Here is a 72,089-nt window from a genome sequence, read left to right on the forward strand (position 1 = left end):
ATAACTAGTAATTTGCGTTTCAATATATTGCGCAGTAAGATTCATCCTTTTTTGAAGCGAATTTTTTTTGACGATAAATTTTTTGTTTTTCATCGATGCGGAAAAGAAAACTATCAAACTTTGTTCTCTCTCGATTTTTGACGACCCGAAATAAAGATACTAGAGTGTCAATTGTGATCTCATTTTAAAGCTTTTTGTTGGTTTTCGGTTGCAAAAAAAATCATCGAGTTTCAGATTAAATTGAACAACCTAATCGGAGGCGGACATCTGAATTTTTTTTTCAAAATCAATTGAATGAGGTTTCAGCTATTTTTACCCCTTCATTTTTGCATTTATCTACTTCAGCGCGCTTTCTAGAAAGAAAATAACAGTTAAGACAGAAAATGAAAAATTAAAAGTTTTTCTATTTGATATTTTTTACTCATTGTTGTCGAAACATTGTGATAAATGGAAAGCAGCAGGCTATCCTTGGTTGTTTTCAGAGCCCCTGAATAATTTGTCATTTTTGAAAAAGTTTTCAAGTTAAAAATATTTTTCCCCCTCCTAGAATATTGCTCTCAGACTTTGAACGGTGGCAATTTCGCATTGCATAGTTCTAATAGAAACCGTGAAAAGTTTCTTCATGTCTTTTTTTCCAGAGTCGATCAGTTTTTTAAAAAAACAATTTCTTCAATTCGTGCTGGATTTTTTGACGTTTGGAAAATTGGTTACTTTGTTTTTTGAGCGGTTAAAGCTAACGAGATATAAGTTTTTTTGAATAATAGACAACGGATGCCCGGGACAGATACAGCTCCCGAAACAAAATTGTCAAAAACCTAATCATCCATAAAAAAATGCTATCAAAATAAATTGAGGCTAGAATCTAATTCTAGAACGAAAAAATTTTTATAATCTCTTAGTGAAATGAGAGGTAAATAAAAAGGTAAAAATAGTGAAATGAGAGGTAAAAAAAGTCACTAAATCGGTCTGAGGAGGACGCTGAGTGTTTCAACGATTTTTTTTCGCAAATATTGGCGGAAGCTTTGCACGAAGCAAACCAACTTGTATGGAAAAAGGTAATCCGTCTGCAGCAATAGTTTTTTTGGAGAAAAGTGATTTAATTGAAGTCATCGAAAGTTGAAATATATAGATAGTACAGATTGTTATGATATTAATGCTGTTCTCTTCAAATAAAAATTAAACTAGCAATTCCTCTAACAGGAATTTTCAATGAGTGCTTAACCTCAGGAACCGACCCAAACGGTTAGAAGTTTTTTAAAAATTGAACCAATTTTCAAAACTTAATCGATAATCCTTCAGACTAAAGTCTAGTTTCGCTTCTACCGGTTCTGGAAATTTTTCTGAGAGTTTCATTTTCAGAAGAGCCCAATCATATATAGACAAAGTCATTGTTATCCGATACACTCAGTTTTGTATCAGATCAAAAAGGAGCAGTGTTGTTGCCATCATTACAGTATTTGAAGTTAGAAGAAGCTTCAACATCCTTATCGAACAAAAATCAAAAGGTTCAGATTACGTTTTTAGACCTCGCAAAAACTTTTGATACGATTGATCACTCTAACTTGCTCATATAATTAGGACTTGCGGGATTCAGTGAGCCCTTACTGAATCTGTTGGAATTATACCTTGACACTCGTTATCAGTACAACGAGACAAACTCTTTTAAGACCGACCTTAACTTTGTACCTTTTAGAATACCTCAGGGAATTAATCTTGGCCTATTTTTGTTCTTTCTATACATGGACGCAAATAGTCAGTCACTGGTAACACAGTAGTACATTTGTATGCAAGTTACACTGTTCGGAAGTCCACAGACAAAAAAGACTGTATAGCTCTCAAACATCAATCGGCTTTGCTAGATGTAAATGATTTGTTAAAAAAAACATATGGATACTAAGTATTTTAAAAACCAAGACCATGAGCCACTTGCGGACCCAAAAAGCTAAAGAAAGACAAGTCATTTTTTTAAATTTCAGTCAAGTAGATTGTGTAGAATATTTTAAGTATCTTAAATTCTTATCGTTAGCAAATTGTTTTTTCATTAGCATATTGATAAATTGAAGTTTTGCATTTCTAGAGTGTTTTTGCAATTGAGAAAGTTTTTACCACGGCAGCAAGTAATAGTCGCCTCTAATGGTCTAAAAGTTACGTGCAAACAATCATCCAATCTGAAGTTTTCGTTTATGCAAACACCAACAATACCAAATTGAAAGAACTGGAAATGAAAATCAAAAGGCTAATTAGAATACTTTTTGTTAGCGCAGGATGCATTCAATTAGTGAATTAATGAAAGAAAATAAAATACTTGCCGTCAAAGAATTTTTTGCGTAGGAAATTTGGAAATTTTTTGAAGAAATTGTTCAACAAGCTCATCTAATGAGTTATGCCATAGCTGAACAAGAGTTAAATATACAAAGAGAAAATCAAATCATAAATAAGCTATAAATAGAAATAAACAAACCGAGGTTCGAAAAATGTTAAATGTTGTTTTAATTTTTTATCCAGCCTGGGTCAGTTTCTTGAAAGGGCTTCTCTGATTGAATTGTCCAGTTTAATCATGAATTTTTTGAAAACTACCTTCTAAAAAGTCTGAAAACAGGTTGAAAACAGGTTTTCAACCTGTTTTCAGATTTTTAATGAAGATGTAAAATTTGTTCCTGTTGGTTTCTTTTTCATGGGTAGAAAGGATTTTTTTTTGAAGAGAGAAGGGTTGAAAAGTGGATATAAAGGGGTCTACTTTAAATGAATGCTTACCAGCTATTTATAGTTGCTAGTGTACTATACTATTTGTAAGTTTTGGTCACGGTCGATGACTTCGCATACTTAAGCAATAATATGACCGATAACGCTACTGTGAAAAACTGAATGAATAAAACGTTAAGTCTACAAAATTTTTTAAATGATGCACTCCAATTATGAGTCTACTTAATTGCAAAGTGACGCAAGCCAATTATTCCGCTTTAGCAGCACCAGTGATTTTGAAAAAAAAATAAATTTGCCAACTATCATTACTCAATTTTAAGGGCGGACGCATTTTAACTAGTATACGAAAAAGTTCATTAAAAACATCCGACATGGTTATTGATCAAAATGAACACTTTCAAAATGAACACTAATATTTGCGACTCAGGGTTGAAAAAAGAGAGTTCATACTATCACTCGAGCTTTGCTTGTGCAATAATTACCTCTGTAGCTAGATATCGTTATCGTTTGGAAACAGTTCATTATTTTACAATTTTACCTCTTCTGTAACTCACTTTTGATGTAAGTGACTCATGATTATAAAAGTAGACTCGACTAATCTAGTTACTGGTAATACTGTGAAATGTCTATACACAAGTTCCGTGATTATCTTTTTTCCCTATTTTCATGCTGATAGGTCGGAATTTTCAGAGTTTTTTGTTATATCTAATAATTTTTCAGGCTGTTTTTGTTATGTTGCATTTTTAAAACATAATTTCTGAAATATAATGACAAAAATTTGTAAAAAGTGTTATCAGTGGTCAGTAATCCAGAAATCGAGTTTCGTATCATCAGATTGCGGTTATCATATCAGAACCCAAATCAGAAGTTGTCTCATGGAGTCAGCGAATCAGTTGTGAACTTACTTATTGCTTAATAGACAAATCAAGTTCATGCGACGGTTTCTGAGAAGAATAAGTTGGTACTTTTTCAGGTAAAGAAAGCAATAAGGACCGGCCAGAACATTTGCTTGTTTCAAACTGAATGTTTTCTGCTTAAAGAAGTAAAATTCAATTGCTCAAATGTGTGGTAGATGATTGGTCACGGTTCGTCTTGAAGACTGTTCCTCTCTAATTTATTGACGTTTGGAATAGCAAGTGTTTCAAAACTCCTGGTTATTGGCATCATTGAGTCTGATTTATTATTTTCCTGCTTGCTTGCCCGAAGGGCGGGTAAAGTACGGGTGTTTTTAGTACGAGTTAAAGTACGGTGCCTGTTTTTAATTTCAGTCTATATATTTTCTTCAATTCAGTCATTTTTTGATACGTTATTTTTGATAAAATCCACAAATCTCCGCAGACAAAATGCTCTGTTTGAAAATCTATCCAGATTTGAAATTGGATATTAACGCAGATTTTTAAAGCCAGTATCCACGGAATGTTTTGTCGTTCTGTAAACTCTTATAATGAACGCTTATACTTCATACCTAAAAATTGGCTCAGGATTTAAACGTGAGTATTGGTTGCTGTTGATGCTACCCTTGCGATAGGCAAGGGTATTCCCATCGGGTATTAGACTTGATTTTTTTCGTAAACAATCTGTCCACGGATTTGCATGCAGTATATGAACGACATGAGTGCAGTATAAACGACATGCATGCAGTATATGCGTACTATTTGCGTCTATTACTCTGTGCATCCTTATTAGTGTTTTTCCAATAAATCGCATTTCAAGTTTTGTAATATTTCATTGGTATTGATTGATTTTTCGACTTCGTCGCTTTCGGTTTATTTTTTGTCTGCTTAGTTTCCACTTTGTTTGTTTTTGCAAGTAATTACGTCGCTTATTCGAATGTTATTTATAGAGGTTAGAAGGCTAAATAACTTTTCGAACTTTAAATCGTAAAATTGCTTAAATTTATCGCCTTTTTTATGTTTTTTTTTTCAAGTTAATCAGTTTTGTCATTGGCTATTAATAAAAATTCTCAAATAGTCCTCAGCATCTTGTTTTAATGGAAGGCTATCCTTTTTTTCTGAATAAGGAATTTCTTCTCTTTTGGTGCTTCGCATATATCTTTTCAGCTTGAGTTGATGACATTAAAAAATTTTAAAACTTTTTTTAATGTTGAGAAAAATTGTTCTGAGGTTTTCGATTTTTAATCTTGTTTGGAGCGATTAAAGCGAGCGAGTAACGCGAAATGCGCTTCATTAGGTTATATGCAGTCTGTAAAAAATTGAATGTTTTTTTTTTACTTGTGGAAAACAAGTTTTTGTAGCTTAGGGTAGCGCTTTCCCTGCAATTTGAGTTGCGAAAATTCTCACAATCTATTTCGAAAAATTGACTGGATTATGAAAAACAAAATCGAAAAAATTGGTTTTTATTGTATTAATAATTTTGTGCAAATAAATGGAGGAAATAAAAACTCTTGAGCAAATCATGCTCAAAAAAGCTGCTCAAAATGAAAACAATGAAAATAATTTCTCTACTACTTTCATCATTTTTCATCATTTCCGCGCAAAATCAGGTACCTTTTTTATTTTCTGGATTGGATTGAATTGTATATGATATAACAGCCCTGCAGCTGTGATTCGAACCCCACTAAAAAATTTTTAAAACAGTTCTTGGTCTTGAGATATACTGGTTTTTTGTCCAATTTTGAGCGAATAAATAAATAGGTATCAAATAGCAAGCCGAATAATCAAGTTAAGTCCCGAAATCTTAGTTTCGTTGCAGCAAAATTAGTGTTCAAAATTTATTTTAGCGCCTTCTTGGGAATAAAATTAAAAAAAAAACAATTTCGAAATTTTTCGAATTTTTTTAAAGTTTACTATTCATTTTACGAGGACAACTTTTGTCAAATATACTTTAATTTCTATCACTATTCAGTTTTTAGGATTTGGTTGACATCCTCTTATCACACCAAGAAACCTGCTATCCTTGCTTTCATATTGTTTTGGACGATTTAAATTTTTATTGCATTTTCGTTTTTTGAAGGCGGCATTAATACAATTATATTAATTCTCTAAAATAGTGTTTTAAGTTACGCATCTTTGTTTCTTAAGTTTAATGCAACATGCTATCATTAAATGCGTCCCAAATATCTAGCATTTTGTTGAAACTAACATTTTGTTGAAAATATCTATTTATTTTTACGGATCGTATGGAATTATTGACTAGGTTCTAAATATTTGTGTTGTGGCGGTTATTTTTTATATATTTCAAAATCTTTAAAATGAATCTTCGCTGAAAGTAAGTCACTGCGCGGAAATGTCTTTGTGCTCTAATTTTTTGTGCCCTAAATATTTTGTCTGCTAAGTTTCGCGACTTTTGAATTCAGGCATTACTCTTAAAATGCAACCAAGAACTAACTAAGGACAAAATCATTGCTAAATCTAAAAAATATATAATAAATGTATTTTGAACTGACTTAACTTATTGAGTGAAATTGTGCCGGAATGAGCTGGGAAGAGGAGGCAATTCAGAAAGTGAAAAGCGCTGAAAAATTATACAAGAAAGGACTAAAGACGAAAAAGAAAAGTTAGTCAAGTTCTTATCACTTTTATGGTAACTTTTTTGTTACTGATGGATTATTTTAGTTGGATTATTTTTCTTTTATCACCTGAAATTATATATTTTATAGAATGCAGCGAAAAAATAGAAAGCGCGGGGAAACTGTACACGCAGGCGGGTCATGATTACGTCAGAGCAGAACTGGGTGGCAAAGCTGCCGAATGTTTCATCAAAGGAGCTACGATAATCACAGAAGCAGGAGGTCCAATGGCAGCTCAAAATGCAGCCGAAAACTACCTGGAAGCGGGGAATATTCTGATCGAGTCAGAGCCAGAGAAAGGCATTGAGTACATAGAGAAAACAATCAGTTTGTACGTACAGCGAGACCAGAGGGCGAGGGCTGCAAAACAGCTGGAGAAGATAGCCAAAGTATGTGAACAGAAACTGGACGACAAACGGAAGGCCATGAAATGTTTAGAGCAGGGTCTGTAAATATCCATAATGCCTCATCGTTTTTGAAGTAAAGCGAGGCTATTAATTGAACCGCCTCATCGAGTCATTATTTCGTACATTTTGCTTTTTGCTCATAGCAGGTTCAAAGCTGTTGCTGAAGTTTGATAGAAACCGTTTTTTTTCTGGAACCGAATCGACCTGACGACATTTTTTTGCGAGTCAGGTCATCGACCGTTCAAAACAAACTTTCAAAAACTTTGTATCAGAAGCCTTTATTGAAGATAAGTTAAATCAAATTATACAAGAAATGAATGGTTTATTGGTAATGGCATCTTTTAGAGTGTTTCGACCTTTTCGAGCGTTTCAAAGTAGAGTTAATTATATTTGGCCTTTGAACCGGGGATTACTTGGCTTGGTTTTTGTCAGCAAACGCAAAAACGTCACGCTCATAAAAACGAATCAAAGGCGAATCGAGAGAGATGTGATTGGTCGCCGATGTCCGGCTGTTTAGGATTTGCCCACTCAGCCGTCTCGCTGCCGTTCGACCCGACCGGTTTTCAGCAGCTGTGGCTGAGTGGGTAAGACGCTCGGCTTTTAACACAAAGGTATCGAGCTCGAATCCCGCTTCGGTCACGATTGGAGGATTCCCAGAGTCATCTGACTCCTCAAGGTTGAACCGGTTCGGCGAAATGGATGACTAAAAGCTGGCCCTGCATGAGTAGTACCGGGGTTAAAAAGCGTTTTTTATCCATGGATGGAACCAGAAGTTGAGTTGGAAAACGATGCTAACTTACTTTTTGGTATTACTTCTTTCCTTTTTCGATATGAATCGCATTTCCATGTTTCAGCATCTCAGCTGTTCAAAGACGACAAGTCACCCTCGACTGCTAACACATGCATCCTAAATGCAGCCAATCTTGCTGTGGAAATATCGGATTTCGAATCAGGTCTCAAGCATTTCTCACAAGTCGCCAATTTCACCTCGCAAAGCAAACTACTGCAGTTTGGATCGAACGCGTATTATATGAAAGCTGTGTTATGTGCACTGGCCATAGATTTTGTCCGAGCTAAAAACGTTATTCACGAATTGACTGCGGAATCTGAGTTTGAAGATTCTCGTGAGTTCGTGTTCTGCTCGAAAGTAATCCGCTTTGTCGAAAAAAGAAAGCTGCAAATGTATAAAACTAGGGTGAAGAAATTCGAAGAGTTTTCGATTATGGATGAGCAGACAAAAACTCTTTTAAAGAGAATTGAGCAGAATATCATAGGAGACAGCAACGACGAGGGCGGGGAGTTAAGAATAGACAACGATCGGGATATTGATGATAGTCTGGAAGATACAACACGTGACTCAAGTGCAGTCGAAGCTCTGACAGAACACCATGGACTCGAGAAGAAACAAGAAACTGTTAACCGTAAAATAAGTTTCGACGAAGATGATCTGTTTTAATTGGTTTGTCATTTATGCCAAAATTTCGAATAAATATTGTCTTAGTTTTGTTTTTAATTGGTTATATCTATTCACTAACTTAATGAGAGAAGTTAATATCTCGTGTTTTCTGCGCCCTCAATTTTGATCAAATAAGAAGACATGTGGCCAAGAAGCGTTAAAACGCGGCATTTATCAGTTAAAAGAAACGATTCAAGCTGATGATATTTCAAGAGAAAAGTATGCTCATCATGCGAAGCAATTTTGTCTTCATAGTGTCATAATTTGCCTCAAAATCAAGCCTTTCTGTGATATACTTTCCTTTTTTTTGGCAAAAACTCAGGATTAAGGTGTTTTAGATTTTAAGAAAATGCTACCGGTCTTAAATTAAGTCAAATCTTAGTTGATTTAAATTTCATATTTTTTGTGATATCCTTTTCTCTTTTTTTGCAGAAAATCTAAAACTTCTAATCTAAAAAGAGCCCGAGAAAAATTGAATTGTAAGACTTTTCGTCGGCTAAGCTGCCACAGCACTGATTTTTTTTGTGCTGTAAGCAATTTCCACTGTAGTTGCAAGTGTTAGTGGTGTTCATTCTATTTTCAGTGGGGATTTAAAATATTTTTAAAAAATCCAAAAATATTTTTTTTTCGGCTCAACTGGTGTCTGCTCAAAGATAGTCGGTTTAGTTGCCAAATAACTGATTTTTCTTCTTGTACAAGCAACTTTCATCGTAGTTGAAAGTGCTAGATTTTTTCATTGTATTTTCACGAGGGCATTTTAACTTGAAATTTCTTTGTATAAAATCATATTTTTTCGGCTCAACTTGTGCCTGCTCAAACGTTGTCGGCTTTGTTTTCTCTTCGTAATTTTTGCTTCGTTTCTAATACAATATTGAAATGTCTGGCATGTTTTTCTTGAATGATCTTGTCGAGACAAACGAAAATATAAGTTTTGGTAGACAGTTTTTTCAATTTTGTTCATTTTTTACCTTAAACATTTTTCTATATTCGTTTTGTATCGCAAGTGGTGCAAACCTCCGCTTCGCCTTTGTTTCAAATTTGAGCTCCTAGGTCTTAAGTTGCACTGAATTACACAAGCAGGATAGTGAACGTATTGTCATATCTTGAAGTCCACTTTACTCAACTCGCAAATTGAAGTGATCCTATAGTGGCACTTTTGCCGACATAGCATTGGCAATTAAATGGCATCTGTAGAAGCATCTTTGTTGGTAGCCGGTATTTGAAGATCGTCGAGGGACCATGGCGCAGATGCAAAAACGCGAGACTTTTAGTCTTAAAAGTCGGGGGTTCAAGTTTTGTCTATATCAAAAATTTTACCTTTAGCATTCATTTAGCATCTGTTGTATCTGCTTTATTTATAGCTGAAGTTAGCTCAGTGATTAGCTATCCTGGCTCAGGTGCGATGACGTGAGACTTTTAATCTCCATGTCGGGGATGCAAGTCCAGCCTAAGTCAAAAATTATATACTTCTTTTTCCACCGTTTTCTAATTTCACTTTTCAAAACATTTTTAGAGCTTTTTTGCCGTTCTATCGCTTGTTTTTATGAAGCGCAGCTATGTTAAATTACATTTTGGCTTGTTTCTAATACAACGTTTTTTATTCTAGCTGGCTAATTTCATTTTTTTTTCGTCAGCTTCAGGTATATGTCTAAGGATGTTCAAAACATCCTGATGTCACTGAAGGTAAAATGTTCAAAATCCAACTTTTGGAAAATACCTATCTAAATAATTAATTTCCTTGATAATTAAACCCAGTCTTCCTTGGAATATCTGCTCATGGCAGTCTGAACCACTGCATCTTTACCTAGGTTAGAACCTCCAGAGAAGCTCGTCCTGAGTTTTGTGGTATCATTTTAAAACCCTTTCAATCGTAATTCGTCTTTCAATGGGCGGGTGTGTAAGACGCGCGCGGCCTTTAACACTAGACAAAAATTAAAGAAAGTTTTGTAAATTAAAAAAATTCGAAAAATCGTAGAGCACTGATAGGTGAATTGAGTTGTTCATTCAAAGCAACCTTAATTTTTTTTGTTCCACGCAAGTACTGGCGAAAATCTTTTTCGCTGCTCTTAAAAATTCCGTGTTACTTCATGTATACAATGATTTCATTTTCCTTGTGCTAATCATATTTTTCTTATAATAATCTGAACTTTACCCTAACTTTTGTTTGACAAGATTTCAAATTTAAATTTTTCCATGTATTTTTATCCACGACACGGGAAATAGTATATAATGGCAGCGACAGTAACGACCTAAAATAGGCTCTTTCACTGTTCTTACACTAAAATAGGTATTTATAGGCTCTTACACTGTTTAAAAACTGAGTCAGAGCGACAACGTTTTCTGATGATTGCCTTCACACGTACGTAACTTGAATAATTCTAGTTAAACTACGTAATTTCATTGACTGCTAAAAAATGAATTCGGTATTCCAGGGTGGCCCTCAAGAAAAACTCATAGCTGTAATGTGCAAAGACTCTTTCCATCGTTATATATATTCTGTGCTACCTGTATTTATGAATAGATTTATATATGTATATATGTATATTATGTATATATGTATATTATGTATAAAATGTATATTTTGGTTTCAATGTATATTATGTATATCATGAATTTTATGTAATCTATGTATATTTTGTATATTGTGTATATTATGTATAGTATGCAGATAATGGATATTATGTATATTATGTATAATAAGTATATTATGTATAATATGTATTTATAAATATATATTATTATCACCAAAGCACATTTTATACTAAACAAGGACAGCCGGTTACAGTACAATTAGCACAGAATCTTCAGACCATAGTATTAAGGGTCCAGAAGTGCCTCCTTTCAATGATCGACCCGACTGCTGTATGAACAGCCGCAAATGGCACTTATCACAACCTCGCCAACAGGCAAGCGCCAAAAGAATGCTCGGACCGGGTTTTTGGTCACGGAGTTTCCCAGGTCGACCGGGTTGCTCCGTACATTAATCCTTCGCGCCGGCATAAACCAAAACACCTGCTCTCTGTGAAATTCAGAAATCCTCCGTTCCCAAGCAAGCATGTAATGTCACGTTTGTGGATGGATTGTTTTTAAATGGAGGGATCTAACCACACTAAAACAGCACCACAGATTTTTTGTCCCTACTGCACAGCAAATTGTATTTTGCTCCTCCCAGTAACTAATTCTACAACTATTCCTCGACCAATATCTATCCCTTCAACTACACCAGCACAACTAACCCCCACCATCTTGATTTCACACATGCTAAAAATAATTCGTTATTCCAGGGTGGCCTTCAAGAAAAAATCATAGCTGTAATGTTCAAAGACTCTTTCCATCGTTATATATAATCTGTGCTAATTGTATATATGTATATATTTATATATGTATATATGTATATTATGTATATCATGTATGTTTTGTATATTATGTACATTATCTATAGTATGTATTTTATGCATATAATGTATTCTATGTGTTTTACGTTTATTATGGACATTATGTATATTATGTATTTTATGCTTATATTGTATATTATGTAAATTATATGTATTTTGAATATTATGTATAAATGTATATTATGTATAATATGTATTTATAAAATATATTATTATCACCAAAGCAAATTTTATTCTAAACAACGACAGCAAGTTACTGTACTATTAGCACAGAATCTTCAGACCATAGTCTTAAAGGTCCAGAGGTTTCTCCTTCCAATGGTGGACCCGACTGCTGTAGGAACAGCCGCGAATGGGACTTATTACAACCTCGCCAACAGGGAAGCGCCAAAAACTCGGACTGCGTTTTTGGCCACGGAGCTTTCCAAGTCGGCCAGGTTGCTCCGTCTATTAATCTTAATACTTCTCATTCGCGCCGGCATAAACCAAAGCACCTGCTTTTTGTGAAATTTCCAAATCCTCCATTCCCAAGCAAGCATGTGTGTGCCATGTTTGTGGATGGATTCTTTTTTTAAATGGAGTGATCTAGCCACATTAAAATAGCACCACAGATTTTTTGTCTCTACTGCACAGCAAACTGTAATTTGCTCCTCTCAGTAACTAATTCTACAACTATCACTCGACTAAGCTCTATCCCTTCAACTACACCAGCAAAATTAATCCCTTGATTTAACACGCTGAAACAGTTCAACAGTTATGCGCCAAAAGGTAACCAAGCAAATCCACTTGCGCTTTCGACGTAAGTCCTTGAACAGTCTACAGTTAAACTGTAATGGCATATCTGGGAAAGCACCTGAAATAGTAGCTTTGCTGTGCAATTACCACAGCCACATTGAGGTTTTTGAAGAATTTAAATTGGATTTGAAAAATTGGACTCCATTCTTAGGACCGAACTACACATTACTCAGAAAAGACCGACTACGAGAGCTAGGTGACCTTTTTCGTGTAATTCATAATTCTCTTCTCTACGATGAAATTGAAACAGTGGAAGAAGGAATTCTAGAGGCGCAAAGCGTTAACATCAAGGCCAATAATCAGAATTCCGTATCACGAATTTCTGTATACCTCATCACAGTAGCTGTCCTAAGGACTATAAACTATCAATCTCAGCTCTCCTCTCAGAAGAAAAAAGCATTTTACTGGGCGATGCAAACGCGCACTACCGATTTTCGTCCTCTAATATACCATAGGACTAACGCGGGGCAAACCGTAGTGCCGAAATTTTTCAATAATACTCCTCCACCGCACTTGATGATAACCATCAATTTAGACTACCATGTGATAGAAATCCATCGGCAACATCCACTGACGTATCACTCGCATCTTTCTCAGTTTTACTTAATCTTGCATGGCAAACTGGGACCACCTACTAATTTTAGTGAATATCACCATTACTGAGAATATCCCTTTTGCGCCTGAAAAAACAACCTACTAACTTTAATCAATATCACCTTCTAATTTCAGACCACCTACTAATTTTAATTAATCTTGACATTACCGAGGATATTCCTTGTGCGCCTCAAAAAAGTTTTTCAAGTTTAAATAAAGCGGACTGAAAATTCTTTTGACAAATGAAACCTAAGATACTTTTGCAGAGAAATATATGAAACTAGATGTTAATGTCGCTGAACGGATTTTTAGTGATACGTTCCTCTCAGCAGCCAGTCACCACATTCCCCTAGACCGCCATCCTTTCTTTGTCCTCGCCCCAATTGACGAAACAAACAAACTAGCCCAACAAAGACTTTATCAGAACTTTAAATCCGTCCGATCCACTTTTAAGCTACCTAAGAAGAGAAATCCTGACCAAAAGGGCCAATAAAAAGATAAGAAATACCAAAAATTACTCCAGACTTTTTGTCATCATACGTCGTCTAGTAATTTATGAAAAATTGTTAGATTGGTGAATGGCTCTAAGTCCGTAGAAGGAATCCATCCTATCAGTTTTAATGACAGAAAAATTTTAAGGGCGAAAGACATTGCAATTGCTTTTAATGTACAAGGCCTCCGGCTAACAATGCATGAAAGCAACAAAGCTCAAAGACACAAAAAAAATCTCTCAAACCTAGCTTAGCTGACTCTTTAAGTTTTATAACAATCGAACTGGAAAAATGTATTAAGTTGATAAAGCCGTCTAAAGCCTTTGGACCAGACAGTCTCTGCACGGTGCATCTCAATCATCTTGTTCCGCTAGCTATTAGCTTTAACAAACATTTTAAATCTTTGTTTGAGACAGATTGCTGTCAGTCTCTTAACATCATCCCCCAAATCTGAAAGAATTCAAAAGTAGTACCCCTCTCGAAACCTAGCAAAGACCTAAAATTATTAGAATCCTACCGCCCTTTCTCGATTTTAAGCCCAACTGTTAAAATTTTAGAGTCGCTATTCCACCCAACCCTGATTTAACATCTACCAAAAGCCGTCAATCAACATGGCTTTCGCTCAAGGAACTCAACCGCTACGACATTATCGGTCGTCGAATCAGTGCTGGATTTTAAAATGAAAGGCCACCCTCTAGAACAGTTTTGAACCCACTAGACTCATCCGTTATGCTCTGCCATCGAACTCTCATGGATCTCCTTCATGGCACCAGCGTACCGGGTAGCTTTTTTGAGTGTTCGCCAGGCGAAAAACTTTTTTAGGGACGCTCTGTCTACATCCAGGATTGTACGTACAGGTTTCCCGCAAGGCTCAGTCCTATCGCCAACTTCATTCATTTTTTACGTTCATGATGCGTCACTGTCTCCACTGAAGTTAAACTACAATCATACGCAGACAGTTTCCACTCCTGTGTGTAGTCAAACAACTTTTAAAATGTCTCATCTACCCTATCAAACTACGTACTTGAGTTAAATTAGTTTTTTTTACATCCAGATATCTTGTTTTTTTTCATCAAAAATCTCCGCCAGCCTTTTATCCTCGTTCAACGAGGAACTCAACACCGGTCCTCTAGTAGAAATGGACAATACACCCCTACCTAAACTTCAGCTCAAAATTTTCAAATGCTTCTCCAAGAGTAGGGGTGTATTGTCCTTTTTTACTGTAGAACCGGTGTTGAATTCCGTGTTGAAAAGGCTGGAGGAGATTTTTGATGAAAAAACAAGATATTCCGAAAAGCACTGTAAGCGAATGCCAGCGAAAGCTTCGCGCAGGATAGCGATCCTGAAGGCCTTCTTTGGGAGAGTCAAGAAAGGCATAACTGGTTTTCTACAAGGATTTGGTCAAACCAATTTCAGGTTACGCATGGTCACATGTCACCAGTTTCTCGTCTTTAAACATACTTCAAGTAGTTCAAACCGCCGCTCTCCGCTTTATAACGGTTGGTACAAAAATGAGTGCTACAGAACATTTACATTCTGAACGTAAAATTTTATATGTTGTACATAATTATAAACTACTTTCCGCTTAATTTACCTTATATCCTCTCAAACCCTTTAATTTTTAATCACCATCGCCCCACACCTCCCCAAAACTTCGCACGTCAATAAATGATGTGTTTAGTCCAGCAATAGAACATATCCTACAAGACACAGCAAATGAGTCTTTTACAACTGTTAAGACTTTAACGAGCTAAGTTCTTTCGCCGACCAAACCTACCAATCTCTTTTAAAACAGCTGCACACTAAAAAAATCAAGCAGGCAATTCAAAAAGGCCAACTGCAAAACAGACTAGAAAAACAAAAAATAATCAACAAATTTTTTTCGAAAATACTCAAAAGTCGTTCGAATTACGACTGAAAGGGCTTTAATATGATATATAGCTCGACCCATTCCGATGGTTATTTGTCGTGCTAGATAATGCGTGGAAAACAAAAAAAAAGTACTAAAACACAAAATTACAATACAAAGTTTCACCATCTTTTTTAAATTGTCGAACAATAAGTAATGAATCATCGCTGGAATAAATGTTTTTAGCGTTCCAGAGGTTTTTTCAAAATGTTTTTTACTGATTTAATATTCAAAATGTTTTGCTGGGCATGATTGCCTAAAATGAACTTCTATCGCGAAATAAAAAACTTTTGGTTGATCTATTTTTTTCTACATTTTTCCTTTCGATTTTCTTTGTTTTATGTTAGTGTGCATCGCAGTTACCGCATTGTGGAAATTAGGCACCCAAGCTTAAAAAAAAGTTAATTTTTTTTTGAAAAGGAATTCAACAGTCTTTTTTTTCGTTTCAGCAAATGTCTGTGCAAGTATTGTCTGACTAATTATTGCTCGCTTAACTTTTTTCCGTGCCGTTTCAATGCTTAACAATAGTTGCTTGAGGTGTATTTCCTTTAATTGAACTTCATCCGAGACATACGTTTGTTCGACAATGTTTTCTTTTTAATGTTATATGCGTGATGTATCGCAAGTGTTTCAAAGCTCCGCTTCGCCCTGTATAATCATTCTGTTTGAATGGAATTGTTCAAAGTTTTTTGAAATTCTTTTCATTTGTTTCATGACGCAGCGACACCGGGATATGTTTGCCCTACAGATGGCAGCCGTAGCAGCTTTCGATCCTTGTTTTGTGTCATTTTTGGGTACTTTGAGGAGGAGTTTTGACTTTCCACGTCATGCGATTACTATTAATTGTATTTTAACTTCATTGTATAAATTTGTCAGATGCGAAAAGAGACCGTATGACATGCACAAAAGTTTAGTTCCAGACTCGCTCATTTCACGCAAAAATGCACAGTGTTAGCTTAAATTACTCTTTTAATCAACCATAGGAGTCATATCCTATCTAGGTCATGTAATCATAACAAATAAACAGTTAGAAAAGAGTCAATGAATGTGAGTAAGTAGAAAAAAAACACCGGTTTGTGTTTTTTTTGGATCAATATATAAAATTTTTATTTCACTGAGAAATCTGGATCTGTTGGTAAACCTGGATTAATAGGTAAAACTTTTATTTCGGTTGGAAATCTGACAATTAAATTCGATTTTCTAAATTAGAAGTCGATCACGTTTTCTGTGGCCCTTACTTTTTTGCTTTTTGATAGTGGAGTTTGTCAAGTTTACATTTTTCACGGTTTGACTTTTGATTTCTTTTCAATTTCAGTTCAGTATAACAAAGGAACTGAACTGAACTTAAAACAGATCAAAAATCAAAAGTCAAACCGCGAAAAAGAAAGTTTGAGCCTGAAAAGACTTTTCCAGTAAAAAATTTTTTATCGCGCTCATCAAGTCTTGATATCTGTAGATTAATATCAAAACACTTCAAAAATCCGCCAAAAGTCTCATTTTCTTCCAAGAAATAACATATAGGCGGCTCGAACGTCAAGAAATTCCTTAACAAACCTTTGGGTTGAAAGGTTCCTTGGTAATTATATTCTAACTCAGCAACGCGGCGGCCCGATTTAATGCCTCCTTGTTACGCTTGCGATTAGCAAGGTTTATCAAATCGGAATGTAGATTTTTTTCGTTCAACAACTAGGTTAACGGACTCACTTGGTCTCTTGGTTCACAATAAATTCAAACTTTCTAAGCGTCTCTTGCACACTTAGTGTGGAGGTAACGATTACGCCTGGGGCGCCAAATGTCATGGGTTTGAATCTGACCAGGACCTGTTTTTTTTCAAACGGGAAATTTTCGGACATGTTTGCAGCAATTATTTCAGGCAACAAGTTTTCAGCCATTCCAGCCAACATTTTTTTAAGTTGTGGTTTCTTCGAAAAAAATTTCCGATTTCTTTGGATTTAGTGGTTCTTTTTTTTCCTGTCTGCTAGCTTGCTATGCTATTCTGTAGTAACGCAAGTGATGCGAAGCTCGACTTTGCCTCTGTGTCTAAAAATTCACCTTAGAATTTTCAAATGACTTCTTAGAAATTCAGACATACGTTTCTGCTTATCAGTTTAAAAATCTCCATTACCACAACTTCAATTGAATCTATTTGAATACTAAAATAAACAATAACTATTAGCTTGGTTGGTGTTGTTGATACTTTATTATTACCTCATAACATCATTTACCTAATTTAAGTCAGTTCCGGTGAGGATTGGCATTTCTGCGTGAAAAGATTGACTGAATACTAATATTACTATGATTATTAAATATAAATTTGTTTGTCACGACAATTGGAACTTTCATTCTATTGAACAAATTTTTGATCTGATTGATCCAACCGATGGGAATTTCTGGTCCCTGGGACGTTAAGTTGACTAGCTCTGATGAGCTTGTATTTATCAACTGCATTGTTGACAGCTTTTCGGATTTTGTCGTATTTTCCGGTCGAACTGTTGTAGTTATTTCAAGGTCAGGTTTCTCAGCTGTCGTATTTCTCGACCGAATTGACGTTGTCGATCTCAAATCCTGTTTCCATGTTGTCGTATTTCTTGGCCGAATAGTCGTTGTCGATGTGGAATCCGGTTTATAACTTGTGGTATTTCTTGGCCGAATCGTCGTTGTCGAAACGAAATCCGGTTCATCATTTGTCGTATTTCTCGGCCGAATGGTGGTTGTGTTAATCGGGCTCTCTTCGTTTTCTGATACCGTACTGTTCCGAGATCGAATAGTTGTCGTGCTCGATAGTTGCGACTCAACATAGGAAGTTGAGAAATCGGATTGGTATTGACTCTCTGAGTACGCAGAAATAGTCTGGCTAGCGTCTGAATGGGATCCGGTACTAATGAGTTCGTAGGTCGAAAGCGTGTCCGAAGATGTCTCTTCTGACGGAAGTGCTATGTCAGTTGACATGACACTATGAGCGGATGAAGTGTAAACACCACTAAAGGAGATCGATGAGTCCATAGAGTAACCAGTAGTACCCTCACTTGTATAATTGGAACTATCAGTTATTGAACTGCTTCTATGGTTAGCCGTAGTTTCAAATGTGGTTGAATTAAATCCAGCAGTATCTCCAGTGGTTGTAAAGTATGTCGAAGGAGCAGTAGTTTCTGCTTTTATAATGCTTGAGTTATATGCTGTAGATTCTGATGAATCAATGCTGTTTTTGGTAGCGGACTCTAGTTCCGAGGAAACAGTGTTCATTTCAGTTGTAGGCGGTCCTACCGATGTCTCCGCTGATGTTTCCAATTTTGAGGGCTCAAAATGCGTCGAGGTTTCTAATGATGGAGTCGCACTGTCTTCTGCAACAGAAGAACTTATGTTTTGAACTGTAACAAAAATTGAGGCTTGCGTTTCTGTAGATAAAGAGAAAACCGTGTTCGTAGCTGATGGTGATTTAGTTGCAGGCTCCTCTGACGTTGCTCTGGTTGTCGGCTGGACAAGCGATGAGTTTTCTGATGATGGAATCGAGGATTCACTCGCAGAAGAGGTATTGGAAGGTGCAAGGGCGACAACAGTCGTGACTTCTGTTTCAGTGGACGATGAAAAAAGTCTTTCACTTGTCGTTGTTTGTAATGAAACATTTTCGGATATCCCTGGTTCAGTTGAATTAAAAGTCCACACATTGTTAGTAGTTTGATTTGATTTATAACCCGCTACAGAAGTATTCGAGTTATCAGATGGAACGACAGTCGTGAATACCATTTCTGTTGTCGGTGAGTCCCCTGTTGCAGTTGTCAATCGGTTGGTTGAAGTTTGCTCTGAGGTTGAAAGTTCATTCAACTCGAATGTGGGTGATTCGGACGATCCAGAAGTGTTACTGCCTATGCGAGAATCGCCAGTCGTTATTTCTGTCGACAACAATGTCGTTTCTGCCGTAGGTTGCTCTGAAGCCTGCTCCATTGTTGATTCAATGGGCTCTATAGATGGCGATACTTCTGGCGACTGAGTCGGCTTATCTGCTGACATAGAATTACTTGAAATTCCAAGAGGGCCAGTCGACGTCAAATCTGTTATCAAGTACGAAGAACGTATCGTTCCATTTAATGTTGATTGAGCTGAAGGCTTCTCGGATGTCATTGGCTGACTCTGCTCAAAAGTCGATGTGTTTTCTGCTGTTAATTGAGTTAATAATTCCCCAGTAACAGAGATGCTAGGTATTTCAGAAAAAGAAGCAGTCGTGAATTCTGGAAATGTCGTTGATTCTTTCAGCTCTACTGATGTCCCTATTGGTGTTTCAGCAGTACTGTCAATTGTGAATTGTGTGAGTTGTGGCAATGTGGTTTTGTATGTGGATGATTGTTCCAAACTCTCCTCTGTCGTTGACTGCTCATTCATGGCAGTAGTCAACGATGCTTCTGGTGATGGAGTTGAATCAGTCACTGTCATAGAGCTGCTAGAATTTTCGAGTGGACCAGAAGTCTTACCATTAGTTTCTGTGGAAAGCGAGGTTACTGTTCCGTTTAATGATGTTTGCATGGCAGAACTCATTGCTGTTGCTGAATTATTTGGCACAAAAGTGGGTTCATTTGATTTAGATTGAGTTGAAAAGTTGTCTGTCACAGCGGTACTTGATAGATCGGAACGAATAACAGTCGTGACCTCTATTTCTGTGGACGACGAGTATTCAGTTATGGTTGTAGTTGGTTTTATTGAAGACTGTTCTGGCGGTGTTGGTTCTTTCATCTCAAGTGTTGTTGTGTATACAGGTGTTTGAGCGGATTTTTCCCCGGAAACAGTAGTACTCGCTTTTACGAGAGAAACATCAGTCGTGACTTCTGTTGACACTAAATTTATTTCGGTTATAGATGTTTGCTCCAACGTCTGATCCGAAGTTGAGAGCCCATTTGGCACATTAGTTGACGAGATTTTTTCCGATTGACTTGTTTCTGCTACAGAATTACTGAAGGGTGATTGAAAAGAAGGCGTTTCCGACAATGCTGATTCTGTCGTCTCAAAATTTGACGCATTTTCTGCTGACTGAGTTGATGAATCGCCAGTGCGAAATGTATTTGTTTCATCAGGAGGAATGAAAGTCGTAACCCGTGTTTCTGTGGAAGTCGAGTAAGTAGTTGGTGTGGGTGGTACATGTCCTGAAGTCTGCTGTGACATTGATGGTTCCTGTAACTCGAGCGTCGTCATTTCAATTGGCGTTTGGGCTGATGTATTCCCGGTAAAGGATGTACCCGAATCTACGGCTGGACCACCCGTGTTGATTTCTGTCGATGCTAAATCGTTTTTGGTTGTAGATTGTGGCACCAAAGTTTGCTCTGACGTTAAGAGTCCACCCGGCTGAAAAGTGGACGAGGCGTTCGTTGATGGATTTGTTTGCTCAACTGTCACATTACTACTGAATCTTTCGGGAGGAAAAGTGGACGAGGTGTTCGTTGATGAATTTGTTTCCTCAACTGTTACAGTACTACTGAATCTTTCGGGAGTTTCTAGCGACATGTTTTCACTCAAAGTTGGTTGTAGAGAAGGCCTATCCGTTCTTCCTGACTCAGTGACCGCAAACGATAAGTCGCCAGTTTGAGACGTATTCATATTTTCAGGGGTAGCGACATCTGTGGCTTGTGTTTCCATGGACGATGAAAGTTTACTTGCGGTAGTCGGTAGGCTTCCTGAAGCCTGCTCTGATGTTTTTGTCGACGACATAGCCGTTTCGATGATTGGGGTTAGCTCTGAAATCTGCTCTGATGTTGACTGTTTGTTCAGCTCAAGCGTCGTGGTCTGTATACCTTCGGCAGTAGAAGTACTCGCACTATTGAGAGAACTTCCGGCCATGGTTTTTGTGGGCCATATAGCCGTTTCGATGGTTGGGGATAGCTCTGTAATCTGCTCTGATGTTGACTGTTTGTTCAATTCAAGTGTCGTGGTGCGTATATCTTCGACAGTAGAAGTACTCGCACTCATGGGAGAACTACCGGCCGTGGTTTTTGTCGGCATTATAGCCGTTTCGTTGGCTGGGGGTAGCTCTGAAATCTGCTTTGATGTTGACTGTTTATTCAACTCAAGTGTCGTGGTGTGTATATCTTCGACAGTAGAAGTACTCGCACTCATGGGAGAACTACCGGCCGTGGTTTTTGTTGTCGTTATAGCCGTTTCGTTGGCTGGGGGTAGCTCTGAAATCTGCTCTGATGTTGACTGTTTATTCAACTCAAACGTCGAGGTGCGTATACTTTCGGCAATCGAAGTGCTTGCACTCACGAGAGAATTACCGGCTGTGGTTTTTAACGGTGACATAGCCGTTTCGATGGTTGGGGATAACTCTGTAATCTGCTCCGATGTTGACTGTTTATTCAACTCAGATGTCATGGTGTGTATATCTTCGGCAGTAGAAGTATTCTCACTTTTGAGAGAACTACCGGCCGTGGTTTTTGTAGGCGGTATAGCCGTTTCGATGGTTGGGGGTAGCTCTGAAATCTGCTCTGATGTTGACTGTTTTTTCAACTCAAGTGTCGTGGTGTGTATACCGTCTGCAATCAAAGTGCTTGCACTCACGAGAGAATTAGCGGCTGTGGTTTTTAACGGCGACATAGCCGTTTCGATGGTTGGGGATAGCTCTGTAGTCTGCTTTGATGTTGACTGTTTGTTCAATTCAAGAGTCGTGGTGTGTATATCTTCGGCCGTAGAAGTAGTCCCACTCATGGGAGAACTAGCAACCGTCGTTTTTGTCGTCGTTATAGCCGTTTCGTTGGCTGGGGGTAGCTCTGAAATCTGCTCTGATGTTGACTGTTTATTCAATTCAAGCGTTTTGGTGCGTATACTATCGGCAGTGGAAGTACTCGCAATAGTGAGAGAACTACCGGTCGTGGTTTTTGTGGGCGATATAGCCGTTTCGATGATTGGAGGTAGCTCTGAAATCTGCTCTGATGACTGTTTTTTCAACTCAAGCGTCGTGGTGGTGTGAATACTTTCGGCAGTAGAAGTACTCGCACTATTGAGAGAACTACCAGCCGTGGTTTTTGTCGGCGATATAGCCGTTTCGATGGTTGGGGGTAGCTCTGAAATTTGCTCTGATGTTGACTGTTTATTCAGCTCAAGTGTCTTGGTGTGTATACCATCGGCAATTGAAGTGCTTGCACTCACGAGAGAATTACCGGCTGTGGTTTTTGTCAGCGATATAGCTGTTTCGATAGTTGGGGGTAGCTCTGAAATCTGCTCTGATGATGACTGTTTGTTTAGGTCAAGCGTAGTGGTTTGTATACCTTCGGCAGTAGAAGTACTCGCACGATTGAGAGAACTGGCCACTGTGGGTTTTGAGGGCGATTGAGCCGTTCCGATGGTTGGTGGTAGCTCTGAAATCTGCTCTGATGACTGTTTTTTCAACTCAAGCGTCGTGGTGTTGTGAATACTTTCGGCAGTAGAAGTACTCGCACTATTGAGAGAACTACCAGCCGTGGTTTTTGTCGGCGATGTAGCCGTTTCGATGGTTGGGGGTAGCTCTGAAATCTGCTCTGATGTTGACTGTTTATTCAGCTCAAGTGTCTTGGTGTGTATACCGTCGGCAATTGAAGTGCTTGCACTCACGAGAGAATTACCGGCTGTGGTTTTTGTCAGCGATATAGCTGTTTCGATAGTTGGGGGTAGCTCTGAGATCTGCTCTGATGATGACTGTTTGTTTAGGTCAAGCGTAGTGGTTTGTATACCTTCGGCAGTAGAAGTACTCGCACTATTGAGAGAACTGGCCACTGTGGGTTTTGAGGGCGATTGAGCCGTTCCGATGGTTGGTGGTAGCTCTGAAATCTGCTCTGATGTTGACTGTTTATTCAGCTCAAGTGTCTTGGTGTGTATACCGTCGGCAATTGAAGTGCTCACACTCACGAGAGAATTACCGGCTGTGGTTTTTGTCAGCGATATAGCTGTTCCGATGGTTGGGGGTAGCTCTGAAATCTGCTCTGATGATGACTGTTTGTTTAGGTCAAGCGTAGTGGTTTGTATACCTTCGGCAGTAGATGTACTCGCACTTTTGAGAGAACTGGTGGCTGTGGGTTTTGAGGGCGATTGAGCCGTTCCGATGGTTGGTGGTAGCTCTGAAATCTGCTCTGACGTTGACTGTTTACTAAACTCAAGCGTTGTGGTGCGTATACTATCGGCAGTGGAAGTACTCACACTTACTAGAGAACTTGCAGCCGTAGTTTTTGTCGGCGATATAGCCGTTTCGATAAATGGGGGTAGCTCTGAAATCTGCTCTGATGACTGTTTTTTCAACTCAAGCGTCGTGGTGTTGTGAATACTTTCGGCAGTAGAAGTACTCGCACTATTGAGAGAACTACCAGCCGTGGTTTTTGTCGGCGATGTAGCCGTTTCGATGGTTGGGGGTAGCTCTGAAATCTGCTCTGATGTTGACTGTTTATTCAGCTCAAGTGTCTTGGTGTGTATACCGTCGGCAATTGAAGTGCTTGCACTCACGAGAGAATTACCGGCTGTGGTTTTTGTCAGTGATATAGCTGTTTCGATAGTTGGGGGTAGCTCTGAAATCTGCTCTGATGATGACTGTTTGTTTAGGTCAAGCGTAGTGGTTTGTATACCTTCGGCAGTAGAAGTACTCGCACTATTGAGAGAACTGGCCACTGTGGGTTTTGAGGGCGATTGAGCCGTTCCGATGGTTGGTGGTAGCTCTGAAATCTGCTCTGATGTTGACTGTTTATTCAGCTCAAGTGTCTTGGTGTGTATACCGTCGGCAATTGAAGTGCTTGCACTCACGAGAGAATTACCGGCTGTGGTTTTTGTCAGCGATATAGCTGTTTCGATGGTTGGGGGTAGCTCTGAAATCTGCTCTGATGATGACTGTTTGTTTAGGTCAAGCGTAGTGGTTTGTATACCTTCGGCAGTAGATGTACTCGCACTTTTGAGAGAACTGGTGGCTTTGGGTTTTGAGGGCGATTGAGCCGTTTCGATGGTTGGTGGTAGCTCTGAAATCTGCTCTGACATTGACTGTTTACTAAACTCAAGCGTTGTGGTGCGTATACTATCGGCAGTGGAAGTACTCACACTTACTAGAGAACTTGCGGCCGTAGTTTTTGTCGGCGATATAGCCGTTTCGATAGTTGGGGGTAGCTCTGAAATCTGCTCTGATGACTGTTTTTTCAACTCAAGCGTCGTGGTGTTGTGAATACTTTCGGCAGTAGAAGTATTCGCACTATTGAGAGAACTACCAGCCGTGGTTTTTGTCGGCGATGTAGCCGTTTCGATGGTTGGGGGTAGCTCTGAAATCTGCTCTGATGTTGACTGTTTATTCAGCTCAAGTGTCTTGGTGTGTATACCGTCGGCAATTGAAGTGCTTGCACTCACGAGAGAATTACCGGCTGTGGTTTTTGTCAGCGATATAGCTGTTTCGATGGTTGGGGGTAGCTCTGAAATCTGCTCTGATGATGACTGTTTGTTTAGGTCAAGCGTAGTGGTTTGTATACCTTCGGCAGTAGATGTACTCGCACTTTTGAGAGAACTGGTGGCTTTGGGTTTTGAGGGCGATTGAGCCGTTTCGATGGTTGGTGGTAGCTCTGAAATCTGCTCTGACATTGACTGTTTACTAAACTCAAGCGTTGTGGTGCGTATACTATCGGCAGTGGAAGTACTCACACTTACTAGAGAACTTGCGGCCGTAGTTTTTGTCGGCGATATAGCCGTTTCGATAGTTGGGGGTAGCTCTGAAATCTGCTCTGATGACTGTTTTTTCAACTCAAGCGTCGTGGTGTTGTGAATACTTTCGGCAGTAGAAGTATTCGCACTATTGAGAGAACTACCAGCCGTGGTTTTTGTCGGCGATGTAGCCGTTTCGATGGTTGGGGGTAGCTCTGAAATCTGCTCTGATGTTGACTGTTTATTCAGCTCAAGTGTCTTGGTGTGTATACCGTCGGCAATTGAAGTGCTTGCACTCACGAGAGATTTACCGGCCGTGGTTTTTGTCAGCGATGTAGCTGTTTCGATAGTTGGGGGTAGCTCTGAAATCTGCTCTGATGATGACTGTTTGTTTAGGTCAAGCGTAGTGGTTTGTATACCTTCGGCAGTAGAAGTACTCGCACTATTGAGAGAACTGGCCACTGTGGGTTTTGAGGGCGATTGAGCCGTTCCGATGGTTGGTGGTAGCTCTGAAATCTGCTCTGATGTTGACTGTTTATTCAGCTCAAGTGTCTTGGTGTGTATACCGTCGGCAATCGAAGTGCTTGCACTCACGAGAGAATTACCGGCTGTGATTTCTGTCAGCGATATAGCTGTTTCGATGGTTGGGGGTAGCTCTGAAATCTTCCCTGATGATGACTGTTTGTTTAGGTCAAGCGTAGTGGTTTGTATACCTTCGGCAGTAGATGTACTCGCACTTTTGAGTGAACTGGTGGCTGTGGGTTTTGAGGGCGATTGAGCCGTTCCGATGGTTGGTGGTAGCTCTGAAATCTGCTCTGACGTTGACTGTTTATTCAACTCAAGTGTCGTTGTGTGTATACTGTCGCCAATCGGAGTGCTTGCACTCACGAGAGAATTATTGGCTGTGGTTTTTGTCTGCGACACAGGCGTTTCGATGGTTGGTGGTAGCTCTGTAATGTTCTCTGATGTTGACTGTTTGTTCAGCTCAAGCTTCGTGGTGTGTATATCTTCGGTATTTGAAAAACTCGCACTATTGAAAGAACTACCAGCCGTGGTTTTTGTGGGCGAAATAGCCGTTTCGATGGTTGGGGGTCGCTCTGAAATCTGCTCTGATGTTGACTGTTTATTCAACTGAAGCGTCGTGGTGTGCATACTTTCGGCATTGGAAGTACTCGCAATATTGAGAAAACTACCGGTCGTAGTTTTTGTCGGCGATATAGTCGTTTCGATGGTTGGGGGTAGCTCTGAAATCTGCTCTGATGTTGACTGTTTATTCAGCTCAAGTGTCTTGGTGTGTATACCGTCGGCAATTGAAGTGCTTGCACTCACGAGAGAATTACCGGCTGTGCTTTTTGTCAGCGATATAGCTGTTTCGATGGTTGGGGGTAGCTCTGAAATCTGCTCTGATGATGACTGTTTGTTAAGGTCAAGCGTAGTGGTTTGTATACCTTCGGCAATCGAAGTGCTAGCACTCACGAGAGAATTATTGGCTGTGGTTTTTGTCGGCGACCCAGGCGTTTCGATGGTTGGTGGTAGCTCTGTAATTTGCTCTGATGTTGACTGTTTGTTCAGCTCAAGCGTCGTGGTGTGTATATCATTGGCAGTGGAAGTGCTCACACTCACGAGAGAATTACCGGCTGTGGTTTTTGTCGGCGACAAAGCCGTTTCGATAGTTGGGGGTAGCTCTGTAATCTGCTCTGAAGTTAAGTGGTCAACCAGCGCAGTAGTGAGCAAGCCATGTGATGACTGACTCGATCTATCCCCAGCTTCTGAAGATATCGAAAGTGTCGTTTTTCTTATAGTTGATTTTTTTGAAGGTTTTTCGGACGTGGCTGTTCCATTTGACTCAAAGGTCGATGTGTTTTGTGTTGTTTCAGTTGACCATTTCGCTGTAACTGAAGCACTTAAGTTTTCCGGAGCAGCGACAGAAGTAACCTCTGTTTCTGTGGATGCCGAGTAAAACGTTTCCGCTGTCGTTTGTTGCATCGAAGGGTTCTCTGATGTTGCTGGTTCAGCCGGATCGAAGATTGACGAGTTCGCTATTGATAGACTCCCTGAAACGGAGGTGTTCGTTTTTTCAGGAGTGATCGTCGTGTTAACCGTTTCCACTGACGTTTGGGTTACTTTTGTTTTAACCGAAGTCTCAGCTTCAGTTGTCTCGAAAATCGTTGAGTTCTCATTTAATTGCAACGATGTGCCACCGGCTGTTGAAGCACGTGACGTAGTCAGGATCTCAACATCGTTGGACGGAGAAAGCGTTGTTTCGGTTGTCGCATGCTCTGGCACAGTATCTTGATGCGCTGGTGATTCGTTTGTCACAAACGTCGGCGAGTTTTCTGATTCTTGATTAGACGTGTTCGCTCCAACAGATGTGGTCAAAACATCGATTAGACTAGAAGTTGCTGCAGACGTCGAAAAAATAACCGTTGTTGGCGGCTTTAGTAAAGTTGTATCAGCTGTAATTGATTCTTTAGTTGAGTCGATAGTTGACGATAAAAGTAACGATTGAGTCAATGTTCCGGCTGCAACTGATGTCTCTGAATTTTCAAGAGAGCTTGCTGTTGGGAGTTCCGCGGTTACAGTTGTACGAGTTGTCATTCCATCTGGTTTTGGGTTTTCTGAAATCGTTTCTGCTGTCAATGTTACACTGGGACCCGAACTTTGAAAAGTTTGGTTGGATTCGGTTGTTGTTTCCACTGCGTTTGACGTTCCGGTGTTTTCAAAAGAAAGTGTAGGTGTGAACTTCCTTTGTTCTGATGAAGTTAATAACTCTTCATTCGTTGATTGTGGTTGTGAAATTATTTCTGCTGTATGCGTTTCGGCTATTGTCGAGATACTTTGAGATTGAACCGTTGTCTCATCTACTAAAGATGTGCTCGATTTTTCTGGAGCACTGGCAGTTACCGTATCCGGTTCTATGGCACCTCCTGTTTTGGTATTTGTTGGTTTTACTGATGTTTGTGTTTCATTTGGCTCGACAATAGGCGTGATTTGAGACGAAGCTTGGCTGAAGATGTCACCAGGTTCAGAAGAAGTCGATGTTTCGCGATCATTGGTTATAATTTTGCTGTTTGTGCTTGTTGAGAAACTGTTTTCGTTTGACGGTTCAACTGGAGTCGTGTCATGTTTAGCGGACAGAGTAGAATAGCTACTTATTGAAATCTTTGGCGATGCAATTGTGGTCGCAGCTTGTTCTGGGTTACTCGTCGTTCCAATTTGAGTTATGGTGACAAAATCTGTCTCAGGAAGTTCGGATTTACCACTTATTAAAGTCGATGATTTGTCAGCAGAAGTTTGGTCTGGGATTGTCTCTGCTTTTGTAGAACTATCTCCTGAGGGAGTTTGAACTGAACTGTACGCAGCTGCACTACTTGCTGTCGTTTTTGTGCCCTCGGCTATTTTTTGTGTTACAGTTGTAGTGTCTTCGGCTATTGTCGATTCGGGAATTACTGGTAGGCTACCACTTGACCCAGATGATTGAATAAACGCCGTTGTGGCCTCTAACGTGGTGACATCAGGCATCGTTGGTGTTGCATTTGAAACATCTTTGGTTGTTGTCGGTTCTGGTGCTGTCGGTTCTGTTGATGTCGGTTCTTGTGTTGTCGGTTCTTGTGTTGTCGGTTCTGGTGCTGTCGGTTCTGGTGCTGTCGGTTCTGTTGATGTCGGTTCTGTTGATGTCGGTTCTTGTGTTGTCGGTTCTTGTGTTGTCGGTTCTGGTGCTGTCGGTTCTGGTGCTGTCGGTTCCAGTGTTTTCGTTCCTGGTGTTGTCGGATGATCACCGTTTGCCTTCGTTGTTGGTGTAGCTTCCGAAGTCGTGATTGCTGGTTCGGTGACGTCTGGGACTTTCGTCTTTTCTTCAGCCGTCTCAGGAACTGTACTTCTGGTCACTGAAACAACAAGTACTATTGATAAACTCGTTGCGCCTGCTCGTAAACTGCTTTCAGTGGCGGTCACATGAGATGTAAAATCCTTTTCTGTCTACCGATCTCTTCCTGATCATTGATGTGGGGGGCATGTTGAAGTTGAAATTATGTTTTTTACTTGCGTCGATGTGCACGTCGGTTTGGATATTGGTGTTTTTGTTCTTACCATTCGAGCTATCAGAGTTATCACCATTCTCGCTTCCACTGCTTCCTGGACTTCCACTGACTCCAGAGCCTGATCCGCCTTCACTGGCTGGTGACTCTAAATCTCCAATTGATTCGCCATGACTGGAGGACACTACTGATGAGGCGGGACTTTCTTGTGTGGAAGGTGTGATCGAAATTGAATCGGTTTTTTCACTGTTGTTAATAGTATTTAAACTATTCGTCACTGCACTTGTTTGCGAATTCGTTCCAGCAGTATCCATTGTAACTGTAATATTGCTTAGAGTTGCAGTAATTGAATCAGAAATGTCAGTTTCTGTCGAAGTAGATGGACTATTATTATCTGCTGACGTTTCCGATTCAGTTTCCAATGTAGTACTCGACGTCAGTTCGTCAAGTTTTGTACTTTCGGGCGAAATCGAAAAAGTTTGGGGAACGATTGTGGTCGTTAAGAGTTCCTCAACATCCGATAGAGTTGCTAGTGTCGTAAAAAAGGATTGTATAAATGTGCTTGTTGAAAACGAGCTTATCAAATCCGTAAATGTTTGGCTCGATGTGTGAACAGTATTTTCCTCTGTGGGGTTTTCCTCTGTTTCTCCTGTTCTCTCACTGGTTGCTGGATCTGTAGAAACAACAAAACTGCTAAAAACACATTTTTAAATTGTATTAAATTTGAAGCTGTGCGGCGAGGACAGTAGCGTGCTTAATTTTTTGATGTTTGTTTTTCGGGAAAATTTAGAACTGTAATAGATTGACGTGTTTTGGTGTACTGATTACAAATGTTTCAAGGCAATACAAACCAGCGTATACATCAAGGACCCATAAAAACAAGTCAGGTTCTTGATTCCTATCTTACACCTTTTTAACTGTTCTAAACGTTGAGCTCTAGTGAAAAAAGACTGCTTCTGCCCGGTAAGCTGGTTTTTTGTATTTTTTAAATCCATAACCTAATCTAATGTTGATGTCTAAACTAGTTGACTAGTACTGTCGGCTGCAATTTCGAAGTTTCTCGTTTATTTATTGCTTCATTTTTCATGTCGTTTGTCTTAATATAATTGTAAAGTATTTATTGCTAACCAGTCGTAATCAATAAATAACTTTTTTAACCTTGTAAATTTTGACTGTTCATAGTCAGTCCCACCTTTATAGAAAATGAACGAAATTAAGTTCATCTCCAACTAAATGTTTTTTTTTAGTATTTCTTAGCATCTATTGAGCCTTAGGAAATGAGAGCAAACTAAGATCAGTGCAGGAAAACTATCTGGCCGAAAATTAGATATTGTGACGAACAGACGGTGTATTCAATTTGAAACTAATCGAGTTATCCACCAATCAGAATTAACTCATGTGGTGTGACCATCGAGTCTCAAAAAAGACCTTTAAAACTAAAAATAATTTAGATTACGAATTTAAATCAAAGACTTCAAATTCTACGTCTCAATACATCCGACGAGTAATTTTTTATAGTCTTCAAAAAAAATACGAGCGCAAATAACTAGGCAGCATTAGTTATTGAAAGATTCAAATTTTATTAATCACATTCCAATCACATTGCAAAAAACTAGTTCGCGACATTAAATCCTCGTGTAAATTTTACACGCCTGCAAACAACACTAATGTTCGATTTTCAATCAGTGAAATCACAAATCGATTAAGGAAAGTTTTGTACCCGTTAGCGGAATAACATCAATAAATCAGTGTTTTGGATTTTTTCGACGTATTCAAAAAAGCAATAACAAACATGCTATAATCCGTTGACATTCTATGAACTTTCGAAAATTCATTTTGCTTCATACATTTGTCTTTTTTTTCAATAAATGCACGAATTCATCATGTTCATTATCTATATTGGCTTCAAACGAAAATCTTTGTCCTTGAAGAAATGCAATGCTTGGGTTGCTGCAAAAACTAGCTTAAACATTAAACCTAGCATCCAGAAATTAACTTCAGTAATCAAAATATTTCCAAAATAAAACAATCAGATTATGAAAGCTTATCCTTGGAACTTAAAATTTTTAAAAAACATTTTGATAAACAATTGCATTTCGATCAACCTTGAAAAGTGTCTAACGGTGTCGATTCGCAGTCCAACTCTCAGACATGACCCATCATTAAAAAATTAGAAGCATCAAGTTTTGATCTTGGATTCTTAATTCACTAACTAATCGCTATTAAGAGAAACAGTGTCTAGTGACTCTCCGGTGACGATTTGTTTAACCTTCTTTTCGTGACTGGCCCTGACTAAAACCAAATTTAAAAAATCAGCTCAAATCAGTGTCTAATCTATTTGTGTTCTGATTCTACCTGAGCCCTGTAGACAGATTCACTATTCCCTGACCCTACAATCATAACTCACCAACTCACGGTCTCTATCAGACCCGTCTTGTTCCGAGCCACCCAGAGGCCTCTATGAAAAAATAATTCAGCAAGTCACAATTAAAGTCTTACAATTTAAGAAATAAGTAGAATGAACTAGAAAAAAGGGAAGTCATTAGCGAATTAATTTTTTACATCAGAAAAATCATTGGGACAGAAAAGTTAACGGTTTTTCGAATTTTCACAAAAAATGAAAATAACTTTATTTAATTGAAACACCAGTTGAAAAAAAAACATTCTTCACAAGATCCAGCGAAGAGGAAAATCGAAATTAAGAACAAGGATAGCCGGTTCTGTGCTGCTAGGACAGAATGTTCCGACCAAAGTTTAGAAAAACAAAAAAAACTTATTTTCTAAACAAAAAAGTAGAATTTCGACAGTCATACTAATATAGGCAAGTTGAAAAACCGTTTTTTTTTTTTAGAAAAATGACTAGAAAAACAAAAAAAAATTAAAAATTCAAAAGAATTTTCACAAATTTGTACTATTTCATTCGAAAGTTCCACAAATTTTTGCTATTTCATTCGAAAGTTCTAGGTATAAATAAAAACTATAAGACTGCTCGCTCATTCTATCACCTTATTTGCTCAAAATAGACCACAAACTAAAAATTTTAACGGGTTTTTCTCGACACTCAAAAAAAATCAAATTTTTTTGATGTCTTCCGAACCAGAACTGAGAGGGTCTTAATCTGATATATCACTCAACATTTTTCGATGATATTTAGTGGTTCCCGATTTTGCGTTGAAAAAAAACTAAATGACACCCGAATACAAAGTTCCTCACCATTTTAATGGTCGGAGCACAACACACAAATGACCTCATTCAGTGAAAGTTTTAAACAAATTCCATTAAAAGTCGTAGGAAAAAACACAAACTAAGATTTTATCGTTCTTTGATAAAGAATCAATTAAACCAAATAAAAAACCGCAAAAAAAATAGAATCCGAAAATTTAGCAAAACCCGCCAATCTAAAACAGTTGTCAACAAATTAAACACTAATTCAATTATACAGTATTAATTACACCCCAATGACAAATACCAATGAATATCAAGAAATTTTAAGCAATTGTTTTCAGACAAACAAGCCAAAGCGATTTTTTTTCCTGAAATCAAACAAAAAGACGAAATATCACTACGTTGTACTATGGTGTCAATTAGAAGTTATATATAACAATAAAAATCAAATACTCAAGTCCAGATAATCAAATACAAGAAACAGGATAAAACATGAAACGAATGAAATAGCAACAGAGTTTAAAAAGTTGTTCAGAGTATCTATCAGTTATATTAAAACATGCAGCACTTTAAAGCTTTCAAAGCGTATTCATTTTTTATTGACAATGTTTTTGGAAATATTTTGAACATCACAGATTTAAGATGACAAAACTATTTTTAACCCCTCGCCACCAGTCAGTAAGTTTGTTACACTATTTACAGAGGTTTTATAACGAACGCACCCTTGAAGTCTCCCATGTCACAGAACAACTATACTTTAGCCTGGTTTATTATAAGCTATTTCGCACATATTATAAAAAAAATCAGAATTTCAGAACAAATTTTCCAATAAAATATACAGAATCAACAATTTTTGAAAAGTAACCAGATAATGTTTGGAACTGACATTGACATCATGGAATAGTTTTCAGTTTTCCTACAGCAAAATCAAGCGCATCACTAAAAAGAATCCGTATTTACGAAAGTTCCAATTCTTTTTTTATGATTCACTGACGATACTATAAACAAATACCCAGTTTTTTTACACTCAACGTCAAAAAAAACTGGCTGAACATCTATAATGCTAAAAACCCCACCGTAATAGATCGAAACAATCCAAATTCACCCAGAAAAGGGTTTTGCGTCAGCAACATTCACACAACGAAGACAGAATAACATTGCTTCTAACCCAAGAATTTGCATTCGATGAAGTTTAAACTATAGAAACACAAAATTGACAGAAGTTTTCATGATGATTATACCCCACAGTTAAGAGAAATAGCAACAAAAAACGAGCGTCACACCCTCTTCAAAAACAGAAGAACAGCCGGAGTTTAAAAAACTAGTAGAAAACCAGAACAAGCAGAAAGCACAATGAAATTGGACGGAACAGAAAGTTTTAAATTAGATTATGTAAAGACATATTTCGCAAAATCGTGACTATTAAATATACAACATAAATGATTCACATTGAGATTAATCAGATGTGATCAAAAAACTCAACGTCTTAAAAGAAACTTCAAACTTTTAAGGCAAACCATTTTTTTCTAAAGTGATGCCCAAGTTGTCGAAAATACAAACATAGCATAGCAGGGTGACAAGACAAGCAACAAGACTAACAAAATAACCCGTCAAAAAGTAAAGAGTCAAAACCTGAAAAAAACAAGGTGTCAAAACCTGAAAAAAAAGGTGTAAAGAGTCAAAACCTGAAAAAATTATCAGATCGCCAGTAATAACAGATCAGGTGAGCCATCAAAACAATAAAGTAACAACGTAGGGAACAGATCGCAATCACAACGATATTACGATAGAAGTTGATCGCAACCACATAAATACCCAAACGAATTTAGAAACTTACCCGGGTCGAGGTCCCAGGCTCATGTCCAGACTTTAAGTGTCGCGCCGCATCCGGATTTAGAACCAAATTGTATAGTCGCGCCGAGAGTTTGAGTCTGGAAAGTCTGGACATGAGTCGCTCCGTGGGCCGCTAAAGTCTGGACATACCAAATATGAGTCGCGATGTTTTGTCGCGCCACCTCCGCTTCCTTTATACATACTGTAACCTTAATACATGCTATACTTCCGCGCACAGGCAGGAACACACACTCTAATAACACAATGGAAACACAGTGAAAAAAATCTACAAACAACTATCGAAACTAAAAAAATTTTGAGACAACAAAAAGAGCAATGAGATAAAAATATCAAAAACTGGGATAGTACCTTTCTTATTTGAAAACCTGCAATTAAAAAGACAATTACACAACGACCATATTTAGAAATAAATGTTTTATTAGGCACAAGAGCAGAACTAAAAATTATAAATAAACAAAATGGAATGGTTTTCAGCAACTAAACCCATCAATAGAAATGCAAAGCTCAATATCACAGTTAGCAAGCGCACAGAGATCAAATTTTCATAACGCACACCGTTTGTTGACAGTTATATTCCAGCAAAAGATATTCTTCAAAGCAAAGGTTTTACAAAAGATGATTATACCATAAAAAAACTATAGATAATTAACAGATTACCAACGATTTATTGAACAAGCATCACTTCATTTCAGGTTTTTTTTTGATAAGCGACTATAAAAAAATCGAAAACCATTTACATGATATGTATCTCGGTTGTTGACAACACATACGCAATAGTTTGAACTCAGAGCCATAATTAATCATTTCAGTGTAATAATATCATCAAGCAAATCATCATGTACATTATGCAAATCCAACCAAAAGAGAACATAAATAATTTTGTATTAAATATTTATCCGCTAACATAAGCCTTACCAAAGCGATTTTTAGGATACTGCAGTAACGTAATTTTCAAATAGATGCCAGCAAGTTATATGTCAATTAACAAAACTTGAAAACGATTTTAAAAAAAAAATTTGGATGAACCAAAATTAAATACATCATGTTTTCCATTTCAGTTGAAGAAAGACAGAAAAATCTCGATCGAAGAAAGACATTTTTCATCAGTGCTTGAATTTTCACACCAAAACCAAACCAAAAAGAGTTAAGACAACTAGCAAACTTTTTTCACAATACATGTTTTTACTAAAACGAAAATTGATATTGAAAAAATCGAAACTCTTCGATGATTTTAATTGTATAGTTGGCCAAGAGGTAAAACTCAAATAGTTCTTTTTCTTACGTTTCAGGACTGGTTTTTATTAAAGAGTTGTAGAGAGTCGTTCGTGTACCCGTGCAGAAATGTAAAAAAGAATATCGATGATTACAGAGGGCGACTAAATTGTTCTAAACGACACTGTTCAAACCATTCTATATTGGAAATTTAGAATAAATTGTGATTTTTTTGCCGGTGATTTACTAAGTATGTATGTAAGCACGTTCGATGGTTTGATATGGGTCTTTTCGGAGTTTTTATGATTATAAATTGAGCATATCCAAGATCATGATCGAATTCTGGCTTTTGAGAATTCATTGATTGTTCTCGTGCAGTCTGAATACTCAATTTTGTTTTCAAATGTTCGATTTTGTGTTGTTCTAGGCAAACTAAAGATAATGTCATTGAATGAGTCAGCTTTCGAAAAAATTAAAAAGATCGAACGAGCCTTTTTTCTAAATACAAAAATTATTTGCCCCTAATGATATTTTAAAGTTACCGTTATATTTTTGATTAGGAATTGAAGCGAGCCGAAAAATGTTTGATGTAGACGATGTGTATGTCGTTTCTGTAGTTGAAGTCGTAGCCGCAGAGTCAGTCTTTGGCACTGTCGATGCCTTTGAAAAGCTCTAAGTCTCATTTTATAGATAGATACTGGTGGGTAATTATGGTTGTGATCTTAATCACAATCTACCAATTGTTTATCCATTCTGACTTTCAGGTTTCGCTAATGGAGGGACTTGTACAAATTTTTCCCTTCATCAGTTCAGGTTTTTTCTTCATTTCATTCTGAGTGAAAGAAAAGTTTTTGAATTGAAATTTATATTAGGTGACGCCGTGAGCGTTACGTTGCCAAAATGTAAGAAGCGGTCGGTGATTTTGCTTGTTTGCGTTTCTTTTGTTGTAAATACAAAAGCATATATCGTGAATTTCACGATAAAGAAACTTGCGAATCATAGCGCGCACTTCTCTAATTAATTTTTTGAGTAAATTGATTTCTCCAAAACTCGGGCTTAAAAAAAAGTCGAAAAACCCCATTTTAAAGTGGTCCGAATCTTGTCAAACCGAGGTAATTTTTTTTGAGAAATTAGACATATTTAGTATCCAGTCGAGATGCATCTAAGTACTCCTGTGTTTAAGTTCTTCCTCTTATGCTTAATTTCGACAAACGATATTTTTTTTAGAATCCAGTCGAGATGCATCTATTTATTTTCTTGATCAAATGTACTCTTATACTGTTTACTTTTTTTAACATTTTTGACAAAAAACACCTTCTTGAGCATCGATTTGAGATACATCTGCTTAATGTTATTCGAGTTCAGTGTTTTGAGCAGAGGTGTAAAAAATTGCATCTCGACTGATTCCTCAAAAATGCTGAAGTTAACGAGAAAAATTCATTCGGTTTGAAAAGGTTTGGACCCTTTCTGTTAGCAATTGCTGGCTTTCTTTCTACTTCAAAATCTTTCTACTCCATCTTTCTTTCTACTTCATCATCATCAACATCAAATCGTCATCAACACCATCAACAAGTTTCCAGTTTTTGTCGTCGCGTTCTGGTAGATTGGCCGAATCAAAATCAGAATCGCCGGCACGTGCTGGTAGATCGGCCGAATCAACATCAAAATCAGCCGAATCAAATAATGGAATCAACAACGCTAGTTTGCTCGCAAGAATTACTGAGGCGTCGGCTTTTCTCAGTTCTGAGAAAAATGTGATTTCTATACTGTAAATCCCGAATCAATAAATCCTCCATCTTAATCGTTAGCATTAACAACAACAACTGTTTTAGATACCACACGCACACACACCATCAGCTGGCAGGTACTTAATCAATTGACTCCAGTACTTAAACTCAATAAACAATATAGTCATCTTACGAAATGTATATATATGACATTCCCTCAACTTGACTAATTTTAAATGGTAATTTAAAATTACACAAACAGAAATTAAAATGAGTTATTAAACTCGCTGACCACCCTTTTCCTGGACATACATATGAAGTTTTAGAGTTTTGGTTTAGAAATCTTCTTTCGATTTCCAATGGCAATCCTTTAATTCATGTCCCGTTCTCTCACTCCTTCCCCCTTATTTGCCTTTCCTTGAAAATGCTGTCCATCATGACTCCCCCAAATTTCGACACCGCCGTACGTTTCCTCGTGCTCATTCTCGACCTCGTACCGTCCGAATCTTGCAAGTCCTGACTAGAATAAGAGACCAATCTCTGCGCCTTCGGTCATCCCGCCTTTTTCTTAGAACCCTTAACCGCCGCTTCATCCTTCGCCTACACTGGGCACACTCTTTGCCTTCCCCATCTTTTCCGCCGCGTCTTTCATTTCGCGCTCCGTGTTTTGCCGTTCTCCGTCGGACAAAGTCTTCTTCACTGGTGACTAGCTTCGGTGTGCGTAGCGCACCACTGGAACTCGGAACGGGTTCCGTTTCATCTCGTGCTCCAGCCATTTTCGACGGCTGAAGTGGCTCATACTCAGAATTAGAGTCCGAATTGTTGTCGTCATCCCAGTTCTCTTACTGGGACTCTTTATCCAAACCTTTGGTTCTGGTTGCTGAGTTTCCTAAGAGCAACCGTCACAGTCGCCAGATACGCTGACTTAGCAGGTCATTCCCCAACCTTCTAGGATGATTAACATGTTCAACATCACATTCTGCGTCGGACTTTTCACTCCAATTGGTTAGTGTTGAGTGGGGCATTTTGCTAGCCCGTTGGTCATCTGAATCTAAACATGAGATTTTTGCTTCAACACCTTCTCCTAGTTAAGACTTTGTACGATGGTTTCTTCGTAAGGTTTAAGAGAACCCTATTGGTCTCCTACCGGGCGTGATGTGCCTCGAACGACGTAATTTTGAGTGTAGCGTTGGGTGCAAATCTTAGGACACTAAGCGCGCGTTCTGTCATCGATTCAAGATTTCCGTGTTCTTTTTCTTTCGCATAGGTTAAGACAAAACTTTTCAAACTACCGATTGTACGTTCTACGCAGCTGGTAGCTCGGTGATCATTAAATGGTGTATAGCTAATTTGTGTTCTTTCGGAATTACAGAACAATTTTATGGCTGTTGAAGTCAAACTAGACCCTTCATCCATAAAAAATTTTCTTGGCATTCCATAGTTTTTCAGAATTTTTAGGACTTCATCACTCTTATTTTTACTGTAAAATATAGCCGACGGCCACCGCGAAAAACAGTCCACTGCGACGAGGACGTATTTGTTTGATTCATTTAAGTGTTTAATAGTGCTCGTAAAGTCTAATTGTAGACATTCATTCGGCTCCTTAGGTGCGTAAATTTTTCCAATGTCACGTAGGTTTAAGACTTTTAGCTGCGGCGGTACAATCCTTGCACTCATCGGCGGCAGCCACTAAGCTCCGATGGAGGTACGGGAACCACACGTCGCTTGCCGCGTCAAACATGTTTGCTCGTCCTCGATGGAAACAATGAATACGGTTAACGACCGCTTTTCTGAGTGGAATGGGGATGACGAGTCGTTCGTCCATTCAGAGACAGTTTTCACGAACCTGGAAATCGATTGTGTGCTGTCCCAATCACGCTCCCAGTGTGCGCATTTTTCTTCTCGAGGTCCGGGTGTTTAGCCTCCACCAGTTCCTTTATGGCACGCATTTGGGAGCACGCCCTTTTAGTTTGCTTCCACGAGTTTTATATTAAAGAGTTCGGGGCAATGCATTGTGCTTCCTGGCGATCTTGCAGTCTCGCGGAATGAGAGACATAACCACATTCGCTCCCCCCCCCCAGAATGCCGATGGAATTGAAACGACAGTGTTGCACTTCTTATCCCTTTTTCTGGAAGTTACCGCCTCCAATCTGGCGTCCACTACTTCTAATTCACTGCTGCTTTCACTAGTAATTTCTGAATATCGTAACAAAATTTTTTAAAAATTTTTTCAAGTTTATGCTCACCTTTGGTAAATTATAGATTTGCTTCGAAGGAATGGAAATAATGTTACTCTCACTGAAATGACATTCGGTAATTGATTTGACTATTTTGGCGTCTTCTCGATTGTTGCTCTCCGATATGCACATCGCTGCGTTACGATTGGTTGCTGAGAGATCGCATGATTTTCCGTTCTCATCCGTCGGACTTGTGCAACCGTATTTGTATATTTGGCTTTTATTGTCTGAGACATTCGATAGTCTTGACTTGGCGTTTGCCACTCCGGTGGTTGTCACTGATTTAAAAACAAAGGAATTATTAATTAACCTTAGTTCAGCTACCGTAAACGTATGATCATAAAGACTCACCCGTGATGCCTCCCTTACTGGAAGCCTTGACAAGTAATCGGCCAGACCAATTTTGGCCCCAGGCATGTGTTCAAATTTAAAGTCAAAAAGAATTATTCTATCAATCCATCATGTTAAACGGCTAAACATAGTTTTACTCTTTTTGTTATTCCCATTCAACAAATACAAAGTTACTAAGGCATTGTGGTCTGTCACGACTCTAAATTACCTACCAAATATGTAGTTTCTAAACTGTTCTGAGCTTCAGACAACTGCTCGGGTTTCCTGTTCATTAGTATTTTTTTTTCTGCGCGGCGTTTGAAAATCGTGACGCAAACGAGATTGGCCGCCATCCTTCGGATCCGAGCTTTTCGAGCATAGCCTCTAGGCCATTATGGCTAGCATCACACACGATTCGAAAACCCTTGTGCACGTCGAGATGTTTTAATTCCACGATATTCGCCACTTGCTTCTTTAAAATTTCGAAGGCTAACTGACATTTGCTAGTCCATACGAATTTTTTTTCTGGCTTAATAGCGGCCGCAATGATGCTGAGTGTTCCGCGAGTGCCCGTGAATATTTAAGAAGACTATGTTAGTTGTGACAACGATTTTGGGGGCGCCAATTTATCGATGGGGTCTGTTTTCTGCACCAACGGCGTGATGGCGGAATTTAAGATCCGATGGCCCAACCGTTCACATTTGTTTCTCGCGAAGTTATATTTCTCCAATTTTAGCTCCATAATTTCTTTGTCTAGTTTTTTCAAGATTTTCTCTACTAGAGCGATATGCTGGATTTCGTACCACCTTTTGATACGACTAGAATGTCATTGATAGATGCGTGCGCACACGAGATTTCGGGTTGTATCGCGTCCGTTAACCAGTAGAATCCCGTTTTAAACCGATACGTCCCAGCAGATAGACCTCTTACTAGTGAAAAATTGCAATGTTGACTAGTATCCGCGTTTAGAGGCAATTGGCCGTACGCATATGTCAGATCCATATTTGTAAAAAACACGTCCATCTGCTTCCATTCACTTATCGTTTGTCCCACAAGGTCCATTAGCTCTTCAATATTGGGCATCTGGTACTTATTTTTATGGACTTGCTTATTTAATTCACCTGATTCCAAAGCAAGCTTTACCGAACCGTCCTTGTTTACTGTGATAACATTTGGTGAAACGAAAAGTTTGTCCGAGCACTCCTCTAATTTTTGTAAATGCCCTGCCCTTGTGCCAGTATGCCCTTGTCCAATGATTGTCATGGAAAATGATGTTCAGAACACTGGTAAAGCCAGGCAACATTGCATTAGGTCTCTAGAAAAAATAAGTTGTCTTTATTCGAAGTAAACCAGGCCAATGGCAAGCTTTCAAGAGAGAGCCTTAAAGTCTTTAAAAATATGTGCATTCTAGCTCACATTAGTTTATTTAAAAGACGGATTCGGCAGTTCGGAAAACATAGAAGCTTCTAGAGAGAATAAAGCCAATTTCAGTTCCTGGATAGGCTTCGTTTGGCTCTCTAAACTTTTAGCTGCAAAATTACAGGTTGGAAGTTTCATGAATGTAATTTTGAGCTGTTTTATTGATTGTAGACGTAGTTGTTTTTGGATTAAACTGCCTTTCAGAGTCCATTTCAATTAGACCCATAGAAAGAGGGTCATTCAGATTATGTACCTTTTTGCTTTGAATTTAGTTTTAGTTAGAAGATTTAGAATGTAAAATTTGGGTTGTGCTGAAGAAACTAATGAAAGGGTTGTACATCCATTTACCGAATCTAGACAATGCAAAGGATTATCTTGCCATGTATTGACGTTGGCATTTTGCAGGTTGACTGTTAAATTGATGTTTGGAAGATATATTTCTAATTTTCTCCAAGAACAGCCACTATTTTCCTTGTAAAAGTTGCCGTATTTTTTTGTCTCCATGGATATAAGAAACAACTTTTTTTGTAAAATCGGGAAGACTCATTCCATCCGCATTTAAGAAAAGTGAAAACAAATGAATTATAATTGATTTTTGTGGTCTACAATGTTGTAAATTGTAAATATAATCGTTTCCCATGTTATGTTCAGACAACAAAATTGGACTAAAAATGGATTTAATTCCATTTTGTTTGCCAAAACAAAATGCATTATAATTCATTTGAAATCCATTATAATGAGTTTTTTAATAAGTAGAAAATCACAAAAAATGGATTTTTTCCACTTTTTTTTGTTTCGCGCGTCGTGCAAAATTTTGCAAGATATTTTGCAATTATCATGTGAGTTATGCGGAAACCTCAACTCAGATTGCAAAAAGATTCCGTTAAGCTCCCCCCTAACGTTTGCCCCTTTGCTACCCTCCCCTCACACCTTTCTGAAACCCCCCTCACTGAACACCCCACCACTGAACACCCCCCCCCCCCACATGACACCCCCCTCCCTCGCCCCCCCCCCCACAGAACCCCCTGAACCACCCCCCCCCCCCCCACACACAAAACCCAATGAACAAACCCCCCCCCCCCACCACCACCTGACTGAACAACCCTCTTCCCACATGAACCCACCCCCCTGTTCTACCTCAAACCCCCCCCCCCCCGGGGGGGTTGTATTAAATTGGCAAACGCTAGGGGGTGGTAAACGAAGGGGGATTAGTCCATCTCTAACTTTATCCCCTCCCCCCCAAAGTTTCTAATAATTTAACAAAATTGTTGAAAGGAACAAAATTCAGTTTTTGATTAACATAAAAAAGTGGCAAAAATATCAAAATTAGGCAGAAAAAAATTAAATTGAACAACAAGTAACCAACGTAACCAACTTTAGTTTAAAACGTAGAAAAGACTTTATGTGTGTTGAAACTCGCATCTCAGTAAAGTGAAAAAAAATCGATTATAATTTAGTTTCATTGTCAGTGTCCACAAAAGTGAAAAAAAATCTATTATAATGGATGAAAAAAGGATTTTGTTGCCTCGAAAAAAAGTAGAATTAGAATCCATTTTTAATTGATTATAATCGATTTGTTTTCACTTTTGTGGACACTGACAAGGAAACTCAATTATAATCGATTTTTATTCATGGAACTCCAATGCGGGCAGCGCTATCATACATCAAAAAGAATAAGCTGCGTTCAGTTGCATGTTTGCATGTATGAGCAGATAATTGTATGTCAGTAGTTATATCATTTTGGTGGTAATCTCTACCGCTTGAATTAAAACTGCCTCAACACAGAGGCGTTGATTGGTGTTTTATGCGACAAATTGTTGCTTTTACTTTGGTGCATAGATTCCATTTTCAGTTGAGTTTTTAAGTTTTGTTAAAGAAAAGGAGGGATAATTGGTCTTGATACGCTCTACGCCGGGTAAGATGTTTGTTCAGATTTTAGGGTACATTCGACTCTCTCGTTGAAAAAGAACAGTCAAATTCCCTATAATTTTTGTTCTAATTACTGCAGAAGTTTGCTTTTTTAGATTCGAGATGAGGGAAATTGAAATTTTGTCTTTTGGCCTGCGATGACGATGTGCTTGCTGATTAGATTCGAGTGAAAGTGAAAGGAATAGCTTATTGTGGTTTAATGAGGCGATCTGTGTACTATTTCTTCGTTTTTTTTGCTCCATTTTTTCAGCCAATTAATTTTCCTTAACTGGCGAACTGTCGTCACGCGGTGCTATTATTAGATTTTCCTGCTTTTTCAGCCGAGGGATAAAAAGTTAAAACCTAGCCAACAGAGAGTTTGCAAATGGTAATTAGTGAAGCAGTGGAGAAGTTTGTTGAAGTTTTGATGATTGAAATTTAACTATAACTGAGTTTTTTCTGCAGTCATAGATTTTCCTTGAGGAAAGGGTACAGGCAAAAACTCCTCAAGAACTCTGATGCAATTCATGTCTTCTGGGACACCTTAAAGTTGACCGGGATGGGTGATTGATTTTTGATTTTTTGACTCATATCGATTTTGTTTTCACATTTGTTTTGATGATCATTTTAAATCTATATTGTAACTATGAAAATGATCTCAAAACCAGAAACATTTTTTAAAATGCATAATGGTAAAGAATTTTAACTAAAAATGCTGCAAGAAAATTTATTTCTGGTAAAAAAGTTTCTACAATTTCTGTTCAGATCATGATTGTTGAAAACTGCAGAACGTTTTTTGCAAAATCATTTGAAAGTGATTGAAACGAATTGTGTTATTTTTCCAAATGAAACCTCAGAATGATTATAGCAGTTGATGCAACCCCCAGTTGAGGCTAAACTGGGGGTAATTGCTGACCAACAACAGCCTGTGCGAAAAAAGCCTATTTGTCCTGTAATTCGACAGTTTATAACTCAACTCCAAAATAAATTGTTGATCATTCAATTGTGGTTTTAAGCAACTAACTGCCACGCCTAGTTGTTATCTTCTGAGGGTAACAATACTTTTTTTCTAAAAAACTAATGGAATTGAAAAAAAGTTTCGTGTTAACTTTACCTTAAAATATCATTTTTTTTAACTATTAAAGACCTTTAAATTATTTGAAGATAGTTTGTCGCTTTTGAAAGGCACGCAACAAACGTTCTAAACTTAACATGTGCTACTTAACAAAATTTGTGTTTCTTTGAAAAAATCTCAAATGAGATCATTTGTTGACACTGGTGGTACGTCAATTTCTGTCTGAAACCATTTTCCCCTTCGTTTTGCCTGAAGAAAAACTATCTTTGACAGCTAGTCTATTACAAAAAAATTTCAAAGTGATAATTTGCCCTAATAGATCACAACAGGGCACCTTTTAAAGAGTCGAAAGAGTCGCTGTCGTCGAAAATATTCCCATATTCTGGAATATTAAATTACAGTAGTTAAATTACTGAAGTTAAATGGAATATTCCCATGAAATTTGCCTTTAACTTGAAAGGCTTTAAAAAACTAGAAAGTTCTCTGAATCATAACGAAATTCTCTCCTGCAGGTTTAACATAGTCTGGTTTTAAAATAAGTAAACAACTTGCTTCAAAAGTTTCATTAAAAGTATCAATTGTTCTTTAAAAAAATAACACAAAAACTTTAAACCAATTGAGATAAGTAGTAAAAATAGTTTGTGGTTGAATAAAGCTAACTGGTGTTGAGCAATCATCAGAACAAAAGATTTTTTTTTTCTGAATCTAATCTATTCAAAAAACAAAACTTTTGTTTCGTTTTTCATTGAAATGCACGAAGTGTTGAAAAAAAGTCATTCATAACAAAAAAAGCTTACCCCATGTGGTAACCAAGAGAAACAACAACTCGTATGTTTAGAAGTAAAACAAGGGTATTCAACTGTTGAATTCAAAAGTTAGTTTTTAGTTCTTTTGTTCTTTGTTGGTAGCTCAGATCAACTGGCTTAACTCCATACATGAATATGGCGAACTGAAATCAACAACAGATAATCTTCTAAAAGCAGCACCTTTGACCTTGACTATACATACGTAACAATATCAATAACATAATTACATAGCGCCAATAACACACTTAACTGCAACTGCAGTAACTAACTATATTTCAGCTCAAGGTTGCGAAAACCGCAGTACTACATTCCCCTGAGGACCAAGAAAATTTACTATATAAGTAAAAAAAACTTTAGTAAAAAAATGCTAGCATAATAAGAGTTTCTGTACTCAGTTTTAGAGGTCGGTGCATAAATGAGTTTCAGTTTTAACGTTTCAAGTTTAGATGCACTTTCCACTTTGCGTCCCAATCTAGAGATGTCGAGTGCGCAAATCCAAATTTCCGCCGAAAAAGATTCTTCTCCAAAAGTCCTAGTCTTGTCTCCAGTGGTTTGTCCGTCTCTGTTTTACGATTAGCTAACATCTGTCTATAGGCCTCCAGAGCTTGTGGGTTTAGATCCCCGATGTCCTCATTAGTACCTAATTCTTTTAATGAATGCTTTATTGGGCTGCCCAATCGTTTCGGCCCCTGGTTTTTATTGGATCTCTTGCTGCGGCGAACCTTTGACTCCGTCGGGTCGTCTACACTTGACTCGTCCAAAAATCCTGGTGGAAAGCCGATTCCCCGTTGTATGTTCCTCCGACATAGTCTCTTTAGCGTTCAAAATTTCCTCAGCTGTCTTCTGTATTCTTTTTTTTAGAATTTGGTCCGCTAATGCCTCGTTGGGCCAAGTTAAGTTGCTAGAATTGGTTGGAAATCGTGTTAGGGGATCTTCTTTAACTTCTTTAATTTAGGAATGTTCTTTTTTGGTGAGGACGAACTGCTTGGCTGCTTAACTTTGTGTGTCTTCGCTGTCTCCGCTGTTTTAGTCAATACTGAATTTTCTACTGCTTCTGCAGCCTTTTTCTTTTCCTGTGCCATCTGTTTCCTGACCTTTTGTTTCATGACAACCTCCTCCTGAGATTTTGGTCTTATCGACGCCGGAGCACTCTGATTGGGTTTTCCTCTTCTGACCGCTAAATTTAAACCACCTCCTAATGGGGTATTTTTTGATGTCACCACTGTGTCGCTATTTTGAAAAAGTTCTTTTGCCTGCTCTCTGACAGCATTTGAATTTCTTTCTCTGATTCAATTTTTAGTGGTGGCTATATTTCTTGTCTCTGATGTTTCCTTTTCGGCTCCTCTAGAGGAGTCTTCGTTTTTTTCTGATTCACTTTCAATCCGGTGTTCAGCAATCTTTTGATTGGTATTGTCGATTTCGCTAAATCACTCTTTCGATATATCGAGCCAGCTGCAGTTGCTACGGTTGTCGATGTCTCCGCCACCACTGTCCCCTTTAGAGGATTTGTTAGTGCTGCTCTGCTTTTGATGATATCATCCCTGTGTAACAGGTTCGCGGGTAGATTCTTGCTGGGCGCCATAGGTTTATCTTCTACGAAACCGCGTTCCCATGAACATAGTAACTCCTTCCTAAATTCTGGGTCGTTCGTGCTCGTGTCGTTCACTAGCTGCTGGAGATCGTTCTTTGCCAACTCTCGCCTCTCAGCATTCGTTTTCGCGTTTTCCTCAAGTAACGCCTTAAGGGTAATCGCCCTGTCCCGTCCTGATCTAATTTGCTGCTTAAACTACGGACTGACCACTCTACTATTCTGGCTCTTCCGTACATTTTTCAGAAATTGCCGAGATTAATCAATTCGTTTCTTCAATTGGCTCGCGGTCAGTTGACCTCTCTAGATATTGATTATCTAAACGTTCAGATTTTAGTAAGAACTTATCTCGTAATATATTAAAATAGGATTTTGGAAGCCTGCCGAAGTGTGCCTCAAATGATATGATGTGCCACCACAGAAAGTTTTAGACATCAAGCATGCCCTCTCCCGGTTGGCTTCGGTGGATCTTCTTCATTATGACCGATCTGAGATGGCCTGTAACTGCTAGTCTATTGTCCGCTAATACGTAGTCGTCGACAACTGAAAGCTGATTCCAGAGCGGGTTCGTGTTTAAGACCATTAGCTCTATGACCCGTCTTAAACAATCCGTCCAAATGTCTTTGGATATGAATTCAGCCAAAAAGTTCTGGTCAAACAATTTTGACAGACTGAAGATACCCACGTCTCCTAGCTGTTCGTTCTTCGGGAGATCTTCCTTCCTAGAGTCGTGTTTGATTCTCCTTGAGAGTTGGACGACACTGACCTCTGGGCTACAATCATTGTCCTCTGGTGTTAATTCACCTCAATGGTTGCTTTTGACGGCGACTCACTGGGATTGCTACTGACCTTAGGGCTGCTAGTGATCGTTTGTGTCGCCGCTTTAAGCTCTACAATACTTCCTGGATACTGTTTCGTATCAAGATTGACTATGTTGCAGAATGACATTAAGTTTCCCGTTCTGCTTCTTCTTCGCACCACGTTACTGCTCGAGCAATTGCATTGTCCTCTTCCATACTTTCAGAGCCCGATTTGTCTAGAGCTCCCCTTCTGATTTTGCATGTCCGGTGAAACGTCGTTTCTGTCACTTCCTCCTCCGTGAATTTTTCTCTATTATCTGTTCTCCTGTTATCTAGAGGAGTCTTCGTTTTTTTCTGATTCACTTTCAATCCGGTGTTCAGCAATCTTTTGATTGGTATTGTCGATTTCGCTAAATCACTCTTTCGATATATCGAGCCAGCTGCAGTTGCTACGGTTGTCGATGTCTCCGCCACCACTGTCCCCTTTAGAGGATTTGTTAGTGCTGCTCTGCTTTTGATGATATCATCCCTGTGTAACAGGTTCGCGGGTAGATTCTTGCTGGGCGCCATAGGTTTATCTTCTACGAAACCGCGTTCCCATGAACATAGTAACTCCTTCCTAAATTCTGGGTCGTTCGTGCTCGTGTCGTTCACTAGCTGCTGAAGATCGTTCTTTGCCAACTCTCGCCTCTCAGCATTCGTTTTCGCGTTTTCCTCAAGTAACGCCTTAAGGGTAATCGCCCTGTCCCGTCCTGATCTAATTTGCTGCTTAAACTACGGACTGACCACTCTACTATTCTGGCTCTTCCGTACATTTTTCAGAAATTGCCGAGATTAATCAATTCGTTTCTTCAATTGGCTCGCGGTCAGTTGACCTCTCTAGATATTGATTATCTAAACGTTCAGATTTTAGTAAGAACTTATCTCGTAATATATTAAAATAGGATTTTGGAAGCCTGCCGAAGTGTGCCTCAAATGATATGATGTGCCACCACAGAAAGTTTTAGACATCAAGCATGCCCTCTCCCGGTTGGCTTTGGTGGATCTTCTTCATTATGACCGATCTGAGATGGCCTGTAACTGCTAGTCTATTGTCCGCTAATACGTAGTCGTCGACAACTGAAAGCTGATTCCAGAGCGGGTTCGTGTTTAAGACCATTAGCTCTATGACCCGTCTTAAACAATCCGTCCAAATGTCTTTGGATATGAATTCAGCCAAAAAGTTCTGGTCAAACAATTTTGACAGACTGAAGATACCCACGTCTCCTAGCTGTTCGTTCTTCGGGAGATCTTCCTTCCTAGAGTCGTGTTTGATTCTCCTTGAGAGTTGGACGACACTGACCTCTGGGCTACAATCATTGTCCTCTGGTGTTAATTCACCTCAATGGTTGCTTTTGACGGCGACTCACTGGGATTGCTACTGACCTTAGGGCTGCTAGTGATCGTTTGTGTCGCCGCTTTAAGCTCTACAATACTTCCTGGATACTGTTTCGTATCAAGATTGACTATGTTGCAGAATGACATTAAGTTTCCCGTTCTGCTTCTTCTTCGCACCACGTTACTGCTCGAGCAATTGCATTGTCCTCTTCCATACTTTCAGAGCCCGATTTGTCTAGAGCTCCCCTTCTGATTTTGCATGTCCGGTGAAACGTCGTTTCTGTCACTTCCTCCTCCGTGAATTTTTCTCTATTATCTGTTCTCCTGTTATCTAGAGGAGTCTTCGTTTTTTTCTGATTCACTTTCAATCCGGTGTTCAGCAATCTTTTGATTGGTATTGTCGATTTCGCTAAATCACTCTTTCGATATATCGAGCCAGCTGCAGTTGCTACGGTTGTCGATGTCTCCGCCACCACTGTCCCCTTTAGAGGATTTGTTAGTGCTGCTCTGCTTTTGATGATATCATCCCTGTGTAACAGGTTCGCGGGTAGATTCTTGCTGGGCGCCATAGGTTTATCTTCTACGAAACCGCGTTCCCATGAACATAGTAACTCCTTCCTAAATTCTGGGTCGTTCGTGCTCGTGTCGTTCACTAGCTGCTGAAGATCGTTCTTTGCCAACTCTCGCCTCTCAGCATTCGTTTTCGCGTTTTCCTCAAGTAACGCCTTAAGGGTAATCGCCCTGTCCCGTCCTGATCTAATTTGCTGCTTAAACTACGGACTGACCTCTCTACTATTCTGGCTCTTCCGTACATTTTTCAGAAATTGCCGAGATTAATCAATTCGTTTCTTCAATTGGCTCGCGGTCAGTTGACCTCTCTAGATATTGATTATCTAAACGTTCAGATTTTAGTAAGAACTTATCTCGTAATATATTAAAATAGGATTTTGGAAGCCTGCCGAAGTGTGCCTCAAATGATATGATGTGCCACCACAGAAAGTTTTAGACATCAAGCATGCCCTCTCCCGGTTGGCTTCGGTGGATCTTCTTCATTATGACCGATCTGAGATGGCCTGTAACTGCTAGTCTATTGTCCGCTAATACGTAGTCGTCGACAACTGAAAGCTGATTCCAGAGCGGGTTCGTGTATAAGACCATTAGCTCTATGACCCGTCTTAAACAATCCGTCCAAATGTCTTTGGATATGAATTCAGCCAAAAAGTTCTGGTCAAACAATTTTGACAGACTGAAGATACCCACGTCTCCTAGCTGTTCGTTCTTCGGGAGATCTTCCTTCCTAGAGTCGTGTTTGATTCTCCTTGAGAGTTGGACGACACTGACCTCTGGGCTACAATCATTGTCCTCTGGTGTTAATTCACCTCAATGGTTGCTTTTGACGGCGACTCACTGGGATTGCTACTGACCTTAGGGCTGCTAGTGATCGTTTGTGTCGCCGCTTTAAGCTCTACAATACTTCCTGGATACTGTTTCGTATCAAGATTGACTATGTTGCAGAATGACATTAAGTTTCCCGTTCTGCTTCTTCTTCGCACCACGTTACTGCTCGAGCAATTGCATTGTCCTCTTCCATACTTTCAGAGCCCGATTTGTCTAGAGCTCCCCTTCTGATTTTGCATGTCCGGTGAAACGTCGTTTCTGTCACTTCCTCCTCCGTGAATTTTTCTCTATTATCTGTTCTCCTGTTATCTTCGATTCTGACTATTTTAATTTTCGTTTTTCATCTCTCCATCTCGATCCGACTGAATTTTTGCTTTTTATAAGGTTAACCGTCTGAATTGTATTGGAGAAATTGAGTAACATGTTTTGTGGTATTATGTCTTGAAAACTTGAAAATCGTGAAATTAGAACGTTGTTGTTCCGGTCGAGCGTTGCTCGATTTTGACCGTTTTGGTTGCTTTAGCAACCGTGCCTGACTTCATATTATCTGATTCATTTTGATGCTTAGAATATTCTAGAAACTTTTTGTTCCGGTTGAGCGTTTCTGTATCACTAAGCCTACTGTATGAACAGTCGAGCGCCTTTTGAAAAAATTCAATTGATGTAGCTACAAATTTTTGATCTAAAATAGACTCCGACCACGGGTCACCACTCGGTTCTCTCGATAAGTAATCATCAATGCCCATGTCCTTACCTGGAATGAGTATTGTTTAACTTGTGATGGTAGAACCTATCTACCCAACATGATAATCTCGATTTGTAAGTTTTATTTGACCGGTTTCCCTCTAAGGCCGACGTCAGTGCTTTATGATTGGTTACTATTACGAACTCTTTCCCTAATAGGTAATGTTTGAATCGTTCAACCAACCAAACAACTGCCAGCAACTCCAGTTCAATTGTGGAATATTTTTTTGACTATTCAAATAACGTGAAGCAAATGAGATTGGAATCCAATCTCTCTCCTCCGTTGAATACTATTAGTGTGTCATCCAAAAAACAAAATGTATTCTTTGCGTTGTTAAAAGTACCATCCATTGCTTTTTGAAATTCTGCTGGCATATCAGCCAGACCATAAAATCCGGAGAGATATCTATTTGTACCGATCGCATGACCACACACTATGTTAAAGTTGCACTGCTTGCACTGTTTAGCAGTTTACGTGGTCAGTTTTAGCTAACTCTAGGCGTATTTCAAATCAAGCACCGTAAAATATAACGTTCCTACTGCCTTTGCAGTAACAAATTGACTTTTTTTATTGTAATTCTTTTTTATTGTAATTACGATGGGCGCGATGAAATAATCACTTGTGCATTTATCTAAACGCTGAATGTGGCATTCTGACGAAAATTTGTTAATTTCTTATGCAATTTTGTCCTGAATGTGTATCGGTGTTTTTCTTCTCTTTTCTTGAATGGGTCACAATGGGTAAATGAAGTTTGCGTTAACCACGTGGTTTACCGATCGTCCTTGACGATCAAAACGATCTTTACACTTCGAATTAAGTTTGTTTTTTCAACCTTCCGACTGCTCGCACAGTAGCACGTCAAACCTAGACCTTTTTTTGAGCTTTTTTTGGGTAGTATTGATCGTCACTCTATTCTGAAGTTCGCGCCCCAAAATGCATCGTATAAGTCGCTTCGATACTCGAAATATGGCATCCTTAACTTACTATCCTCAAGCCCCAAGTGTTACAATAGGATGGTTAATGTTATCAACGAATTGCGCCGGCAGGCTTAAATGTTCTGCTTGGACAAATTTTTCTTTGCGCGAAGATTCAAGAATTTGTTTTGCTTTTGACCAATTTAAAAAGGACTTTGGGCTTCCGGTACTACGGTCATGTTAACGATCTGATTATCAATTCGCAATAATTCTTTTAGTGATTTCAATTTCTCAGATTTTGGATCTCTCTACTCTCCGTATGTCAATTTTTTGAATCTTCGAATTGGTGGTAGATTGACAGTTTTGACAGCTTTCTTTGTTTTCTAATCTCTTCTGTATGTATCTATCAATACTTTTTATTCGGTTGGCATCCAGCTCTAATGACATTATTTCAAAGTGTTCACATAATTCGAAATTTTGTGTCAAATTGCATTCTTCCTCCGAGCTCTCTGTCGCTTCAGTGATTTCGTTCACTTGCTAAGATCTACACATCCGTGCAAAACGTTTCGGTATATCACAGTTTTTGCTTTGTTGTCCTTTTGCTTGGCAATTTTTAGGTGTCCGTCGGTAAACGGTTTCCCACATTTTTTGCATGGTTTTTTTACGTTGTACTTTGGGGTCACTCTCTTCGATTGTCCTTTATTTCGCACTGCCATAATTGGTTCCTGTTTGACTTTGATTTGTGATCCAGATTAAGATTTTCCTGATGCAGTTTTCGTATTCCTTTTTAAAATGCCTGGGTTGTTTCCTTACTTTGTTCGAATTTTAATGTCCGTTTTATTACCCCATCTGGATTTGATGTTTTAAACGTAAGTTTATCTTGGAGTAAGAGGCTCCTCATTTTAGAGATAAATAAGTTTCTCACCAATTCATCCTCTAACGCACCTATCTCTGATTTAGCTGCCAGAACAGTCAGTGCGGCATGGAACGTCTCAAGGTTTCTCTCGTCTCCTGCGATCTGTTGAATAATTTGTATCGTTCGTAGATAATACTCTGTGATTTTTTAAATGTAAATTTTGCTAACGCTACCAGTTCCTTGAACACCAGCTTGGAAATTTCTTCGTAAGGATTTTTCTGTACAAATAGTTTTCCCCCTCGGTCTCCAGAGCGAGAAATAATCTCGATGCCAGGCGGTTTTGTACTCCATTGCAATAGATGTGATGACCTATATTTGATCATCCTTCTGCTTTCTGCGTTTTCTGCCGCCACACGGTCTTTGGCTAATCTATCTCGTGTTTCGCGAGCTGCTGTCGCAACAATATCCTCTCCTGCTCGAAGTCTTTCAAGCCTCGGCTCTGGTTCCTCTATGACAAGTTTCGGATCTTCCAAAATGATCTCCGGATTTACATTTTCTTTTACTGTTACTGCCATTAAGAACTGATCAAACCATACCTTGAAAATCGATGGTCGGTCTGCATTTGCTGTGGTCCAGAATACACAGGTTCCCATGTCGTTCCCATTGTCTTGCGACAAAATTCCTGCTGGTTGCGCCATATTATAACCAAGAGAAACAACTCGGTTGATTAGAATTAAAACAATGATGTTCAAATGTTGAATTCAAAAATTAATTTTTAGAGTTTTGTTCTTTGTTGGTAGCTCAGATCAACTGGCTTAGTTCCATACATGAAAATTGCGAACTGAAATCAACAACAGATACTCCTCTAAAAGCAGCACCTTTGGCATTGACTATACATAACTAACAATATCAATAACATAGGTACTTAGCGCCAATAACACACTTAACTGCAACTGCAGAAAAAAATATATATTTCAGCTCAAGGTTGCTGCGAACTAAGCATTAGAAAACCTAAAAAGCTGAAACTGACCAAGAAAAACACTTACTTGTACTAAATTGATCGCGTGCCTCAGTAGTTGTTGACTTCTCAGTACTAAGAGGGGCTAAAGAATAATGAAAAAGCTTAGTTATCTCATAAAACAATTGTTTAAAGGTTTAGTTTGAAAAAAAAACCAAGTTAGGTTAAAGACTAATTAGAAGTAGAATGCCAAATAATTTTTAGAAATTTGTTTTTTCTAGTTACGCCACGAACACTTCTTTGCTTATATTGAGGGAATTTTGTGTTATCTTCGATCAACGGCCATAAAAGCGTATGTGGAAAATTGATTTTTTTTTGTTTTTTTTTAAGTCACTGCAAAAACCTGAAACTAGTCCTCAAGTATTTTAAAAGTATTTTAAAAATAACGACAGCTTAATAAACTATTAAACTATAATTCACATGGTTAATGATTGTTTACAAAACCACCAAATGGATTTGAAAACATCTCAGATCCATGTTTTATCTCAGAGCCAAAGTTTAGATTCAAAATAAACAGATTTGAAAAAAAAAAGCCGCCAGATATTCAGGCATCGAAGAGTCTTTTTCCACGGTAGAGAGTCAATTTTTTTCATAGTTATAGAAGTCGCTGGAACTAAAACTGCCAAAATTGTTTTGCGAATTGAAATTACTCACAGCAATAAAAAATATTTTGAAATTGGTTTCAAAAGCTGAAGCAGTTTTGTGCAAACTTGGAGTGTCATTCGGAAGGTTTAAAGTTGGAGCAAGTCCTCATAAAAATGTAACTAAACGTCAAATATTTCTAGCCCAACGTCAAATAAACTAGAAGCCAAAGAGTTCTGTCAGACTTTCTATCTGGAAGTATAAATCGAGGCTTGGCGTATATTTTTTGAAATAGACGCGCAACATAATGTAGCAAACTGAATCTTATGTAGAAAACCAAGCAAAGTTGAGCAAAATGATTATTTACCAATTGTAGTTTTATGATCCAGTGTCTCAGAAGATGTCGATTTTTCAGGACGCGGTGCTAAAAGAAAATTATTTATGCTGAATATATGCTATTTGAGACAATTACAAGGCCAGACAATTGCTTTTATATTCAAATTTGGAATAAATTTAGTTAAATATATGTTACTAAACGTCAAATGTAACATAATTGTAATCGTAACTTTATCACATCGAAGAATTCTTTGTTACCTTGGGTGAACTTTATATCGGGATATATAAAGTGGGGAGTTGGCGTCGGTATTGCGTTTGAATAATCGTAATCGTCTGAAACATTGAATTGAAAACAGTTTCACCAATGTTTATCACGACACATCTCACATTAATGAAGAAATACTTGAAATTATGTTTTGCTGCAACAGATACTACTAAAAGTCTATAATGCGATCAATATGACTGCCTCAAGTTCTACAACAATAGTGTTTTGACATGAAAAGATATCTTTTTCTGAAATGAATTTGCATCTTCTGTAAAAACGGAGCATTGAGAATTTAACCCAAAGCAAGTTAACCAAAATATATTTTCACCTTCTGTAGTAGAATGATCGAGTGTCTCAGAAGTCGTGGACAATCCAGGACGTGGTGCTGAAAGCATTGTAATTATGCTAACTAGACGTATTTGGAAAAAATTTTAATTGAGATAATTATAATTTCAATTCAGATTAAGAATATGTTTTGATGATCGATAAATAAGAAAGCAGGTCTGAAGAACTTTAAAAATAATGGTTTTCCGAGATTAAGTTTGTGGAACTTGGTTTCAAACCAAGTTTGTTTGAAAACTCTTGTTAGCTTAAAATAGTAACACTTAAATTTTTAACCAGAACAGCTGCGGTGGTGCTATATATTCTTTATCTAAATCTCAAATTTCTCATGCTCTTGCTTTTTTATTTAAAATTGGAATGAATCCAGTTAAATATGTTGCTAAACTTGAACAAAACTGCTCGTATCAGGCCGAGGCCCTGAAGGTTCTGACTGCCTCTTAAGTTCTATGGAGCAATAATAACATGAAAAACTAGAGGTAAGAAAAAAATTAACATGAAAATTTAAATGTAAAAAAAATTGTTGAATATGTTACTAAACGTCAAATGTAACATATTTGTAACCGCAACTTTTAACATCGGAGACTTCTTTGTTACCTTGGGTGAACTTTATATCGGGATATATAAAGTGGGGAGTTGGCGTCGGTATTGCGTTTGAATAATCGTAATCGTCTGAAACATTGAATTGAAAACAGTTTCACCAATGTTTATCACGACACATCTCACATTAATGAAATAAGTACTTGAAATTATGTTTTGCTGCAATCAGATACTATTAAAAGTCTATAATGCGATCAATATGACTGCCTCAAATTCTAAAACAATAGTGCTTTGACATAAAAAGATATCTTTTTCTGAATTGAATTTGCAGCTTATGTAAAAACGGAGCATTAAGAGTTTAACCCAAAGCAAGTTACCCAAAATATAATTTTACCTTCTGTACTAGAACGATCGAGTGTCTCAGAAGTTGTCGACAATCCAGGACGTGGTGCTGAAAGCATTGTAATTATGCTAACTAGACGTATTTAGAAAAAACTCTAAATGAGATAATTAAATTTTCAATTCATATTAAGAATATGTTTTTTGATGATCGATAATTAAGAAAGCCGGTCTGAAGAACTTTAAAAATAATGGTTTTCCGAGATTAAGTTTGTGGAACTTGGTTTCAAACCAAGTTTATTTGAAAACTCTTGTTAGCTTAAAATAGTAACACTTAAATTTTTAACCAGAACAGCTGCGGTGGTGCTATATATTCTTTATCTAAATCTCAAATTTCTCATGCTCTTGCTTTTATATTTAAAATTGGAATGAATCCAGTTAAATATGTTACTAAACTTGAACAAAACTGCTCGTATTAGGCCGAGGCCCTGAAGGTTCTGACTGCCTCTTAAGTTCTATGGAGCAATAATAACATGAAAAACTAGAGGTAAGAAAAAAATTAACATGAAAATTTAAATGTAAAAAAAATTGTTGAATATGTTACTAAACGTCAAATGTAACATATTTGTAACCGCAACTTTTAACATCGGAGACTTCTTTGTTACCTTGGGTGAACTTTATATCGGGATATATAAAGTGGGGAGTTGGCGTCGGTATTGCGTTTGAATAATCGTAATCGTCTGAAACATTGAATTGAAAACAGTTTCACCAATGTTTATCACGACACATCTCATATTAATGAAATAAGTACTTGAAATTATGTTTTGCTGCAATCAGATACTATTAAAAGTCTATAATGCGATCAATATGACTGCCTCAAATTCTAAAACAATAGTGCTTTGACATGAAAAGATATCTTTTTCTGAAATGAATTTGCATCTTATGTAAAAACGGAGCATTAAGAGTTTAACCCAAAGCAAGTTAACCAAAATATAATTTTACCTTCTGTACTAGAACGATCGAGTGTCTCAGAAGTTGTCGACAATCCAGGACGTGGTGCTGAAAGCATTGTAATTATGCTAACTAGACGTATTTAGAAAAAACTTTAAATGAGATAATTAAAATTTTAATTCAGATTAAGAATATTTTTTTTGATGATCGATAAATAAGAAAGCCGGTCTGAAGAACTTTAAAAATCAATGGTTTTCCGAGATGAAATTTGTGGAAATTGGTTTCAGATCTTGTTTATTTGAAAACTTTTGTTAGCTCAAAATAGAAACACTTAAAATTTTAATCAGAACAAATGTGGTGGTGCTATACATTCTGTATCTAAATATCAAATTTCTCATGCTTTTATATTTAAAATTGGAATGAATCCAGTTAAATATAATACTAAACCTGAACAAAACTGCTCGTATCAGGCCGAGGCCCTGAAGGTTCTGACTGCCTTTTAAGTTCTATGGAGCAGTAATAACATGAAAAACTAGAGGTAAGAAAAAAATTAACATGAAAATTCAAATGTAAAACAAATTTTGAATTTGTTATTAAACGTCAAATGTAACATATTTGTAACCGCAACTTTTAACATCGAAGATTTCTTTGTTACCTTGGGTGAACTTTATATCGGGATATATAAAGTGGGGAGTTGGCGTCGGTATTGCGTTTGAATAATCGTAATCGTCTGAAACATTAAATTGAAAACAGTCTCACCAATGTTTATCACGACACATCTCACATTAATGAAGAAATACTTGAAATTATGTTTTGCTGCAACAGATACTACTAAAATTCTATAATGCAATCACTATGACTGCCTCAAATTCTACAAAAATTGTGTTTCGATATAAAAAGATATCTTTTTTGAATTGAATTTGCAACATATGTAAAAACGGTGCATTAAGAAATTAACCCAAAGCAAATTAACCAAAATAAAGTTTACCTTCTGTAGTAAAATGAACGAGTGTCTCAGAAGTTGTCAATCTTCTAGGATGTGGTGCTAAAACAATCATTATTGTGCTTTCTAGGTGTCTTTAGAACATAAGCTAAATAAAATAATTACAATGCCAAGCTCAGATTCAGAATGTTGTTTTTTGGCGAACAATATTTCCGAAAGGGTAATGTTTTTTTGTTTGCAATGACAGGTTGAGTGTTGAAATGAATTTTTTTTAAATTGTAAGCGTTAAATTGAAGGATACCTAGTGCTTTTATTGCTTGTTTTCTTTAAAAAAGTGTTTTCTAAGTAAACGCAGGGTTAGGTAAGTAATCTGCAATCATTGCGCTTGGAGATTTGAATTTCAACAGATGAGGACTATTGAAGTGAGATTAATTTACTCGGGGTCATTCACTATATTGTGTCTGTTTAAGGTAGTTTTTTATCCATTGGTTGAGAAATTTAAGCAAATCAAATCAATTTGAAATTTTTGTTGATGTGTTTGCGGGGCCAGCTTGTTCTGGAAGTTATTATTTTTCATTGCAGTTTTGCCATTTTTGGTGGGTGCTTAATGTGAGGTCTGTCGGTGCTGTACGATTCTTGCTTGGTTTGCTATGAATTGTGAGTCCATCCAAAATGTTCCGAGATTTGTTCCATGAATTGACCAGTGATGCTGTATGGATGATTACGGCAGTGTTATGGAGGTCGCTGTTGTACGAGTTTTGTGATAGGATAGGGGGGAGGGGGTTGGATTTGTTGTTTAAAACTTTATCACACAATGGTGACACGGTGACGGCGCTGATATTGGATAAAGGTTTGCGTACGATAAGTGAAAACCGGAGATGATATTTTTTAACATATGAACGGATCACTATTGAGAATTTTACAACTGATTGAAAATTTTTGTGAATGGTTACAATGTTTTTCATCATGAGCTTCTCAAGACTGTGGTTGTTTCAATCTCTAATCTGTCTAATTGGTTGCTCTCGCCGTAGTTCAACGGAAAATTGACGTTTTTTAAAAAGTGTTAGTTTTGACGGGTAAAATAAACTGTAATTGATGAGCCAACACATCTCTATAGGTAGGGAATTTGTGACACCATTTAATCTTGAATAAATACAAACGGATCTTGGTAACGGTTGTTGCTTTGGGCAGATCGTCAGTTAGTTAGTAGTGCTTCTGTAAGTTTTTTAATCTTCCTAATTACCAGGGATGTTAGTTTTAGTCACTGAGTCACGCAGGTTTCATATAGAAAACTGTTTTCTTTCCAACAACCAGCTCCAAAACAATCTAGAACTTTTTAAAGAATCTCCAACGGAAGACATCCGAACTGACACCCTACAATCATGATTTGTTTTTTTTTGGTAATTTAGTGAACCAGTGCAAAAAAAAACAAATTCACACACTGCCCAAAAACAAACACAGCTATTAATATCGATTTATATCTTTTCTAGACAAAATTGTTTCAACAAAATGTCGTACTTATAGGGAAGTTTGAATTGTTTACAGTTAATGTATGAATATAGAACTCTGATTCGTTTAAAAATGATGTTTTATAATCATTGGAGGCCTGTTAAACGCCAACTGGACATATTCACAAAACATAATTTGGAGAATTACAAAACATATTCACAAAACAGAAGAAATCATAATTTGGAAAATATCACTTTGAAAGACTCATAGAACTTGCAGAACAAAGGAAGAAAACCTTTTTTTTCAAGCGTCAGTGAACTTAGGGAAGACGTTTTAAAAGTCACGATGGTTTTGCTAGTTTTTTCCTCGCGAAAACCTCCTGAAAATTGTTCCCGCTCAAGGTTAGATAATTTGCGGTTTGCCTTTGACGTAATTTCAAGTTTATTTCATTTCTGATCTTTTCTTTTTTCCTCCATTTCAGTTGTTAAAAATTATTTAAAAATTGTTAAACAATTTTTCAATTTCAGTTGTCAAGAATTATTTAAAAATTGTCAAACTAAACGAATAGAAAACTTGAAAGATGGGGGAGGGGAGTGGAAAAGAGCCCTCACTTCTTTTGTTTCAAAAAGAAACGTGATTGATTCATAATTTGGAAAGTGATCTTTAAGTTCCTATTGGAACCAGTTCTAAACTAGCATTTATAGACCAATCATTTTTAAGATGGAATATCACTAAAAATATTTTTAACTAACCATTCATATTCCATCTCTGACATTAACACTTATTTGTAAGTGCTGAAACTACTTGTTTTTTCAGCACCAGAACAAATTGAATAAAACTTTAAATACAGTTGTTCTCCTTCTGGCAACTAACTCACATAAACCGGTATACACTAGATCTATTGAGACTAGGAGTATGATTAAGATCGGTATTAGACTAGGAAGTTGCACGAATCTATCCGGCCGAAAATAAGATAGCGTGACGAGCAGACGGTGTACCTTATCTGAAATTACTCTATGAGTACAGTCATTAGTACATAACTTATCTGGTGGACCAAAAGTCTCGAACATGACCTTAACTAGCTCAGATTTAGAAAAAATAGATTTTAGAATTAGACAGTTCCAAAATTGCAAAAATGCTAGACGGAATAGATAATTTAATAGAACTGTCTCTACGTCTCAATAAAGTTACGACAAATTTTCAAACAATACCATAAATACTTGGTATTGAAAGAAGGCGAAGATTGTGGCGCGAGAGACAATCAGGAATCGGACCACTCTGCTACATGATAGTAAGACGGGAACCGGTACAAACATTTGTATTCAAAATTCTTTATGCAGTAAACTTAAACTTTCAATTACTGACATGAAGTTTGAAGCAGTCCTTCAACAACCTTATTGGTGCTAAACCTACTATCTATACAAAAACGGCTGATAAAAAGAACACAAGTCGTTCCCTCCAAAATCTGCAGTAAAACAAAATTTTTAGCAACTATTTTGTTAAATAAAAAAAAAATTAGTTAGAACAAAAAATATTCTTAGTTTCATAAATAAACTATATTTTCTAATCCCAGCTTCATCGCCTAAAACATAACAGCAATAATTCAAGAAACTAATCTCATCAAAACCTTAGTTCTATATTTTCTTCATCTCAAACTTTTAAATTAAAAATTATTAAGGCTTATCCTTGTTTTCAATACTCTACTTTTATTTAATAAACAGATTATCGAGGCTTTCCTTAGAACTTTCAATTGAAATTAAAATCTAAAATTAAATTTTTTTATTAGTGATGATCAAGGTTTTCCTTGGATCAAATAGAACAATTTTGTTCTCCCCTTCCCATTTTTTTAAAGTGTCTAACGCCCTCAAACGTCGGTCCACTACCCAACCCTTATCAACGACCCAGAACTAATAAAAATTTCGAAAAAAGTAACCATTTAAACTAAGCGAAACAGTGAAGAACTTCGGTTACTCATCCTTCACTTGAGCCCCTCCTCTTGGATGACCCAGGCTGAAACCCTTAACAAATTAGTAAGTCATAAAATATTATCTAACGATCTACTTGTGTTCTAATTATACCTGAACCTTGTGGATTGACTTACTTTTCTACATCCTTCAATCAAAAAATCACAACCCCTAAGTAAGATTAAGTAGGAAACTCATAGATTAAAACTTATTCACGAGAGAAAAAATCATTCTCACGAAATGATATTCTCTCTCTCCAACCCGTCAACCACGATAATTTATACCACAAGTTAAGATAAACCCACAAAAACCGTAAGGACTAACAGTTTAGGAAAACTAAAAACTCTTACCTTCAAATATTGCACCCATCATCCTGAAACCTTATTTGAAGAGATAATCTAGGTAGCAAACAAACAATTGAATTACTTAATTGTTTAAGTAAAAGCAAAAAATACGACCTTATAATCACACCACATAGACAACAACAGGATATATTAGATCAAAAAGTCAAACAAGAAAAAAGACATTCATAACAGAACAAAAACAAATTATAAAAAGACGATTTTCAAAACAAAGAAACGCAGTCTCTGAATCAGAAACAAACACAATACAGGAACTTCAAGATTCAAATAACTCAATAATTAAAAATATCGATAGACGACTAATCATATTTTTCTGACTCAGAAGCCCCAACACCATCATCGATAAAAGAAAAACGCAAAATAAAAAAGTCATTATTCAACAAACCAATACGTCTATATAATTGGAATCGAACAATAAGACGTATTGATTGTTACACACTAACAATTTTACATTATAAAGCATGATCGAGTACAACGAAAAATTCAACGATAACTCGATAATCTCATTTTTCAGATAACTACAAAATGATCCCTCCCGAGGACAAGTACAATTTTGTTGCAACTTAATTCTAAACCTATTCAAGAAATGAAATAGCCCATGTACACAAAGAAATTACTGAAGAAAAGATAAAACGACAAATCCTTGACCACTATCTCAAAGATAAATGTAATATGACATCATATTATGGTGTATTTACAATCGAATTCCCATTAACAAAACCAAATCACATAGAACACCAACTACAAACTGACGATATAGATATAGAATTCTCAAAAGTTTTTACAGATTATGTAAGAAAAATACAAATCATTTATAGCTATCTATCCATAATAGAATTAAGAAAAACACAGGATGACTCACCAACTCAAACATCCCGACTTACAGCGGTAAGACAAAAAATATTTTTTCTCTCAAAATTTTAAAGAAAAATAACATTAAACACAATCTGCAAAAGATACTAGCATGGTTTTTAATTGATTATTTCGTCCATAACATTGATCTTATATCACTAGCAAGAAAAAGTTTTCGACCACAAAGTTCAGACGACGAAACTGAACTGGCAGATGAAACAGATTATGTTTGCCACCCTGAAAGGTCTCATCCGTTATTTTTTAATATACCAACTGATATATCAAGTCAAGCAATTACCACAGTTTCCATCAAAAGAGATTATGTTAGGATAATTCCACTTAAACTACATTTCATTATTCACTGACAGAACAGGAAACAATAGTTTAATTTCTACATTTTTTAATCAAGAAAGTTTAAACGGAACAAGAAATCTTACACAACAAGATATCCAAACTGCATCAATTTTCGTAAATGAAGAAATAATTGAAACAAGGTCAACAACAACGCAACAAAGCATTTCCCCTACTCACCCTACACTTACAACTCCAAGAAATAAAGCGGCAGCATTTCCACAAACAACTATACAATTCATAGTAAAACCTTCCGTTATTCCAAAATATTCACAAATGGTTTATCAAACATTTGAACTAGTAACGTTATCAAGACAAACAAATAAACAAAAGACGTCAAATAGAAATACCTTCTCAGATCATAACTATAATTTTTTTTTGCAAAATCCAAAACAATAAACCCCCCCCCCCCCGCAATATGACTAGTCAAAATCAATCACAATCAGAAAATCAAAAAGTTCCACAACAAACTTCTCAACCAGTTAATGATCAACCACGAGCTACACTAGACCGTAGCGAAAACTATCCAATTTTTCAATAAAACGAAAAAACATGACAAACTAAAATCATATTAGGAATCAACCACATTACTCAGAAGATGAAGAATACTATCAGATTCTTTCTATCAACTTGATCTTTTTGAACCATATACACGAAACGAACAAACAAGACAAACATGACATAACCCAACGTCATACAATAAAAACTTTCGATCACAAAATACAGTAAGTGCACAAAATTACCATTCAACTCAATTTCAAAATGAAATCTGATTACCATTTTATCTACAACAACACGAAATAACAAAAACTCAACTTACAAATTTTTCTCAAACACCAAAAGCCGCAGAATCACTACAAATGACAATAACTCCATACCTCATGGGTGGCTCCTCTATATTTTCAAATAGGCCACTAATGATTTTCACAGGAGCAGATCCTGGATACTCAGTAGAAGATTATTTTAATGCAGTCACAGCCAATTTGATTTTAAATATAGGACCTGAACCAGTAAAAACATCACTTCATCAAATTGGATACATAGACCCACAGCTCTAATCCAATCCACACTTGATGGCGCAGCCCAAATTTGTTTTGACTTTTACCGATATATATTAAATCAGATTGGAAAAGATTTACGCAAGATTTTTCAAAAATTATCGACTCTGAAAGAAACAAACAACGCCAAAGTGTCTTATGCAATGAAATTCGTAGAATCCCAAGCAAACAATTAAACAACTTGCAGTAGGAATTGAAACATTAGTAAGAAAAGCATATTCCCTTATTACGCTTGATTATAAGAACACAAAAAAGACAGAAATTTTAATGATGACTCTAACACCACAACTACGGAAAATAGCGATAAGAAGGAGAGCTTCACATCCGTCTTCGATTCGAGAACCCGATATAGACTTCAGAAAGCTAGTAGATAAACTAGAACAAGCTAAAATCACCATAAAACTGATAGAAACAGAAAACTTAAATTTAAATTATGTAAACAACATTCAAACTACTACTTCACAAATAAATAATCTTCATGACTCTAACACTGAATTAGCTGAAAAAATCACTCAAATATTAAATATCTACGGAAAAAAAACAATTTTTAAAGGCAAACCATCATTCAAAAAATGGTGTGACTAATACCGTAGATATGGACATAGCGTTGCTGAATGTAGACAAAAACAACAAAATAATCAGAACAAACCACAAAACATAGAGAACCAAACAAATCAATTTACCAATAAAAAAACATTCACAGTAACAATAGTCCAGGAAATCCACTCCCCGATAACTATAAAACCTCTAGACAACAATCACCCTACAGATATAACTATCCCGGAAGATCTCCAGATCAAAGACATTCACGAAATTTCTCACAAAAGAGATGTAGTCGATCAAACAGTCAGAACAATCAATATCGAAACAACTATTCAAGATCAAACTCAAACAGAAGTAACTACTCAAATTATAACAGAAATGGTTCAAACCTTAACTCTTGAATTGAAATAAAATAGACATTATTCAAATGACCGTTCTAGAAATTCCTTATATAATAAAACCAGAAATTATTCAAACAATAGGAACAAACAATATCGAAAGAACAGACCACGAAACTATTCAAACAAAAGATCAAACTATAACAATTATCACAATAGATCGCGTGACACTTCCCAGAATAGAAATTAAAATTATCAAAATTGACAGTGAAACTTTTCTTAATCACCTCACAGAAATAATACACATATCAAAATTCACAACAAAACTATAGAAGTAGTACTTATAAACATCAAAGGCAAATTAATCAAGTAAAATCAGTTGAAGAAACTCAATCAGACATTCGCGGTATTTATAAGATAGAGAACACAGATTTACAGCTAAATCACGTAATTTGCGAGTCCACAGACGATGAGAACGAAACAGAAAATACGCTTTCAATGAACATGCTTCAGATTGAAAACGAACACGAAACACCAGTAGAATCGAATTTTTACGAAAACAATAATCACCATTTCCAAAACCCTGATAACATTCAGAAAATAACAGACTATACTGAACAAGAACTTAAAGGAAGTTTGAGCACAAACAATATAATCAGAATACATCAAATAAAATACAAATACACAAAGAAAAAATTTGGACAATCCCACTCCTCTTAGAAAGTCGAAAAAAAAAGATTTTCAATCACCAGACCTCGAAATTGATTTTTTAATAGACTCAGGAGCAGAACCAACCATAATAAATATTCCCACATTGAATGAAATACAGACTTTACACTCAAAATTATTACCCTTTAAAACCTCAAGCTAATTAGCTACAGCACAAGGATCAAGGTTAGCTAGTTTTGGAAAAATTCAATTGTTCCTTGTTCCCACTAAAACAATGCAACAGAATAAACTTTCAAATAAACCTTTCAAACAAGCATTTCATATCACAGATATAAAACACAATATCGTTGGAATACCATTTATTACTAAATATATTCCCATAATTAATATTTTAAACAGCAATATACATATAAAAGACATAAATACAAGAATGAAAACTTCATCACTTACACTTTTTCAAAGACTAAATAAACAATCACCTATTTTCTCCAAATTCTACCCTATATATAACTAAGGAGGAAAACACCTGAAACCATTAGCAGGACATGTATATAACATTTCAGTAAGCCAAGTCCATCAATATAACATGAAACAGAACAAACAACAACTATATATGTCAGACCTTGAATTCGGGCCAATTCATAAATTTTTCTGAGTAATAATCTCATCCATCAGATACACGAATAATACAAATTCAGACATAATTTTATTACATGTATACAATAATTCTCCATATAAAAAACATTACCTCTAGGACTTTTAGGTTATTGTGAAATTAATGCAACAATTTTTCCCACAATAGAAATAGCATATAGAGTGAGTAATATTTTAAAACTATTAGATATATGTCAATCAACATTTTTTAATGAAAATTTATCAATAAATAATATAATAAGTGATAAAAAATGAAACACAGACTAGTTCACAAAAATACCTTGTTTTAAACCAACATTTCAGATATCAAAATACACAACTGTACAACAAAATTTCCTCACAAGGTTCAATTTTCAAAACTCTCAAATTACACAGAAATTTTGAGCAACTAGCCGAACTGCTATTAAAGTACCCAATGGCTTACGCCACATCTAAATTTGATGTTGAAAAAAAAAATTCACCACTACACTTTCCTCTGAAACCTGACGCAGTTTTCAAAAAATAACCAGCAAGTAAAGTCCACAACGACCACTCATTTTCATTAAAAATGTCATAACATGTTTAGACGTTGTTTTCATGCAATCACAGAGCAAAAACCGAAATGTTTATTGTCTTAGCTAAAAATCTTCAAATAATACCTAAAGAAAACATGACAGCAGCCCCGGATAAATCACATAATTTTCTCACCCGTGTAAACATAGATCAAAGACAATACACAACATAAACCACTCAGACAAAAATTTTAAAAGACTGATCTGTTCCCCTTAATAGAAAAAAAAATCTAACTGATAATATAAACAGTCATTAGAAAATTAAAGTCTTGGCAAAATTATAAAACAAAACCCATAAAAGCTGATATCACAATTCTAGGAGACAAAACACTTCTGAGAAAATTTAAAAAATTCAAAAATACATCCATAATTGAAAACACATATATTTTAGAATACCAAACATTTGATCTAAAAGTACCCTGCTTACCACTAAATATGATACTCCTAGCATTTCAGATTTCACATTCCCTAAACACTAAAGGACATGCAGGATCAGAAAAAAACATACTCAAACTTTTTTTAAACGTTTCACACTACAAATACACCGATTTGGTCAAAGTATTATGCAACGATTGCATACCATGCCAATTAAATAAACCATACCCACATCAAAAACAAATAGCAAAAAAACAAGATTTTAAAGAACTAAGTTGACATCTTAACCACAGAATCTCATGCGATACAAAAGTACCAGTATCACCCGCTTCAGAAGGAAACTCATATAAAATAGTCATATTTGACGCATTTATACACAACGTAGCAATCAACCCAGTACCTCATTGTAATACCTCTAATGCATATACAACATTTTATAAACACTGTACAGCAAAATTTGGGTTACCAGAAATCCTTGTCACAGATAATGGCACTGAGTTCAGAATTATTGAAATAATCACATTATGACATTTGTATAACATTAAATACAAACCACGAACATCTCATGCCCCTTGGACTCGACAACTCAGGCAATACCCAAAAACAAACAATTGACTAAATTTTTCACCAAAAAAAAAATTAAAAAAATACCCGACAAAAATCCCAAGAAAGATGCAATAAGCAAATATCTCAAAAACAAAGGGAAAACCGAAAATAAAAAGAAAAAAATTTAGCACAAGAAATGAAAGAAAAGTCTGAACAACGACAATCATCGCGACTTCAAAATCAACCACGAAAAGATTATAAAACCTTTATTTCACCTAAAACTTTAAACAAATTTATATTCCAAAAACCCCTTTTTAATTACTTAATCATTTTAAACCTTTAGAGATATAAAATTTTTTTCTTCTCTTTTCTAAAAATTCATGCTAATGACAGTAACAAAAGTCCCGGAAATCCACTCCCCGATAACTATAAAACCTCTAGACAACAATCACTCTACAGATATAACTCTCGCGGAAGATCTCCAGATCAAAGAAATTCACGAAATTTCTCAAAAAAGAGATGTAGTCGATCAAACAGTCAGAACAATCAATATCGAAACAACTATTCAAGATCAAACTCAAACAGAAGTAACTACTCATCGTAACTAACAGAAATCGTTCAAACTCAAACTCTTGACTTGAAATCAAATAGATTAAATTGATTTTTTAATAGACTCAGGAGCAGAACCAAACATAATAAATATTCCCACATTGAATGAAATACAGACTTTACATCCAAAATTATTACAATTTAAAACCTCAAGCAAATTAGCTACAGCACAAGGATCAAGGTTAGCTAGTTTTGGAAAAATTCAATTGTTCCTTGTTCCAACTAAAACAATGCAACAGAATAAACTTTCAAATAAACCTTTCAAACAAGCATTTCATATCACAGATATAAAACACAATATCGTTGGAATACCATTTATTACTAAATATATTCCCATAATTAATATTTTAAACAGCAATATACAAATAAAAGACATAAATACAAGAATGAAAACTTCATCACTTACACTTGTTCAAAGACTAAATAAACAAACACCATTTTTCTCCAAATTCTACCCTATATATAACAAGGAGGAAAACATCTGAAACCATTAGCAGGATATGTATATAACAATTCAGTCAGCAAAGACCATCAATATAACATGAAACAGAACAAACAACGACTATATTATATGTCAGACTTTGAATTCAGGCCAATTCATAAATTTTTCCGAGTAATAATCTCATCCATCAAATACACGAATGATACAAAATCAGACATAATTTTATTACATGTATACAATAATTCTCCATATAAAAACTATTACCTCTAGGACTTTTAGGTTATTGTGAAATCAATGCAACAATTTTTCCCACAATAGAAATAGCATATAGAGTGAGTAATATTTTAAAACTATTAGATATAGGTCAATCAACATTTTTTAATGAAAATTTATCAATAAATATTATAATAAGTGATAAAAAACGAAACACAGCCTATTTCACAAAAACACGTTTTTTTAAACCAACATTTCAGATATCAAAACACACAACTGTACAACAAAAATTCCTTACAAGGTTTAATTTTCAAAACTCTCAAATTACACAGAAAAATTGAGCAACTAGCCGAACTGCTATTAAAATACCCAATGGCTTACGCCACATCTAACAAAGGGAAAACCGAAAATAAAAAGAAAAAAATTTAGCACAAGAAATGAAAGAAAAATCTGAACAACGACAATCATCGCGACTTCAAAATCAACCACGAAAAGATTATAAAACCTTTATTTCACAATCTAAAACTTTAAACAAATTTAAATTCCAAAAACCCCTTTTTAATTACTTAATCATTTTAAACCTTTAGAGATATAAATTTTTTTTCTTCTCTTTTCTAAAAATTCATGCTAATGACAGTAACAAAAGTCCCGGAAATCCACTCCCCGATAACTATAAAACCTCTAGACAACAATCACTCTACAGATATAACTCTCGCGGAAGATCTCCAGATCAAAGACATTCACGAAATTTCTCAAAAAAGAGATGTAGTCGATCAAACAGTCAGAACAATCGATATCGAAACAACTATTCAAGATCAAACTCAAACAGAAGTAACTACTCATCGTAACTAACAGAAATCGTTCAAACTCAAACTCTTGACTTGAAATCAAATAGACATTATTCAAATGACCGTTCTAGAAATTCCTTATATATTAGAACCAGAAATTATTCAAACAATAGGAACAGACAATATCGAAATAACAGACCATGAAACTATTCAAACAATAGATCGAACTATAACAATTATCACAATAGATCACGTGACAATTCCCAGAATAGAAATTAAAATTATCAAAATCGACAAAGAAACTTTTCTTAATCACCTCACAGAAATAATACACATATCAAAATTCACAACAAAACTATAGAAGTAGTACTTCTAAACATCAAAGGCAAATTAACCAAGTAAAATCAGTTGAAGAAACTCAATCAGACATTCGCGGTATTTATAACACAGAGAACACAAATTTACAGCTAAATCACGTAATTTGCGAGTCCACAGACGATGAGAGTGAAACATAAAATACGCTTTCAATGAACATGCTTCAGATTGAAAATGAATACGAAACACCAATAGAATCGAATTTTTACGAAAACAATAATCACCATTTCCAAAACCCTGATAACATTCAGAAAATAACAGACTATACTAAACAAGAACTTAAAGGAAGTTTGAGACAAACAATATAATCAGAATACATCAAATAAAATACAAATACACAAAGAAAAAGTTTGGACAATCCCACTCCTCTTAAAAAGTCGAAAAAAATAAAGATTTTCAATCACCAGACTCGAAATTGATTTTTTAATAGACTCAGGAGCAGAACCAAACATAATAAATATTCCCACATTGAATGAAATACAGACTTTACATCCAAAATTATTTCCTTTAAAACCTCAAGCAAATTAGCTACAGCACAAGGATCAAGGTTAGCTAGTTTTGGAAAAATTCAATTGTTCCTTGTTCCCACTAAAACAATGCAACAGAATAAACTTTCAAATAAACCTTTCAAACAAGCATTTCATATCACAGATATAAAACACAATATCGTTGGAATACCATTTATTACTAAATATATTCCCATAATTAATATTTTAAACAGCAATATACAAATAAAAGACATAAATACAAGAATGAAAACTTCATCACTTACACTTGTTCAAAGACTAAACAAACAAACACCATTTTTCTCCAAATTCTACCCTATATATAACAAGGAGGAAAACATCTGAAACCATTAGCAGGATATGTATATAACAATTCAGTCAGCAAAGTCCATCAATATAACATGAAACAGAACAAACAACGACTATATTATATGTCAGACTTTGAATTCAGGCGAATTCATAAATTTTTCCGAGTAATAATCTCATCCATCAAATACACGAATGATACAAATTCAGACATAATTTTATTACATGTATACAATAATTCTCCATATAAAAACTATTACCTCTAGGACTTTTAGGTTATTGTGAAATCAATGCAACAATTTTTCCCACAATAGAAATATCATATAGAGTGAGTAATATTTTAAAACTATTAGATATAGGTCAATCAACATTTTTTAATGAAAATTTATCAATAAATATTATAATAAGTGATAAAAAACGAAACACAGACTATTTCACAAAAACACCTTTTTTTAAACCAACATTCAGATATCAAAACACACAACTGTACAACAAAAATTCCTTACAAGGTTTAATTTTCAAAACTCTCAAATTACACAGAAAAATTGAGCAACTAGCCGAACTGCTATTAAAATACCCAATGGCTTACGCCACATCTAAATTTGATGTTGAAAAAATAAATTTACCACTACACTTTCCTCTGAAACCTGACACAATTTTCAAAAAACAACGAGCAAGTAAAGTCCACAACGACCACTCATTTTCATTAAAAATGTCATAACATGTTTAGACGTTGTTTTCATGCAATCACAGAGCAAAAACCGAAATGTTTATTGTCTTAGATAAAAATCTTCAAATAATACCTAAAGGAAACATGAAAGCAGCCCCGCACAAATCACATCATTTTCTCACCCGTGTAAAACCTTAGATATAATTTTGAAGGAAATACAATAGCCCTATTAAAATCCCGCATAGACGTAACCATAAAACTTGAACCTCCATCAAATAAAAAGAAAATCTAAGAAATTCATGGAATGCTTAACTTTTTAACTAAATCGTCTACAAAATGCAACTATATTTAAGACCATTTTATAACATTCTCTGACAGCGAAATAATTTTGAATGGACAACAGAACATCAGAAACGATTTGAAGAAATAAAAACACTTCTCACTGAACAAATACTATCCCAGATCCAGACCAAACATTTTATGCTATGTCCTACGCCTCAAATTTTGGCATCGACGCAGAATTATTACAATCACACAGTGGAATAAATAAAACGAATCTCATTTCAACAAACTCAAGACTATTTACACAAACTAAACTTAGACTCTCTACACTTATGAGAGAATGCACAGCTACAAAATTCACTCTCACAGAGCACGAATTTTTAATACTTGGATCAAAACATTCAAAATTTCTATTTACAGACCATAAACCTATAGTTTTTTCTTTACACAGAAATCAAATCCAAACCATAGAGTTTATAGATTTCAATTAATTTTAAAAAAATTTGCAAACCTACATATAGTTTG

At 36.7% G+C, this 72,089-nt stretch overlaps 2 protein-coding genes across 2 annotated transcripts; one reads left to right on the plus strand and one right to left on the minus strand.

Moving 5' to 3' along the window:
- Nucleotides 1-6,049: 6,049 nt before the first annotated feature.
- On the plus strand, nt 6,050-8,095 carry LOC134848685 (uncharacterized). Its single transcript, XM_063866202.1, has 3 exons — nt 6,050-6,219; nt 6,323-6,676; nt 7,494-8,095. Exons 1-3 carry the CDS (start codon nt 6,138-6,140, stop codon nt 8,093-8,095), a joined length of 1,038 nt encoding a protein of 345 aa, XP_063722272.1. The 5' UTR covers nt 6,050-6,137.
- A 6,952-nt stretch (nt 8,096-15,047) lies between these two features.
- Nucleotides 15,048-29,251, minus strand: LOC134848686 (mucin-17-like). The gene is made up of 3 exons (XM_063866203.1): nt 28,942-29,251; nt 18,030-28,787; nt 15,048-15,070 (listed from the first exon to the last, which is right to left on the minus strand). Exons 1-3 carry the CDS (start codon nt 29,249-29,251, stop codon nt 15,048-15,050), a joined length of 11,091 nt encoding a protein of 3,696 aa, XP_063722273.1.
- Nucleotides 29,252-72,089: the final 42,838 nt, after the last annotated feature.

Source organism: Symsagittifera roscoffensis, chromosome 6 (genome assembly GCF_963678635.1).
Source record: "Symsagittifera roscoffensis chromosome 6, txSymRosc1.1, whole genome shotgun sequence".
NCBI classification, from domain to species: Eukaryota; Metazoa; Xenacoelomorpha; order Acoela; family Convolutidae; genus Symsagittifera; species Symsagittifera roscoffensis.

What these genes read in the sequence shown, in the direction of transcription:
- LOC134848686 (XM_063866203.1), bottom strand. Translation starts at nt 29,251, where the DNA reads ATGGATACTGCTGGAACGAATTCGCAAACAAGTGCAGTGACGAATAGT. An exon ending in CGACGTGCACATCGACGCAA is followed by an intron (nt 28,788 to 28,941) that starts GTAAAAAACATA and finishes TTGTTGTTTCAG; the next exon opens with TGACCAGAAGTACAGTTCCT. An exon ending in AACTATTCGATCTCGGAACA is followed by an intron (nt 15,071 to 18,029) that starts GTACGGTATCAG and finishes TGTGTCTTGTAG; the next exon opens with GATATGTTCTATTGCTGGAC.
- LOC134848685 (XM_063866202.1), top strand. Translation starts at nt 6,138, where the DNA reads ATGAGCTGGGAAGAGGAGGCAATTCAGAAAGTGAAAAGCGCTGAAAAA. An exon ending in ACTAAAGACGAAAAAGAAAA is followed by an intron (nt 6,220 to 6,322) that starts GTTAGTCAAGTT and finishes TATATTTTATAG; the next exon opens with AATGCAGCGAAAAAATAGAA. An exon ending in CATGAAATGTTTAGAGCAGG is followed by an intron (nt 6,677 to 7,493) that starts GTCTGTAAATAT and finishes TCCATGTTTCAG; the next exon opens with CATCTCAGCTGTTCAAAGAC.